This window comes from Phoxinus phoxinus (assembly GCF_949152265.1).
Source record: "Phoxinus phoxinus genome assembly, chromosome: 16".
NCBI classification, from domain to species: Eukaryota; Metazoa; Chordata; class Actinopteri; order Cypriniformes; family Leuciscidae; genus Phoxinus; species Phoxinus phoxinus.
Genome location: NC_136891.1, coordinates 20009079 through 20081167, shown reverse-complemented (window position 1 = coordinate 20081167; position 72089 = coordinate 20009079). Strand labels below are relative to the sequence as shown.

The 72089-nt window shown below is 38.0% G+C and overlaps 2 protein-coding genes across 3 annotated transcripts; both read left to right on the top strand.

Moving 5' to 3' along the window:
- The first annotated feature begins 24708 nt into the window (after positions 1–24708).
- On the top strand, positions 24709–48706 carry tiam2b (TIAM Rac1 associated GEF 2b). 2 transcript variants are annotated; one of them, XM_079639086.1, is made up of 25 exons: positions 24709–24846; positions 25055–26170; positions 26538–26982; positions 27182–27354; positions 27463–27687; positions 28635–28820; positions 28977–29126; positions 31316–31375; positions 32735–32902; positions 33082–33186; positions 34032–34110; positions 35628–35717; positions 35813–36022; positions 38414–38499; positions 42405–42593; positions 42697–42765; positions 42860–42985; positions 43612–43720; positions 43828–44007; positions 44752–44870; positions 44983–45091; positions 45185–45240; positions 45517–45607; positions 45893–45980; positions 47441–48706. In XM_079639086.1, exons 2-25 carry the CDS (start codon positions 25061–25063, stop codon positions 47982–47984), a joined length of 4767 nt encoding a protein of 1588 aa, XP_079495212.1. In that variant the 5' UTR covers positions 24709–24846; positions 25055–25060; the 3' UTR covers positions 47985–48706. The 2 variants fall into 2 exon arrangements, with proteins under 2 accessions (XP_079495212.1, XP_079495211.1); XM_079639085.1 differs by having other exon boundaries at positions 32732–32902.
- A 5844-nt stretch (positions 48707–54550) lies between these two features.
- Positions 54551–65334, top strand: cldn20 (claudin 20). The gene is made up of 3 exons (XM_079584437.1): positions 54551–54674; positions 63099–63153; positions 63661–65334. Exon 3 carries the CDS (start codon positions 63797–63799, stop codon positions 64664–64666), a length of 870 nt encoding a protein of 289 aa, XP_079440563.1. The 5' UTR covers positions 54551–54674; positions 63099–63153; positions 63661–63796; the 3' UTR covers positions 64667–65334.
- The last annotated feature ends 6755 nt before the right edge of the window (positions 65335–72089 follow it).

Sequence of the window (72089 nt, the reverse complement as noted above, 5' to 3'; positions counted from 1 at the left end):
TAAAGAACTGTTAACCGAACATCATGAATTTTTTTTAGAACATGGAACTGTTTCTGAATAAGAATTATTCCACCCTACTGAGGCCTTTATTAAACTTCCCTAACAACAATTCCTTTAATCCGTCTTCAAATCCCACTGTGCAAACTTCAATCTTCCTTTATCCTCAGTGTCAATACGACTCATCATGAGTTTCTTTCTGCCTCGGTGGAGTAAAACATGAATAATAATTCTAATTGGCTGGCGGTTTGTTTCCCATGAGGTCTCTGATGTGTGTTTCCATTACATGATATTATTATACGTCTCTGCTCTTGAGATGTCTAACTCTCGGGCCCCTCGGCTATGATTCGGTGTGCTGTGAGCGATCGCTATTAACATTAACAAGGTGTGCAAGATGTGAAATGTTGCTCTCAGATTGCAATGTGGTCAATCCAGAGTGGAGCCCTGGGGTAAAAGTGTTATAGGTAATAGTGTTTGTGTGATCTGCAGACACTGCTAGGGCTGCAGGCTAGGACAAAACACACGTGTATGTGTGAATGAGGACGACCATCTAAACAGACATTGACCTCAATGAAAAGAAATGCAAAGGCAGAAATAACAATAGACCATTCCCAGCAAAAGACTTAACCAGTCAAGCATGGACAATATTCGTCTGGCTGGCTGGCTGGGTTTGAATCTCTGAGACGAGAGGTCAAAGGGTTGTTTCAAGATACACATTTTTGCATATGTGTACATGCGTTTTAAAAATTTAAATCTCATTTTAATTAGTTGTTGACCATTAGACATGACAGCAATGCGGTTTCATTAACATTCTTAAATGGGTTTACGTGGGTTTGGGACAGAACAGTCTGGAAGTTGTTTTGAGAGAGCCTGAAGTGTCTTGTAGAAATTGAAATCAGGCTTCTCTTGTTAACACATTAGATGTCTTAATATGTGCTTACGGAGACGTGTGGATTGTTCCGTCTCTACACAGACAGCCTTTAAGAACGCAAGACATTAAAGAAATAGGTCACAGCGTATGCGTTTCTCACTTCTTCTGAAGACAAAGGAGAATTTTTTAAGAATATGGATGATGTTTTATCTATAAAACAAGAGTGAATGAGTTTTAATGCTGTTGATGTTCTTTAAAGGAACACTCCACTTTTTTTGGAAATAAGCAAATTTTCCAACTTTCCTAGAGTTTAACAATTGAGTTTTACCGTTTTCGAATCCATTCAGCCCATCTCCGGGTCTGGCCGTATAGCACTTTTAGCATAGCTTAGCATAGCTTAGCATAGATCATTGAAACTGATTAGACCGTTAGCATCTCTCTCAAAAAAATGACCAAAGAGTTTCGATATTTTTTTTCTATTTAAAACTTGACTCTGTAGTTACATTGTGTACTAAGAAAATGAAAATGAAAAGTTGAAATTTTCTAGGCCAATATGACTAGGAACTATACTCTCATTCCTGCGTAATAATCAAGGAACTGTGCTGCCGTACCAGCAGGCGCAATGATATTACGTAGCGCCTGAAAAAGGTCCCCAGCTCGGTAACATCCAACGTGACTGGCACTAAGTTTGTAATATCATTGCACCCTTGGTACGGCAGCACTGTTCCTTGATTGGGTTTAGACAAATCATAGTACGAATTTGTACGAATTAGCCACGTCTTAATCACTCGTACAAATTCGTACAAATTGGTCGTGAGATAGCGTTGGATATACCGTGAAACCACCAGAATCTTTAAAAAATACCATTTTCAATAGGTGTCTTCATTGTACAGTCTACATGTAAGTTTATTAAATCCATGTCATACAGTGTGATTTCTAACGATCTTATACTGTAGGTTTGCCGAAATCACATGCTGTAGCAGGCATAAGGAAATAGATTGGATTTTAAGTTCTTCACTGTTTCTTTTTGGACCACAGAAGAAAGTAGGTAGCCTGGCTCCGCCCTCCTACGTACTTCCGCTCAATTTTAATTTTCCTTCAGTACTACGTCTGGGATTGTGGTCTGGGTTTTCTCCGGTCAATTTTTTACCGGTCCAATCAGCGAACAGAGGGAGTGGCTGAGAACGATGACGTTGAGGTTGTGCGCTAGTTTGAGTCGTCATACGCTAGCCCAAACGTTAGCGATTGAGGATGGCAGATCAGATCCAGAGTGGCTCTGTGCAGATCCAATAGTTTTAAACTTCAACAAGTACCCGCCTTCAAGGAAGTTAACGCTTGTCAATGAAGAATGGCCAGACGCTCTGTACAAATGAAATGTACGAGAGACTGGTAGAACCAGGCTAGAAAGTAGGTCATTGTCATTCAAATTTGGAATGACACTGGGGTGAGTACTGATCAATAGAATCACATAGTGGGTGGATGGATTGGTAAAAAAAAAGAAAAAAGTAAAAAAAAAGCTATGTTAAAAAAAAAAAAAAAATTAAGGCGGGACTTAATTTTATCCATCCGGAATTGATTGTGGTTTGCTATTGGTGGATCTCATGTAAGTGACAGGTGGTTTCCCCGCCCTCGTGCCAGTGAACACCTCATCAGAGAAGGGAAGAGACTTGCTGCACAAGGGATGGGAAATTGATACGAGGGCACGTGATTTTAAAAAGTTAACGGATTAATTAGTTTATTTTATTTAGCCAATCCCTCTCGGACCACTACAAATAAAATTGACAATAGGTCATTTATCGCTTTTAAACTATAATAAAGAAACGATATTCATTCGAGATCAGTCTGATTTCGTGAAATGATTCATCATATTCATTGAAAATATCCGACTAAAAACAATCGGACAGAGCCAGAAACAGTGTGTGAAGTAAGTAACATTATTCACTTGAACAGCACTAAGCTGGTTAATAAGTGAATAATATCGACAGGAATGCGAATAACAACTCAATGTTCTTCAGAGGGCTGTTTTAAAGAGATTTTGGAGAGGGTGGAGGTGTGGTTTCAGCGCGCGCTTTGGCTCATGATGGTCAGTTGGCATTCTGCGCTCGAGGAGAGGACGACGTGTACTTGAAGATAAAGCCATATTAAAGGATGTTGTTTCCAAAAGATAATATTGTCTAATGATGACAATGATTAATGATCAATAGTTGTCTTCATTTCAGCTGTGGTGAGTGGATAACTTTTCTTAATATTTCTGCAATGCGTTTGCTCTTTGCTTCAGCGCTGTGAAATTTGAAATTGAAATCTGAAACTGAGCGTACAACACGCTTTATATTAGCCTACGCACATTTTTTTTTTTGTTGTTGTCGAAAACAGATTATATTTTAGTTTGTGTATTATCTATTATTAGTAGCCTAAGTATAGTAACTAATTGTTAGATGTATCACTGTATGGCACTGGTATGTCACAATATTATAAAACAGTATACGCTTCTTAGGACCGTGTATGACACCTAGATGCATAATAATCATTTTGGCACGGAACTTTTTATTATTATTAAAAGTACAAACAATAGGCTACTGAGCTCTTATTTTTCTCTGTTGCTGTAAGAATAGGCTATTGCACAGCAATAACACAGCTGTGGCCCCTATTTGGACACTTAAACAAGTTAAAAAGTATGACATGTCATTCATTAGTTAGCGAAATATCAAACCAAGTGTCATTTTATTTTAAAGAAATACAAAACGAACACACCTACATAATATGTCCCAAAAGACACCTGAGATAGATACGGTATAAAATGAAATAAAAAAATATCGACACACTTTCTGGATGTCAAAATAGCTAGCCTAAGTGTTTTTGTTTTGTTTTGTTTTTTACTTAGGCCTATGTTTCTTTTTAATTTTAAAGTCGGCAGACTCGGCATGAAACAGAAGTTGTGATAGTCTTTTCTTCCCTATTGTGTGACTTGCATCTGCGGGACTTGATTTTGTCCATGGGGAATTGATTGGATGCTGTGGTTTGCTAATATTGCATCTCATGAGTGACAGGTTAATACGTCATCAGAGAAGAGATGTTGCTGCAAGAGAGATAATTAAAGATAATGTAATGCTTTGAAAGCACTGGATTTTATGTAAATTATATTACTTTTTTTTTTTTTTTTTTTTTTCTTCCTGGCAGCTAATGTTAATGTGATATTGTGAATATGTAATACCTCTTGTTCTTGTGGCATTGAATAAAAAATAAAAATAAAAGAGAGATAATTAAAGATAAAGAAGGAACATGACTTTAAAAAAAATAATGATGTGCTTGAATAAATAGTTTATAATAATTCAATATTCCATAAAAAAAAAAATAAGAATTGTCCATTTTGATTACATGGTGACTTTAAATGTTCAATTATTTTGTGCATCCTTACCAGCATAGCAACAGGGTGGGACTATCTGTTTGCCCTGCCAAAGGGAGTGTTTTGGACACCTGTTTGGAAACGTTTGGTTAGTCAAATTTGGTATCCACTACATTTGAAGAACCTTTCTACCGTTGACAAAGTACAATCTGTAGAAATGCAGGAAGAGTTTTGAGAGCGCAGATTAAAATGTTATAGGTCTTCTCCCAATTGCCTCAGTATTGAATAAAATGATGATGTTAATGAGATTTTCCTCCATTTGTTTTAATTATGCTGAGCAGTATAATCTCATTCTCCAACCATATATTTTTTAATAACAGGGGCCTTAAGTTAATAAACCTATTAATGATTTACACCGCGCGAAATCCACCGCATGTTGCCCCCTTAGAGTCCTCATGCGTCTTTATTGTGTCTCTAAGAGCCTTAACCACCCCCATCCGCAGGCTGTGTGTGTGCTTCTTTGTTGCCACCGCCTCAAAGTGTTTACTATGGATCTCAAGATCTCAAAGAGCATCCAGAGAGCAGCTGGATTCCCAGAGTGCAGCTGAGGTGAAGGGGGCTCAAAGCATCAGCTGCAGATGAATAAAGCCATGGATTTGGTAGAGCGAGCGTCTTCAGCAGCAGAAGCAGAAGGTTTATTAGCTCTGTCATGGAAACGCCATACCATAATCACCACCACACACTCCTGCAGCTTCCAACTAAACCGACTTTTTGATCAGAGCGGCGGCATCATAATGGAATGCGTACGCTGATATATAATGAGCTGTAATTGGACTTTTGCCTGTGATGGTACGCATCTGAAATGCTATATTTGGGTTTCTCATCCAAAAATGTTTAGTTTGCTGAACTAAACTTAACTGTCTGTGATGTTTTTGGTCTTAAAGGTTAAAAGGATGTGAAGAGATGGTAACCAAGGTCTTTCAAGCTCCATAAACATATCATAAATATGACACATTATTCCAAGTGTTCTGAAGTCTATGGGAGCTTTGTACGAGGAACAGATAGATTAAAGTAGTTAGGTCAATGATATGCTCTTTATTTCTCTGGATTTTTTTCCCATTGATTTACTTCCTGAACAAGTGCATATTCACGTGAATCGCGCCATTTCGAGTGCAAAGAAACTCAGACCAGGTTGTTTTCGGGTTTGGTTCCCCAGTCCAAAAATTACCAATTTTTCCATGCGAACCGTACCCAGTTTGAAACTAAACTGCCGGGGTAGTTTCAGTGACCTGAAAATCTTCCTCTCAAATCTCATTCACATTTGGCTCCTTATTAACGCATCAAGCCAAGTATGACATCAGTGGACGTCATTGGTTCTGGCGTGCCTTTAACTGATCGCGATGCATTTTCATTTCCCTTTTGGCCTACTTCAGTCACTACACACTACATTTAGTGCTGACAAGCGGTTTGATTCCATCTCTTGATTGTGACAAATTAGCTCTGTTGTTTGATTTCAATTGAGCGTAAGAGCCAGGTAGCTGCACCTGGACATCTGACAGACTGGAAGCAGCGTGCCAAGTTTAGTCAGTGATGCTAATGCACCTGATAATTGTTGGTAAATTGTAAGCACATGGAGCTGAGGTTGGTCTAATGTTTCAGAGGTTGAATTCTGTCCAGGCGTCATTCGGGCTTGTAATGTCTTTGTGTATCAGATCTCCATCCAATGTTTCAGTCAACAAGCCAATGTGTTCCAGTGAGTGTCAACCAGGCAAGCGCAGTGAATAGTAATGATTATTACTGTTTGAAAAATGACCTTGCTAGTTATGCATGCACTGTCTGCTAATCCATTAGTTCTGGTTATGCTTTCGAAGAAAGTGTCCATTTTACATTGGACATCAATTGGCAACCTAATGTACCAAAATTTTACAAAAGTAGCAAAAATGTTCTATCAATCAAAGTAAATTGTAGCTTCTTCTCTTCCATTTGAACTCTTTCCCCTCCATTGGTGGAATTTTCTGGCAATCCATATTTTCACTGTTATAGATCCAAAAACAAGTGAAAAAGAAACAGAAACAAGCGATAGAAGCATTACTTACGCACATGTAAGCTAACGCGATCATCAACCATTAAACATATAAATCAAAACTGCCTAATGTTACTGAAGGAAATGTCAAACCCACGAAGAGGTATAGGACTGTGCAAGTTTTGGGGGAGTTGATTGACTCGGCCTGAATCCTAGCTGGAAGTATCTTGGACAAAAATACGATTTTCTCAGCTTTTTTTGTTCAAAATGTTGCTTTTTTTTAATGAAAAGGACCCACATTCAAGTGTTGATAAAAAGTAATGCATGAAGCTAGAATTAAACAGGTTATTCTGTTGTAAAGCAGGCTCTGTTCTTTCTTTTGATATATTGTATGATATATATTGTACAAAATATTCAGGAGGCCGTGAAAGTTTTGTGAAAATTATCTAAAATGATGGCGCTGGCTGGCAACGTAAAATTATTATTATTATTTTTCTATTCTAAACTTGCGTGCTTATATAAATAATGTTTTATTAGCATTTAATATTGTTTCTCTGCTGTCCACGACCCTATCAGAACAGACCTGCGGCCGGTTTTTGATTCATACACTACAAGTTGAGGAAAACTGTGCCAGTCACATCTGTTCCGATTAACAGAAACTTCTTGAAAGGTCAGGAATAACCATGTTAGCATCATATAAGTATAATCACATTTCTTTACAATGTGAACATTTGTTAAATTTATAACAGAGGATTATGTTGGTATATCTTGTTTGCCTGTATAATGTGGCATACTTTGTTGACCTTTTGAGCTGCATAGTTCATGCCACCCTTCCGTTTGAATACTAATGAAGCATTGTGAGCTCTCAGCTGCTAAGGTCACATTACAGGGATCACAGGGCAGTGGGGTTTATTGTCATTGTCTTATTGATTTTATAGCACACACTCGCCTAATTAGTCTGCATTTAGGCAAGATTATAGCCAGAAAATTTTATTTGTTGAGAAGTCAAGTCATCTTCGTTTATATAGCGCTTTTAACAATATAGATTGTTTCAAAGCAGCTTTACAGTGATAATAGCAAATTACAGTAACAGAGATTGTTTTGGCTTTACAGCAGCTCTATAATAAAGTTATAGTCCAGCTAAATTTAGTTTTGATTGATTGATTCACTTCCTTTGCAAAGATCATTAGTTATTAACTTAACTTGCTGCTAATACGACACCGTTCTAACAGAAAACCCTCTAACAGAAAACTCAGCTGAAGCCCGTTGATGATGTCCCCTACACTTTAGCTTACTTTGTACAGAAATAATATACGTATAACAATATTCTCAAGGTTATGTAATGCTGTTGAACACTTAAAATTGAAAGAAGATGTATTATATTTTAAATTAATATTAAATACATTTAGCTGAAATAGAGAAACCAACTTAATGCGAAGTAGAACTGACAATGAACTGAAAGAAACACAGGGCTTAAATAGACAGAACAAACCAATCAAAGAAATGTGAAAACACCTGTTACCACTTAATCAAACCATTTGTAACCTAGACAAACTGAAACAGAAATGAGAGGCAAAGAACTGAAACATAATACAAAACCCACCAAATCCAAAAACCCACCAAAACAAACTCAGATGATCCCTAACATGTCACCCCATCAAGGCTTCACGCCTTACAAATAACAACAAAAACACAAGAGTTCAATAGAGTGGGTGGGAAGGGCCCTAGGTGGGGGCCGTGGAACCATGACAAAGTACAGGCAGGGCAGAAATGAAGGTGGGAGAGGGAGGGAGGAGCCATGGTGGAGGCTTGACAGCTGGAACCAGGGGAATGAGTGACTGAGACGAGCCTGAATGTGGAGACCCAGGTGGAACCACAGGACTGCAGGAACCGGGCATGACGCAGGTGCTGGAGGGCAGGGCGGAGCTGTAGCGACAATCAACTGAGGTGAAGCCAGGGCGCTGGGGCGAAGGCAGAGCGACCGATGGAGCCTAAGCAAAGCTGAAGCCCGGCAGTCCATGGTGTAGACAGAGCAACGACCGACCAAGGTGAAGCCAGAGGGACGAGGAAGCCTGGTGAAGCCGAAGGGACGACAGCCCTAAGCCGAGGTAGGGAGGCACCACGGTGGATCCAACTGCTCGACAGACCTAGTAGGAGTGGCGTACCGTACCGGAGGTCCTAGGTGGAGACAACCAGGACTAGACTGACAAATTCTCTGACTGAGGCGACCCAATGATGATCAGAGAAGGAGCCGAAGGACTGAGGAGAGGCAGTGCAGGCAAAGCTGGAGTCCTGAGCAGTACAGATGGGTGAGAACAGACAGGCACAACAGGGTAACATGGAACAGGCATAAAACCAAGGAACTGGTCTCTAGGCTAGCACTGAACTTTCAGACTTGGAACAGGCAGTTTAAAAACAGGCAGAGGAGGTGGGAGTGTGTCAGAGGCTGGGTGGGAAAATCAAAACTTAAGAGTTCAGTACTGCCAACAAGGGACAGGCTCAGTACAGGGAAGATAAATTGATCTTAAGCACTTTCTCTCCCAGTCTATGAGCAGTTCGTCCATTGTAGTTGAAGGTGTTTAGGCTTATACTGCACCAGTGCTTCCAGATGTTGACAGCTCAGACACCTGATCAGACGTGATTGGCGGTGTTGCTGGGCTTGTGATAATGGCTGAAGCTCTACTCTTCTCCCTGCTCTTTGCAGATGGTGAATGGGGAACCGTTGTGGAGAAGTACCCACTCCACGTACTCTTTGAAATTCCCCAGAGCTCCCTCTCTCCTCTTAATTCCCCAGACCACACCCTGGTCCTCTCATTCAGACCTGCCCGGAAAAACACACACTAATCATCTAGTCATAGTGGACTAGATGTTGACGGTCCAGGAAAGCCTGTGTGTGTTCCTCTAAGGATTGGTTATCCTGGGAGAGCAGGATGATCTGGATTGCTACTAAATCCATTATTATTTGGTCAGTTCTTTTGTCACAAATCGGGTGCAATAATGAGGAGAAAACTAGAGTTTTCTAAAAGTACAGAGTTCGGTACCAAGTCGTTACTGAAATAAAAAAATGTGAAATTTAAAAACAGCATTTCCCTCTAGCATTTTGAGCTCTGTTGAACAGATTCTTAAACACCTCTGATTGGCCATTGTGTTGACCCATTTAAAAGCAGGGGTCTACAGTGGAACCCAAATATATTGATGGATCTGCTGATAGACGCCGCTTATAAACACTCCCATGTGTATCTGTGTAAGTACTCGATGAAGGGCGTCAAAGATGTCATTGTTGATCATTGTAGCCAATCACAGACATAAATGTTGTGCGCTTCAACACAATGGCCAATCAGAGGTGTTAAAAAATCCGTTCAACAGTGCTCAAAATGCTTGATGGAAATACTGGTATCGTCACATTTTTAAATTTCAGTACTTACTTTTGACAACTCTATACAAAACCCATCTAAACATAAACTCTTTTTTATGTTTATCCCTAACAGTTTTTTATTGAGGCAAAATTTTTAGTTAATAATTAGTTAATAGTGAGAATACAGTTTTTAAAATGATACTTTTTACATACAAATTAAATTTACATACAAAATGTAAATGTTACAATAGATCACATTATAAAAACATAACAAAACACATTATAAAAACAAAACAAACAAAGAACTGTTCATCCATAGTAGAAGCAGCGGGATCGTTCAAATCACTAAATTATTAAAGGGTTAATTCACCCAAAAAGGAAATTTGGCCTCTGAGTGAATTCACATAGTGTAACAGCGCAGCGCTTCTGGGTTGTACGTAAGAACGTAGGCTCACTATTGGCGCGCATCACACGCATGACCAGTGTCAGCCAAGAGTGAGCCTACGTTCTGACGTACAACCCAGAAGCGCTGCGTTTTTACACTACGTGAACTCACTCTGAGGTCCACACAGAAGAAAATTAATAGTTGAATAAAGTCGTTATCTTTGTTTTTTTTGTGCACAAAAAGTATTGTCGTCGCTTGATAAACTTGAGGTTGAGACACTGTAGTCACTTGGACTATTTTAACGATGTCTTTACTAACTTTTCTGGGCTGGCAGATATCAATTACCTTGCAGCATATGAAGAAGTGAGCCAGCTTTCAGATTTCATCAAAAATATCTTAATTAATCTTAATCTTACGGGGTTGGAACAACATGAGGGTGAGTAATTACTGACAAAAAAATATTTTTGGGTGAACCAACCCTTTAATGATAAGTAAAAACTAGTTTAGAGGTTAGAGTTGGTAAGAAGTTAAATGTTGTGTAGGAACACACACAACTTCTACTGAACTTAGTAAGTGCTTTTATTTTACATAGCAGCTCACTTTGTAGCCTATGAAATTAAAATTTAAGATAGTCAGGGTATAATTTATAGATTTCTTTGAAACGCAACATTTATTTTGTTGATGTGTGGATAATTGACTTACTGGTTAGACTGATTTGCCAAATTTCCTTCAAACAAACATATGGCTTTTTGTGTGAAATGCTTTCTGTGTTAGCCAGCTGTTTGTGTTTGTTTTGCTATGGAATAGGTAATTAGTGCCATGCCGTTTAACTTTTATCAGACAAAAAAGAGGAGAGTAACAGATTGGACCTGCATCACGTGTCTCTCCTGTTTTCATTTTTCCACTGCTAGTCATTGCGGGCTCTCAGCCCTAATCCACCCTCTAAAGTGCCTTGATGTCTTTGTGCTGTGGGCTGGAAGAACGACCCTCTGTTCCCTGCTGTCTGAACTGCTGCCGTACGGAATTTTCACTGGATTTTCTCCCTAATTAACCCCCATTTTTGTGTGCAGAGACCCAGTTTTTTTGTGATGGAGGAATGCGATAGGCATTAGTGCTCCTTGAGTTCTGTTGTTTTTTGCTAAGCCTGGCTCAATCTCAACATTGGGCCGCTTGTTGGGGCCCAGCAGAAGCATGTAATTGCACAAAGGCCATGGAGACGGTACAACACTGGAGTAGGCGTGATAACATCTTCACAGCTTATTTTAGCCCAGCTCAACTCAATTAGTGTCACCACATGCCCTCGGACCAGCACTGCCAAAATTTATAGAGGCCTGCTCCTTGAACAGACTGGCTTTTCAAACTTGAGACTGAAAATTTGGGTAATTGAGTTGAGTGCCTTATGATCTTTCAAATCTGAATTGATGTTTGCACATTACATTTAATACATCATAAACTAGATTTGCATTTCCTGAAGGAATGCGTCTAATGCAGGTCTTTAAAATTGCTAAAAAAAAAATCAAAATAAACCTTTTAAGACTGAAAACCCTCTGAAATATTGTAAATAGTATAAAAATTTAGGCCGCGTGTCCACCAAAAATGTTTTGCTTAAGGCCAGCGAATTTTTCAATTGTTTTCAATGGGAGCGCCGCATATTTAAAAACGGCAGCGCCGCATATTTAAAAACGGCAGCAGTATGACGAGGCGCTGAGTGTCTGTTTCAAGCTGAGTGCTTGGCAGTTTTTCCAGACACTGAGAGTTGAAAAACTTTCAACGCTGGGTAAAACGCAGCGCTAATCACTGTCACTTTTTACCCAACCATGCAAACACAGTGTAGGAGGAGAGCCGGGACAAATACCATAGCGACCGACTACCACATCCTGTTGTACAATGGCAACAGACGACAACAACTCTCACAACAACGGAACAAAATAATTTAAAACAAGAGCCAGAGCAAATTCTTTACATTGTATTGACATTTTTATATTTGGAAACAAACTGTCTGCAAAATCAGATACCAGTAACACTTCCCAGATATTCCATACCTTAGCAACCAAAGTGTCTCAACTGAAAGAAAACGCTGCGCCACCGAAACACTCTCAAGTGTCTGCAGCAAGGCGTTTTCAGAAGAGAGCCTGCTGTTTTCAGCTGGCTAAAAACACTTTGGTGGACACACGGCCTTAAAAGGTTAGTTTACCCAACAATGAAAAAATTGTCATCAATTACTCACCCTCATGTCGTTCTAAACCTGTGAGACTTTCGTTCATCTTCGGAACACAAATTAAGATATTTATTATGAAATCTGAGAGATATGTCTCTCCATTGACAGTAACAAAACTACCACTTTGACGCTTCGAAATGTTCATAAAGAGATTGTAAAACGGATCCATATAAATCGACCGGTTAAGAATTAACCTCATTAGTTCTCGCACCTCAAGCAAACATGCTTGAGCTTCCGTTTACCACAACTGATGTGTGAGTTGATGGATGTTTATGTGAATAAAAACCTAATTTAAATCTGTTCATTATATAAAGCGACTGAGTCTCTTCAGAAAATTTGGACTAAACCACCCGATTCATATGGTTTAGTTTTACTATACCCTTTATTAACTTTTTGAAGTGACAAAGTGGTAGTTGTGACTGTTAATTGAGGGACAGAAAGGTCTCAAGATTTAATAAAAACATCTTAATTTCTGTTCTGAAGAGGAACAAAAGGTTTACAGGTTTGGAATGACATGAGTGTGAGTAAATGATGACAGAATTTACATTTTTGTGTGAACCTTTAATGTAATTTACAGAGGTCTTACATTTGAAAAAATACTAATGTACAGAAGAATGCCGACTTAAAACCTAAGCTGTATTTAGCATAAAATCTGACATGGTTTCCATTCTTCTCATTCAACACCAGTATGAAAGCAAATCCAGCTCAAGCACGTGTCTACCTTTCAGCGGAACACCCACAGCTCTGCAATCCAAAGAGCCATTGAACATCCAGCAGGGATCTGATGTGGAAACTCAACACATGGGGAAAGGGAATTCACCTTAGTCCAAATCAAACAGGGCTGACATTGTCCTTGGCAAACCTGAACCCCCTTTTTAATTCTTTGGCATGTGTGGATTGAGGTGAATTCGCTGATTCTGGAATTTGGATCAAACCCAGTCTGACCACTTAAGTGAAAAGGTGAAAATGTGACAGAACGCAACATTAGTTTGAGTTTAAATAGTCAATACCTTTGCTTCTGTTTAACCTCCTAGCCGTCACATACATGTCCCTGTTTACAGCCCTTTTTGAAGAGGACTGGTTTCTACCACAATCTGCACACAAAAACAGACTAATAACACGGGTGTAGTCTGTTTCATGAACAAATGTCTCTTAAAAAGAAAATTAAGTCTATAAAGTATGATTCTCACCTTAAATATCTCCTTTCCTCAACTATATACATATAGATATATGGATGCCTTCACTTCAACGTGCATAGTTATGGTTAAACATGCCTTGTGTTTGTTTGTGTCATGTGACCACACAGCTTCATAGAAATGGGGTTTTAGTCATGGAAATGAGGAGTGCTGTTGTGTGCCCATGGCTATAATTTTGGGAGCCGGAGGTCGGTTAGTCTAGGCGTCCGTTTTGGGTGAGGGGGGCACCGAGCGGTTCGGGGGCTTGCTGTGGTCACACCACACTGGAAACTCAAGGACCCCAAAACAGCCGCTCTGTTATTTAACAGTAAAATACGATCTTATCTGCATCCCGCTTCTATGTTAATAATGGACCTTGGGAAAGCCATGCGCCAGTGTGTCGTCTTTGCGCCGCTCATCAAATGATGTCAGAGTTGCTGTAAATTCGCAGAGATGACCACGGCTTCTCAGAGAAACGCTTTTGTCTCCAGTCAGAGAAAAGGAACAGGCATGTGCTATTTTAACAGTTTGTTTTCTCTGGTTTCTCTAATGAGATTTACTGCAGAGTAAGAGCTGGTTTGATTCCCAGCCTGATCCATCCCTCCGGCGATAAACAGAAATGTTTTCCCATCCCTTACCGAACTGCTAAGTAAAATGCAGAACGCTACGTTCAACTGCTTTAAGATGGGCTCCTCATGACATCATCCACTTTTCCCAGGCCTTCCCCCCAGTATAATGATCAGCCTTCAGCCGCAGCTGCTTTTAATTACACATGCAGTGTTTCTCTTCAGTTCCCAAGACTGATGATTCTTATTCACTCCCTTATCCAGACAACTGTTTATCAGGACTTTAGCTTGCCTACGGAAATATGATGTCTGTTGGAAGTGCAGGGTGTGAGTTAGGGGGTTTGCAACAGCATTTTCAAACAAACCACAAAAGTTAGGCTACAAGTTAGTTAAAATGCATATTTTTACTCGACACAGTATAGAAGAGAACAGTCTCTTTTGCCTTTGACGGAAACCACAGCAACAGTTACTCCAACGTTTTGCATTAAAATTGGAATTGAACTAGAATATTGTTTAAAATGAGAAATGAGTGCTGTTTGACCATGCAGAAGTTGCTCGGGTGTTGTGGGTGGTTGCCAGGTTGTTACTAATTGGTTGTTAGGGTGTTCTGGGTTGGTTACTTACTGGCCAACGTCAAAAGAGCCTTAATTCTCAAGACAAACAATTTGAGGTATCATTAATGTCCTTAGCACAAAGATGCATAATGTGTATGTGTGTGTTTTTTTTTTTTTTTACAGAGTTTAACATTTTAAACTTTACACAGTAGCCTATATATATATATATATATATATATATATATATATATATATATATATGGGAAAGGGTATATTTTAGATCATGACACAATTTCAAGTTTTTACCATTTTAAACCCCCCTTTGCCTACAAAAGAGTCATAATGACTTAGTTAAAAGTACAAAAATTGCATCTGAACTAATATGAGATCATCTAAATGCTGTATTTTTAATTTGCTAAATTTGAGTAGTTTTAAATGGAGTATAGTGCGTTACATTACTATGGAATATGTCATATCTCATAATTGATCGTATGCAAAGACCCGCCCCTTTAGTTACTGTCGCTATGTCCGACAAGCTACGCCGCTCTCACACCACACCATGTTCTCACACAATGAAAAATACATTGCGGAGCAGAGAGGACTGACAACGCGTTGACAGACAGGACAGACCAGGTTACTTTTGGATTACTTTTGATATTAAAGTCTCACCTGTAAAGAAATTTACACAATAAATACCGTTTTGTGGCTCTTTAATGTGTCTGTCAGATCGCTGTAGAGCATCAGTTAAAGCTGCTCGTGAACCAATCATCTCTTCCTTCTAGTTAATTTATAGCATCTAATAAACATGAATGAACATAAGAAGGAATGTTGTTTTAACCACGGAAAGGCGTCAGTACACGCCGTTTTTCAAGTTCAAATCCTCCCATGTTAATCTACTAACTCTCCTGACTGCTTTGTTGGACAAAATGGCGGATGGCGAAGTATGATTGGTCAGATTACCTGTCAATCAAGCTCCCTGCGAAGGGTCAATAGGGGATTATCACGCTGATACGTACTGTAGTACTTCTGCATTCAGTGATCTTTGTGCACTGCCACTTCCGGTGAATCACTCATCACTCTGGCGAACCCATGATGGACGACCCTAAGTTTATTTATACTGCATCCCCACCTCTGCATTATATATTTATACAAACATACGTGCTACCTTGTTTTATTTTTAAGTGTGGCCCTTCAACCCCGCGAACCACTTTAATCCACTTCTTCCTAGACTCAGTTCAGCCGGGAATCCATGGAAACTTAAATAAGGTTGGCGTTGTTTGTTTGATTGACAAAGTGGAACAGAGCAGTGACATCTAGCCTTCGTTTCAGCCATTGTTGAACTGCGCCGGAAGTGGACATGCACAAAGTTGAAAAATCCCGCCCATGAAACCCGGAAGCGTGATAATCCCCTATTTGTCACTTATTTTGCGTAATTGCTACTTTATTTCTCGTCATTATGACTTTTTATTTCACAAAGTGACCATATCTCAGAACTGCAACTTTATTTCATGTAATTGCCACTTTTTCCTCATCCTTGCCACTAGCCTATATCTCAAAACATTTCTGTGATATCCATCATATCTCACAATTGCGACTTTATTTTGTGCAATATTCACTTTTTCTCACCATTGTGTGACTGTATATATAATAATAATTTATATTCTATAATAAGATTTTATATTGGGTTTCCATACATTGTAAGACATCTCCAAAAGTATGTCATGGAAACACCTAGGCTATGTGCAGTTGTAATGCTTGCTTTAGCAAACACCACTACCCAATGATGCATTCAGAAGTGTACAGGAGACATGAAGCCTGCAAAAGGACATGCTCTGATTCAACGTGCTCTCCTCTGACTATGCCTATGAGTCTTTCTCCAACAGTATTTTCCGTTCTGTCCACTGCTCGTGCTGTGTTGTGTAAGAGGCACGCCTCTTAAATTCCCTGTGGTGAGATCAGATTTTTGGTGTAGACAGGAACCACAATATGCAGTCCTGTTATGTAAAAGAGAAGGGTCTTTTGGGTTTGTTTACATGTTCCTTTCAGCCTAGAGGAGGTTCTTTTGTTGCAGAGGATGACTGAATGTAACAACTTCAGCAAACGTTAGAAATGAAGCATTTAATGAGCACCAGCCGACAAGGGTGCGGTTGAAACTAAACATCCATGTGACGCCATCAAAGGGGTCAGAAGATGGGTTTTCTTATAGGACCAAAGTATACTTTCCTTGTTGGTGTTTCGCTCCGGCTATCTGACAGATCTGATGTCTATGCACACTGTTTGCAACACTGTGTGCATGTGTGAGTGATTTGAGTGCTCAAAAACAAAGGTACACTAGGTAGTGTGCACTCGCTAAGTGCGTCAATCTATACTCATGGTCAATGGAGTGTACTTTTAAATGCTTCCACACTCAAATTTGCAATAGAAACATGGAAAATGAAGTATACTCAAGCAATTACAGTGGATATTCTCAGGTAGGAATAATATTCCATCCCAATTCTTAAGATGCAAAACTCCCAGTGTGAGTTTTGTAAGGAGTAACTTCAACATTATTCCCATGCATTTATGACCCAAACTGCCTAACCGGAACTGACATGGATGGGTGGACTGATTTCTCTATGACATTTGAAAAGAAAAGGCCCTTTCTGATTGGGCAGTGGCTCACTAGCAGGAAAGGGCTCAAGAACAGTGTATGGCCAAAGGAAATGACTCTTTTCTTTGTCGATATGAGAGAGAAATTCTTGGCAGACTGGACTTTTATCAGTTAAATAAATGGGCAGTTCAGTTCCGTACCTTGGTGAAATCTGTCTTTAGTGTTGAGCAATGCCAAGCTTTACTCAGAAAAGTGCTTTTTCATGACAAATTATGTTACATCATGGGTAAATTTAGTTATATCAAACAGTTTTGTATTTCCAAAGATATCAGTGGTTGCAAGAGAGCAAAATAATCAACATATCTCCAAACCATTATGAATCTTTCAGTGTAAGGGCAACTTGACTCACCTGTTATTATAAATTATAAATTGAACAACAACAGGCTTTAAACTGTAACTTTACAAGAAAATAAGCGTCCGATTGAAAATTTTTGGAAAGCACAGACCATCTCTGCTTTTTTATGGAAGCTTGTTTCCGCCACAGAATGAAAAATAAAAAAGGTAATTGTGACTTTTTATCTCACAATTCTGACTTTTGACTCAATTCTGACAATTCAATTGCGAGTTTACATCATATAAAGTTGCAATTGTATGTTATAAAGTCAGAATTGTGTGATATAAACTCGCAAAGTCAAGTTTATTTCTCGCAAATCTGACTTTATAACACGCAATTGCGAGTTTATATCTCGCAATTATGAATTCATATCTTTCAATTCTGAGAAATAAAATCAGAATTGCAAGATAAAAAGTCGCAATTATCTTTTAAAATGTTTTATTCTGTGGCGGAAACAAACTTCCATAGATTTTCATGAGATCCATATGTGACAGCAAATTATATGAAGCACATTCAGTTAATACAAGACTAAAATAACAATGAGCACTAAGCTCAAAACTATGAAGCCCCTAAAGAAAAAAATATTTGCCAGAGATTTGGCTAGAGCCTTTCTTGCTAAATGTTTGTGTTCCCCCAAGAGACTTTGCGTTAACTCGCAAAATGTTTTGCGTTCCACCGACGAACTTTGTGTTCAATCGAAAAGAACACGCAATTTTTGCAAGCAAATGGAAAAGCTTTCGCAAGGGAATGCAAAGGATTTGCGGGAGAACGCAAAGGATTTGCGAGAGAATGCAAACATTTTTGTGAGGGAACGCAAAGGTTTTGCAAGCGAATGCAAAGTTTCTCAGGGGAACGCAAAACATTTGCGGGAGAATGCAAAATCATTGAGGGCTTATTTTTTCTCCCAAGTTATTTGTTCACCACCATGTCCCCTTAGGCGCTCTGTACATACCAGTTGTGGGAGAATCACATGTTGAATTGTGTATTTTGAGTCATGTTTAGTAATGTTTTTTTACGTTTGACCTTCATAAACATGCACCAATGCGTTGACGTAAATTACGTTTGTACTCACGAAATCAGAGATCTTTTGAAATGTGATCACAAGGAGACACATTTGAGACACGTTACAACCAGGTGTAGCCTAAACGACAATGTGTCTCGCATGATCAATTGTGAATGGATCACCTGAGAGGAATGTTAATAAGGTCTTAAGGCTTGTACTATGCAACAATATTAACAAATCATGTATGTTTTCTTCACGAGTCTTTGGAAAGGCTTTGTTTACTTAACTGTATAGTGTACATTACAACTAACTTTGTTTATTCCCTGGAAAATATCAGTTTGTCATTGTTAACACTATTATTGAAGTCTAAGCAAAAAGATAAAAATAGGAATTTATTGAAGAAATATGCAGTTGGAGCTGTATTGATTTTGTGAGGGCAGCGCTTAGGAGGTGTGTGTTTCGGTGTGTTTAAGGTGTAGCATTGCCGTGTTTACTCGGGCTTAGCTGTAACCGCAGCATCCTGCCCATTAGTGGGCAGCAACTGTGTGTTTGTGTGGTTTGCTGGTGGGAGTCAGGTGCTAAAACATGGCAGTGGCCAAATGTTAGTCCTCCAGAGAAAAGCATACAGACCCAATGAATGTAGCCTTGCAGTGTAAAACTGTAATATAAAAACATTAGCATACTCCCAAAACTGTCTTACTGCTAAGCTAAATTTGCCATTTTTTATGTATGCATCTTTTGAGACTTGGAAAACAGTGTGGTCAGAAGTCTCCGTTCACTTTTAATGTATTTCAAATCTGACAAGCATTAAAAACTGTACTTGGAAATATAAATTTAATTAAATAAAAGGTCACTTTAGTATACTGCAAGAGAGAATACTTGCATTACTATGTTTAAGTAAACTTTTAAAAAGGGAACTTTCCAAAGTCAAATTAAGTTTTATTTAAAGAACATTATAAAACATTATATTTGAATAATATTTTGTTGTGCTTTAAAGTAGGCCAACATAATTTTTTTACAAGTGTTTTAACAAAACATAGTTACTTGATATTTTATTTAAAGTTAATATACAATGTGTAATAATAAACAGTATTTAAATACATGGCATAAAAGTTTCAATTTAAATGACATTATTTAGTTTACCATAAATGCTTGTCAATCCAGTCGGTAGTACCATATTTAAACTATAATACTTTTCATTTAATTGCAATTAAGTGTAAGAAAATATTACATTAAGTTCACACTTAAGTACACTTTTTTAAGTATGCTTTGTCTTCCAAAGTTATTAGCCACTCAGCATTTTCACTGGCCACAATGTTGACATCGACATTTATATTTACCTCGGGGAAAAACTGCCATTTAGATATTTTTTATATTATCTCATAATTTGGTAGCAGGTTTTTTAGGCTTCTGTCACTTTAAGACCTAAAGCACGGATCAATTATACTGTTACACATGCATTTTCTTTCTCAACTGGTTACGTTCACTTAAAACAAAACTTACTGTGTTTACGTGAATACCATCCAAGACCGGCATTTTGACATTATTTTTTGTGTTTTTGACAGTTTAAGTGCAATAAGCAGCAAAAAAATAACTAGATTTAGTGTCGTGCCGGCTTTAACAGCTTTAAAAGACTTTGGGTGTGAGCACAAAATCTGCGGGAATGAGTAAAAATGATATGCAATACGCCCAATCCCATGCCGAAATTCAAGCACTGTAACACCAACAATATTAATCCGGAGCAAATTAAACGAGTGAGTGAGAAGAGGCGGGTTTGTGTGTCACTCGCTGTCGGAGAAATGAGAGAGTGAGAAAGCGCAGCTGGTAAAGTGTATCTATTCTGCGGGAATTGAGTATTGGAAGTGTTTCAGATATTTCAGTATCGTTATGAACCGATAAAAATTTTTTTGACAACACTACATTGCACTTAGTTTATTTCAGAGGCATTTTTTAAAAGACTACAATGCGCCATTGTGGCTAGTAAGAGTTACTGCGTTACACACCACTGATAACAGTTTTGGAGATTTCAGTCTTACTGAAAGCAAGTAGGAGCTGACTAGACACAGCTGGACTGACTTGCTTCAAAAGGACTCCGAGGAGACCCACAGAAGTCAAGCAAGTCAAGCAATTCAGAAAAGATAAAGCAAAACCAAAACAAACTCCTCATAAACATTGAGTTTGGTTGGTTTTGGGAGATGAATGTTCATTACAAAGCAGAAGAACGGAAGCAGATTGAAGAACACTCCCATTCGAGCACTGACCCTATGTTAGGCTCTGCCTTTCTGCTCACAAGCGGGCTAAAAGAGTCTATGTCTCAGGAAGAGGGAGGAACAGGTCCAGCCATGCTTCCTGTGTCCTAGTGCTGTTCCCTCCAGACCTGTCTTATCCAATCATCCCTTCATTTTCCCATGAGAAATGTCCCAGTGCACACAGACCTTGCCCTCTTTATATATCTACCCTGTTTCAGCATTGGTCTTCCTGTGAGCTGTACCTCGCATTGGCCTGCAGTGCTTTCCTTCCTCTCTGGATTGTTCTGTGACGCACACAACTGCTTTCCTGTCAGGAAAAAGCATGCAAACCCCCCCCCCCCCCCCCCCTCCTTCAACCACTTATTCCTTTTTAATTCATTTCGATTGTAGCCTCTAAAGTATTTTTTGAAATAATTAATCAAAGAAATTTTGGGGTTAAGCTTTGAGAACATGTAAATGCTAGAGTAGGCTACACTTAAAAAGAGACAACATTAACTTTTTGCACTTTTATGCAGTCTCTTCCTTTCCCTTCCAGGAAATCAGAGCAAAAATAGTGATGACTTTTGCACTCATCCAATTTTTTTGTTCAATCAGGTGCTCTCTAGATTTAGAATGTCCCTCCACCTAATGCCAGCTGCTGTGACTAGCAATAACAAGGTTCACGAATGTGATGTAAACTAAGTGCATGCAATACATCCATAGGACAAAGGACAACACCAGACACTGAAAAAGGGAAACACGAGGACTTAATGTAAATACAGACAGGGATGAAGGCCAAACAAGCATTAGAAAAAACCTGGGAACAATCAATGAAACTAATCAACAAAGAAAACTACAAAACTAGGCTACTACAAAACTACGGAGTCCCGAGCAGGGTTTGTGACACATGATGGCGAGTTTTGCAAGGGCAAACACTATTCAAATTGTGTTCATAAAATGTACATTATTTAGTGAACATTTAACAAAGCTAAACACATTTTTACCAGCCTGACATCAACCAAATCTCTCATGGAAACTGCCATCGTCGCTTTTGCTCAGTATTCTCACAAATTGCTTTTGAATTGACTGCCGTCTAGCGCCAACAAAAACAGTTTTCTGGAAATTGGCAGCCGTTTGGTGCTCTGTTACAGTATATTCAGTTAGTATTGATGGTGGTGTGTTACGTAAATGCTTCTGTATGTCTGGTATAGCACACAGACCTTGGCCCATCACATCTCATCATCAGTTATTGTTGACAACAGCAGCTAAAGCAAATTGAAAATCTATGTCCTGTATTGCCTAGTGTTGTATTATGTTATGATTTCCCTTGTGAAAAAGAACAACACTTTAGCATAGTTTTTAAAAAGAGTACTTATTATGGAAATTATAAACTTTAAAAGAATATATTGAAGTGCAAAATTATTGTAATTTTGGTGGACATTTAATTGCATGCTATTTACAATTAAATTAAAATTTAGTATACTTTAAATGTACATTAAATGTAGTTGAACTTAGGAGTACTCTTTGTCCCATTTAAGTAGAACATGTTTAAGTAAATTCATAATTACATGTTGTCTTTGAAATTTGATTAAAGTGTACTGCCAAATGTACTCAAGTAGCCTTTTATTGCATTAATTATATCATCTGCAAGTACATATTCTTTTTTAATATACCTCTAAAATTTAAAGCACACTGCAAGTGCACATTCAGTAAAATTAAGCACACTTCTTTTTCACAAGGGTTAGTCTTCTCTTCTATGAGCCGCAAACTACCCCTATCTTCCAGAAAATCATCTTGGAATCAAACAACGTGTGTGTGTGTGTGTGTGTGTGTGTGCGGTGGCAACTCCACACTTCCTGCCTGTTTCTTTGATCCAACCCATTACTTTTATCAAGCGATCACACCCCTAACACCTGGAACCAACAATGGTCTCTCTCTCTCTCCCTCTCCCTTCTCCTTGGTGCTCTGTGTTGTCTTTGGTGTGGTAGTTTGTCTTAAACGTGGTGTGCTGGTAGTTATGGCATGCTGGGTCAAACAAGAGGCCCAGTCATGATGGTCTTCCAGGTGGCCAGCTGCCTCTACCACCCAAAACTACCCCTCCCAAAACCACTTAGAGTTGTCCTTTATAAAAATACATACTTTTATAATGCCTTCATTCTTATAGCCAGGCAGACATAATTACTGTTTTCTGGGTGTAATGTGTGTGTAGATGTGCATGTGTTTTATATCAGGCTGCAGAACTGTGATTGCTTATTGGTTTGGAGAAGCAAGACTACATTCACAGTGTCTTATGCATATGTGCACCTGGTAGACTTTAAAATGAACACAATAAATCAATAAAACTGTCCGCTTTAACTTATAACGTCTCAGTTACGTATGTAACCCTCGTTCCCTGAAGGAGGGAACAGAGATGTAGTCGAACGTGACCGAACTGAAAGGGAACTAAACCTTTATAGTTGCTGAATTATATGTGAGTGGACCATGCAAAAGTCTATAGGGTGTTCTGGGTGTTTGCTTGCTGACAAAGTCAAAGAGCCCACCCCAAGTCCCTATGATATTCTAGATATATGGCTTGTGTCCCTCTTTCAATGTAGGTCTAAGGGATTTTTCACCTGTTTTGTTGTTACACCTGGCAAAAATCGTAAGTTGGATTCACCAAGTTGGAAAAATTAATAGCAAAAAAAATCATGTGATTTAAGGTTTCATTAATGTCCATAGAGCATTCTTCTTACAATAATCAAAAAAGTATCCTAAGAGTAATCCATATGATTAGTGGAAAATATTCCAAGTCAAGCAACAGCACAACTACGAATGCGAAGTGGCAGACATATGCTTGACTTTTAATTCACGAAACGTCTGTGACGCTTCGTGTCAAGAGCAGATGGAAAATACCTATACATAACAAAACATACACATGCATCCTTCAACAAGTGCCTTTGACTTATAACATAGCCGGTCCTGTTGAATTCTAGTAAAGTTTGGCACTGCCCAGTCTTGTGCTTCTTTTTGGAATGAGTGAATTGCGCGGGTCGAGGGTGACTGATCTCACTCCTTAGGGCAGCAGATGGCCAGTGAGATGCACAAAGAAGCTCACAATGTGAGCGACTGCCATTCAGATAATCTTTTCTGAATGGGACAGGACATACATCCCACAATACCCTGGTTCAGCCCTCTGCAGCCCGGCGTCTGGAACCGACAAAGCACATTGGCTGCTTCTGTGTTCCGTGTCTTAAAAAGCCACAGTGTTCGAAGCATATCATCACACCGCCTGCTGGTACTTATCATAATGAAGCAGCCGTCCGCCTCTCTGCTGCATCTCCAGCACACTGTTCCTTGCTTCAGTGAAGCTTGGTCGTGTGAAAGAAGATGGTGTTAGTGGCATTCAGTGCTCACTCCCAGGTTAGAGGTCATGGTTAGGGTGGTGTGTTTATAATCCTCCCCCAACCCACCATATCCATATTCTCTCGAGCTGCTCTGGCACCCCAAAGTTCCTTCTCACCCTTAACCCCTCAATAACGTTCACAGGATATGAAAATTCCCAAGCAGCACTTAATCCTGCCACTAATAAAATGCTCATTATGGATATTTTCCAAATGTTGCTTTAGGACAAAACAATGCTAACACAAACATATATTCAGTCCAAACACTTTGCTTGGAGGGGTCGAGTTACTCAACCATTATGGTTCAGACAAAAAAATTAAGAAAATTGTGAGGAATTTCCTAGCCTGAAAATAAACAGTGAGGTTGTATGAAGTCTACCCTTGTAAAAGCTTGTGGTGCTACGTCATGGAATGTGGCAGCAGGACAGAAGCATGAGGTCTGTTTAGATTTGGGGTTGGGGGTTGGAGTGGGGCTTCCCACTGCAGACTGCACACATAAGAGCCGACTGTGTGTTACTGACACATGCCCCTCCCTTCCTCTGTTTCTCCACAGATGAGCGATGGAGAGAGAGGGGAACAGCTGTGGTAGAGAGACAGTGAAGGGAGGAGGATCTCAGTGAGAATCAGATGCTGCACAAGGCAGGAACAGAGAGAAGTTGACCATAGAGAACATTGGGAAAAGAGGATGACCACTGCAAAGGAATACGTTTAACAGAAATATGAAGGAATATCTTTGTGTGCTTTGACAAGTGGCATTATAACAGGTAAAAGTAACTCTACTACTATACAATATTGTTGTTTTAAATGTGTGTGTGTGTGTGTGTGTGTGTGTTTGTGTTTAGGTGTGTGGATAGTTGGATGGATAGACTCATGTAGTCAGATTATACATTAGATGTATACATATATAGAGGAAAATGGATGAATGAGATACTTAACTTTCAGCTTGATGTTTTGCTACCATTTTCCTCACAGATCAGAATGGGAAATACAGATAGTCAGTACAGCAGTTTCATCATCCCTGGTAAGGGAAAATCTAGTTCCCTAAAAAAAAATGAGGAGGTACTGTCCCCGCACTCTTGGTGGAGGAACTCTGAGAGCACGTCTGGATACAAGGCCAAAAATGGTTTTTCACCACACAAGAACAGCCAACCTTACATCTCCCGCCATTATGACTGCATTAAGGGGAGATCTAGTGACAAAATATGTGCAGAGAGCCACCAAGACAACCTTTTATTCCAGGGAAATGGTTTCTTTGTTGGCTGCAGACAACAGACTGGAGGCCTCCAGGCCCCTATGAGGAGCCCCAGTCCTGAGCTTAAAGACAGTAAGAGCAGTCCCAAAGTTCTTTTTCGTGAGGATGGAAGTCTGAGGGTTGAGTTTACCAATGCACGGAAGGAACCGGATGTTGAGCTGTCACTGAGCAGTTGTCTCAGTGGACCTGTTGATGCTACCCAGAGGGCCAGTAATGGAAGCTCTCTTAGCTCTGAGGGCTCATGGTATGATTCACCCTGGGGGAATGGAACAGATCTTTGTGACAACGTCTTCACCACCAGCCAGCCTTCAGACAACAGTAGTGGATATACCACACTCTCATCCACACGTACAGTGGACCTTGGATGTTTTAGTGGGTACACTACAGAACAGTCTGAGAATCATATAGGTAGCCTCGCCTGCCAAACCACAGTTCATTCCAGTCAGTACACAAGCAGTGATTCCTATAGCAATGGGTACAATACCAACCACGCTGAGGGGGACAGTGGTATTGGGGATTCTGTGCTCCTTCATTTGGAACATAATGGATTATCTGATCTATACACAAACCCCAACATGACTGTGCCATTCCCTACCGTGGGCATCCTAGTGGCGGATCAGCTTGAGGACACTCATCAGCTTCAAGCCTCACTGACCTCTTCCCTGGATGCAAACTCCCAAGACGAGAGTCAGGAAACCCAGCATTACACTTCACATACCCTACCATGCAGAAAAGCAGTTCCTGATGGGAATACAAGGAAGGACTCGCTCAAAAGTCGCATCCGCCGCCTCAGCGATTGGACGGGAAGTCTGAGTAGGAAGAAGCGACGGCTGCAGGTGAGAATTTTTTTTTTTGGTGTATTGGGCATTAGCTCATGTCTGTCAGCATAGCAGATATTCCTGTTTGACTCCGAAATAATCATGCTGATGTTATCATATTACAATTCCATCTACTGTTCAGTGTTCTAGTTGAAGTTGACTTTTTTTTCAATGCTATAAGACATTCTTAGATGGCAGACTTCTCTGAAACAATGATTTACAGATGTTTTAAAAGAGTATACTTGTTGAACTGACCATAATTTGCTGAGTTGTTAAGAGAAAAGTCAAAGGAAGGGTGTAAAAGCTTTACAATATTGTGTCAACCTTGTAACACAAGTACATGTTAAGCACATTTGTCATCCACTTCTCACTTCATGTGCTTCAGGAACCCCAGGAATCAAGTACTGTGGACTTTACAGAGGTTTTCAACTGTGGAGCTGGGGGCACGCTAGAGGAATCCAGACCATTTTGGAATCCCATGTCCTCCCAGACAAAGTTGGACTGCTCTGGGTCCTTAACGCTCCCATTTGGCCATCAGAACCAGGGTGCGGCCCTGAGGCAGAACATCTATGAGAACTTTATGCAGGGCCTGGAGACTGGCAGTTGCAGTGGAACTGCTGATGGACCCCAGTTCTGGGAATGTGAAGGGGAGAGCAGCAATGGCTCAATGGGCTCCTTGGAGCAAATGGACTTCCTGTTTGAGAAGGAGCAAGGTGTTGTGCGGAGGGCTGGTTGGCTGGCTTTTAAGCCCCTCATTTCCCTCCACAAGGATCGCAAACTGGAGCTGGTAGCAAGACGCAAGTGGAGGCAGTATTGGGTCACACTTAAAGGTAAGATAGTAGTCTTGAAAACAAGCAGACATTAAATGCAGATTTACACCAATGCTGAATTTTCATCAAGTAAAACATGCATGGCCAGTTATATTTAATATTTTTTTGTTCTCAGTCTTAATAAAGTAGCTGTAATAGATCATGTGTCCTCTGCATTATTAGAAGCTCTATCTCAGATCTATTTTTCTGTCTCCTTTAGGGTGTACACTTTTGTTGGGTGAATCCAATGGAAAGACCTCCCCAGAGCAGGAATGTACACCACATTACGCAGTGCTTGCTGAGGACAGTATTGTGCAGGCAGTTCCTGAGCATCCCAAGAAAGAGAATGTCTTCTGCCTCAGCAATGCCTACGGAGACGTCTATCTCTTTCAGGTATGCCTCCTTTATCATATAATATAATACACAATAGACCATTTCCACATTGTTGACTCTTGGCTGCATGTTGTCTCTTACCTCACACCACTTGCCTCTTACCTGCAGGCTGCAAACCAAACAGACCTGGAGAACTGGGTGACAGCCATCCACTCTGCCAGCGCGTCACATTTAGCTAAGCGTCAGGGGAAGGAAGACACTCTACGTTTGCTGAAGAGCCAAAGCAGAGCTCTCCTGCAGAAAATCGATATGGATGGCAAAATGAAGAAGATGGCAGAGCTGCAGCTGTCCGTCATCAGCGACCAGAAGAACAGGAAGGCTATTGAGAGCCAGGTAAGGAACAAAATGGATGTGTGTGTGGATGTTTATGCATACGTGTGTGGTTTGTTTTAAAAGATTAAAGGCCAAAACCAAGTAGTTCAGAAAGAGTGGTTTGCTAAATTGGGCACTTAGGTCATTGATGTCTGTGAATAGAAACCACACCACGGTGCCTTCAATGTGTCCGAGATGGTACATGCACTTAAAGGACAAGTTCGGTATTTTACACTTAAAGCCCTGTTTTCAGATCGTTTCTGATGAAATAGAACGGTTAAGATTAAAATTTGGACACATGCTGCTGTCCCGAGAATTTTCGGTTTATTTCGCTCCTACCTTTAAGTGTAAAATACCGAACTTGTCCTTTAAACCTGAAACCCCCATTCATGTCCTGCTGTGATTCACATTATTTACATTTACTATATTTTTACATGATATGGGTGTTGTGGGTTGTTATTAGAGCATTGCTTTGCTAAGATGTTCTGTGTGATTCCTAGGGGATTGCTAGATCGTTGCTTGGATGTTATAGGTAATTCTTGGTCATAGCTACTGTGTTCTGGGTGTTGCTAGAACTTTTTTGTGATAAGTTTGGGTGTTCTGGGAGGTTGGGAGATTGCTTCCTGGCCCAAGTCAAAAGAGCCTAGGCCAGGTCTCCATGATATTCTGATCCCCACATATAGTTCATGTCTTTGTTTCAAACAAAAAATCTTCCAGATGTTACCTTCTCACATCTCTCCTTTCCTCAATAAGCCACACAATTTAAAATACATCTTGCTGTCTAAATATGTCTATGGTGCAAATCGTGCATGGCAAGTAAAGCACCAAAGTCAAACTTCAGTTTTATTTTAAAGAAATTGATATACCAGCATGCACATCTATGAGACTATAAAATATTAAAAATGTCTATAGCTTTCTCAATTGTATTTTAGTCACATTTATCTCTCTCCTTTATCTCTGACCCACAGATCCAGCAATGGGAACAGAACCTGGAGAAGTTTAACCTAGAGCTCTTCCGTATGCGCTGTTACCTGGCTAGCCTGCAGGGCACAGAGCTGCCCAATCCAAAAAGCCTGCTAGCCACTGCTGGACGCCCATCTAAAATGGTGCTTGGTCGTCTGGGAATTTTCTCTGTCTCATCCTTTCATGCACTGGTGAGGATCCGTCACATGTTTTCAGGGTATTTTGTAAAATACCAAAAAAGACATCATTAAAACAATGCACCTTTGAGACCCACCACAATAATTCAATTAAGATGATGGAGCATTAAGATTCTGAGAAATGTTTTAAATGAGCTTGTGTTTGTGCAGATATGCACTCGTGATGAGGCCACCCTGAAGAGACGATCTCGCTCTCATCCTCGAGGTATGCGGAACAAACGAGGACTACTGTTTTCTTCACAGAAGGGATTGGACAGTCTGACCAAACGCAACTGTGAAAAGAGACAGTCCCTGTCCCAGGTAAGACTGAAGTTAGTGCTTCTCTTTACAAGTCTTTAGTCAGATTGTAAAGGAAAGTTTGGCCTGAAAGTTTGGGAACCTTGTATTTTGAGACTTGACAAAACCTAACAATAAAGGATATAATTAGGATACATACAAAAGGAGCAGTTTCCCTTAAGTTCTGTTAATCCTAATTGAATTAATCAATATGTACAAAAAGAAGTATGAGTTTGGATTAGGCGTCTTACTCTGAGGTTTACTGGCCTGTGTTTATGACTGCAGCACTGAATACTCGTTTAAGACATAGGCCTGTTTTACTCATTTAGTCTCACAGTAGCATGTTAATGCTGTCCACAGGTGTCAGGGTGGGAAACACTCTCACACTCACCGGATAAAACAATAAGCCTCTCATCAAAGCTTTCTCTAGAGGTCAAATGGCAGAAAAACACACAGTGGCCCTGTTCCTTTCTCCCGTCAAAGTGTTTGGGGGCTGTTTTGGAAATACTGTTTATGGATCAGTTCTTGTAATTAAGCCCAGATCAGCATTCCTTCTCTGAAGGGCTTTTATTAACACAGAGCATGAGCTTTAAATCCACATGTATGATTATGTAGACGGCCTCACGTGAGATCGGAGCCGATCGCTCAGTGGTTCCAGCCTTATAATGATCCATCCTTAAATGGACCAAATCTGGTCAAAACAGCCCCTAATAGTGCATGATTCCAAAGACGGGAATTACCACAAGCTGCATGAGGTTAATTGCTGCAAGCTGGGAGCAGTCTGAGAGGAGAGACAGCTTGCGATTTGAATGCACAAGACTTCCACCACACAGATGTAGTGTCTGATGCTGGGTGATTCAGCAGGGTTACAGGGGGCAGTGTGATTGTTTCCAGAGGGGTGAGATGCTTTAGTCAGAGTCAAGTCAGAGTTGTTGTCCCACAGATAAATGGCTCAGTTGTGGTATTGCTACTGTTCCGTGGATGTCCAGCTCTTGTAGACCTTTCATAACTTTTTGAAGTTTGAAACAATCTACATTGTTAAAAGCGCTATATAAATGAAGATGACTTGACTTGACTTGAAGTATTAATATCATTCCATTATTGCAGTTATTTCTATCGCGATTTGTACATTAGCTAACGTCCTAACGTCAACTTAAGTCCCAAGCACTTAAGTGCTTGCTGAGTCAGCCAACCAATAGTGAAATCCCAGTTCTAAATTCTGTTCCTCATAACTTATTTCTAATGTATAGCCTGTTGAACATAAAATATCTTATGATTGTATCGCATAATGGTGTAGTTTGTTCAGTGTGGACAGACAAATAGCTTGTCACCTGTCACTTATTGTAATACAGCTGGTTTGGACATGGAGCAATGCATCCAGAATGTGTTGCGACAAGCTTTGTGAAAAAAAGAATTTAAGATAGCCGCTGAATTTCGATTGTCAGATTGAATTCAATGCTAAAAGGTATTGATAAAATAGTATTTTCATCTAAATACGATGGATGATTTACCCAACATTTGTGATATATGTCTGTTTTGAGTTTATTAGAGTATTGTATTGTTAGCTTAGCAACATGCTAACATCAGATTATGTTGTAATTGCAAGAAAAAGCAGAGTTTCTTGTGAGTGTCACGAGTAGCACTATTAGCGTTAAGTTAACTGTATTGTTGCTCATGAAGAGTGTTTCAATGAGGTCCTTTGTGAGGTTTAATTTAAGTTAGAATACCAACTTAGAAAGTAGCTAGCTGCCTATGCAGACAGTGATGCACCTCACCGCTCGAACAAAGCTCATGTCAATTTTATATTTCAGGTTTTGCTTTGAGGGCAAGGCATACCCTTGTCTGTTTGTATAGACTACATCCTTAATATAAGTATGTGTTTGTACTCGCACACAGTGTTTATGTGTTAGCACGAGGACGCATGGGTGTTTTGGGTGAGGGGAAGCCATGTCTCCCACTCTGCCCTCAAGATTAAGGCTGATCCATCTGTCAGCTTTCATAGAACTATAATTTTAGCATCTTCCAGACCTCTCATTATTTCCCAGCAAACCTCATGGTTATTTCTGCTGTGATCTACAATCAGAATAGTATCAAAGCTGGCGCCTCAGATCGATGGCTTCTAATTAAGGCACAGAAATGCAGAAAATGTTTCTTTTTTTAGCCCAGATGCTGCTCCGCATGTCTTATGATGTATATGTGTGTTTGTGATGCAGATATTTGAAGGATATTCCTCTGGATCATTTGGTCATCCATCCACACAAAGCAGCTCAGAGGTAATTACGCCACTTTAACATTACTGTACATCATAATGTAACAAGTGAGAATCCATGTTAGCCCTTGTGAAAATGAAGTGCACTAAACTGTATTAATTGTGCACTTCAAATCGGGAAAAAAGTGCTTGCAGATAATATAATATTAACTTAAGAGTCCACTTTCATGATTATATTTCATAACACACTTACGGCTTTAAAGAAGTACACTTATTTTGATGTGTTGACTAAGAAACTAAATCATTAGTATTAATAGCAAAAATATTTATATCATATTTATATTGATATTACATTTAAAGTTAATATTCTAAAGTATTTAAATATATGAGTCATGCCACAAGTTTCAGAAAATAAAATATATTTTAATTTACCACAAATGCTTGTCAGTTCATTCGGCTGTACACTTGAATCATATTTCAAAGACAATAAAAGTAATTATGAAATTAGATACAAGGATGTACTTTGGTGCTACTTAAGTATATCAAAATAGCACTTAAGTTCAACTAATTGCATTTAATAAAAATGTAAACTATAATACATTTTCATTTCACTATAATACAAGTGCAATTACGTATTTCAGTAGATTGTCCTAAGCAAGCAACAGTTTAAAAATAGCATTGCAAAGTCTGTATAGAAATCTTATGCTTTTGCACTGTCAAATCCCCATATTAAGGCTGCAGCTGAAGGACAATAGAATTACACTGAATGATCCTCCCCCATTTCTGGCCATTTCTCCACCCCCTGATTCTGTTTGCACTGCATAATGTCAACAGATCAGCAGGTTGTTGTGACAGCTGTGTGAGTCGAGTCAGTGAAAAGGGACGTGACCCCCCTTTCTCCCTCTCTCACAGAATAAGGAACGCGCTAAAGATCCACAATAGTGTTGCTGGCACCTGGCTTTGACCCAGCATGAGCAGAGACAAGCTTAGGAGGACATTTTCCCTCACATTTTGTTTGCAGCTGTAAATGTAACACCGTGTTTCAGCGTCAAGTTACTTTAATGTCTTTACTGAAAGGAAAATGCTGAGTGAAGTAACAAAATGACAATCTCCTAACATGTTTGATGTTTTATACAACTTGCGTACTTGAGTGGAATGATATTTCCAAAAAAACCTGTGCAATATTAACAAGCTGTTTTGTAGTGACTTGAAAATCTATTTTCATATACACAGGGAATCAAAACTGAAAATTAAATTCATTACACCCAACATACTTTTAAAAAGAGCACTTATTATGATATCATTTAAAATAATAAGTGAGAACTGAATGTTTTATGTAATGTTATGTAATTGGACTTTACCATCTATCTATACTAGAGCTTTATTCACTTTTGGTCCTTTTTTAATTTCTATGCATCAGCAGAAGCTGGACGTCTTTACCAAACTGCATTTACCAGCGCCACCTGAAGGTCACCCATGGGACTGCAGTCTGGACAGCCGGGCTTATATGCTCATGCCGGACGGTCGGGTCATCAATGTGCCGGTCAAACGGGACTCTCTGGTTTCTGATGTTCTCTCATTGGCGTGCAAGGTAATTCATCCGTCACCTCTCACAGAGATCGTGACCTGGACACACGAACAACTCAAGTTCATGCGTTTGAATTTTCTGTTGTTTGTGGTCACAGGATTCATATGCTTTGAGATCATTCAGTAAATCATTACAAATTCTGTGCTCCATATTGCTCACCATATAGTGGATGTTTTTTTTAGGTAAAGCAGCTTGACCCGGCTCTGCACTGCCTGCACACGAGGAGACATTTGGGACAAGATGTGGAGAGAAGCACTCCAGCGCCAACAGACCTGCTGAGGACCCTGGTGAGACTAAAACACACTTTATGAAGCTGATTGTTTCTCTAGCCCCTGGTTTCACAGACAGGGCTTAAGCAAGTCCCAGACTAAAATGTGTGTTTGAGCTGAAAGTGACTCGCACTTACATATCTTAAAATATTTTGTCTCAAGATGCACACCAGTAATGTTTAATGTTTTCTAAGGCATGTTTATTGAAGGTATTAAAGGGATGGTTCAGAGTAATTTCAACCTAGGGTTCTTTGGACCATGACCTTGAGCCAAACACCTTTTTTTCCCTTGCTCGAACATTATTAAAGTTAGAGCTTATTCAGAGATATTAGCCGAATGGCTTAGTGCAGGCGCTAATGGATCCAATGTTGTATCTCGTAAATTACCCCACTAATAATGCCCAGAATGGTACCAAACTTATACAGTAGTACAAATAGGTTCTGTACGCATAAAACGAGGCATTGGAAAGTTTTCAAGTACATCAGGAGTTTATTATTACTACCACTTTCTGCTTTAATAATGTTCGATCAAGGGAAAAAAAGCTTCTGGGGGCGTTTGGCTCGAGGTCATGGTGCAAAGGACCCTAGGTTGAAATTACTCCGAACCATCCCTTTAACATTGTCCTAATTAAACAAAGGTCTAATCCTGGTTTAATCTAAGATCTGTCTGTGAAACCGGGGCTATATGTATTAGCATTGACTGCAACAATAACTAGAGCAACATTGGCCATCTAAAACTAGATTCGAAGTTAAACAGGTCCAAACTGGTCCAAAGTTTTATTTTATTTTTTTCTGTTATACACACTTATTTCAAAAACATTGCTGTATTACACCGCACAATGATGTTCTGCTCTTGTTTAACAGGTCTATGATGAACTGGAAATTTGTCCTCTCAATGTGTTGACCTTAAACATGTCCCGTCTGGACACAACCATAGACTTTGGTGAGTAACAGCATGATCAACAAGAAAAGGAATAGCTCACCTACAAACTAATATCTTTTACATCATGTCCTCACCCTCATGTTGTTCAGATCTTGTATGACGTTCTTCAGAGGAACATTACAGATTTACAGAATATGCAAGCTGCTCTATTCCATAGAAAGAAACGGAATTGACCTTTAAAAAAAAAAGAACAATTCTAATTTGTGTTTGTTTAAATACTGTATGTTGTGTCATGATGTGCTGCTCAGCCCTTGTGAATAAAGCCCCATTCACACGATAACTATAAAGATAACTATATCAGCGTCCACACCAGCAGATGATAATGTTCTGTTTATTCTAAACGGGCTCGAGCTCTTTAAATCAGGATGGATTCTGATTGGCTGTCAATGTTTTTTTTATTGTTCACCAGCTGGGAAAAAAAACATTGTGAAAGTGATTATCGTTCCTCTCTGCCATTATCGTTTCACTTGTAGTATGGACTCTGCTATTCTATATAGATTTTTAGAACTATATCTTCATCATTATAGTTTTAGTTATTGTCTTTGGTGTAAATGGGGCTTAAGAAGTGTGCTTAGTTTGTGCACTTGTTTGCAAACTTCAAATGTTAAAAGAATATCTTTAAAAAACTGAACTTGCGGATAATATAATATTCATTTAAAAGTGTAAGTACACTTTCATGAGTGTTTCTTAACACTCTTAAGTACACTCTTAAAAAGTGCACTTTTAATAAGGTCAAAAAAACTTTTACTTTAAAAGTGGCGGTTAATAAAATCATTTAAATAATTATGTTTTAATGATCTTTTGTTGTGGTTTAAAGAAGTAACATTATTTTGATTAGTTGACTAACATCCTAAAGCACATGTAAAAGTACTTAATTATATAATTTTAACTGTATTGTGTTATTTGACATTACAGTTAAAGTATATATTTTACATTTCAACTTCATCATTACACAATATTTTTAAATACATGACATGCAAGTTTTAATAGAAATTACATTGAAATATATTTTAGTTAGCATAAATGCTTTTCAAAGACTGTAGTTAAAGGGTTGTTATGAAATTACATATAAATTGTACTTAAAGTCCTACTTGTGTCAAAAAAGCACTCTAAGTTCAAATAATTGCATTTAAAATAAATTAACATTGCAATTTAATTGCATTGAACATCCTATCAAGAATCCAAAAATATTAAATTCAGTTCATACCTTAGTATAGTATTTTAAAGTATATTATTTACTCTTTTTAGAAGTATGCTTCTTTTTGCAAGGGCACGTTTAATGTCAATGTCAAGAAACATGAAAACTACTGATGTTAACTCAACATAATTGAACAATCGCAGGTAAAAATTAGTTTTAAGTGCTAAAATTACTCAGCTTTGGCATCTCCTTTATGTTCGAAGTGACGTACATGAGAAAATTATGAAAAAAAGGTCTATTTTTCTATTAATTATTTCTTTAAATTTCCCAGTGTGTTGATTGGTTGAAGATAAATAGATTGAATCTGACGTGTCTGCAGGTTTTGCGGTCACGGGTCACGTGGATGGCGCCAGGAGAAGTCATGTCTACGTGAGTGAGGTGAATCCTGAAGGCCTGGCGTTTATCAAAGGTAACATTTCAATATTTCCTTTGCCTGGATAAAATGTCCAATGTTCTGAAGGATTGATGATGTTGAGATTTACATGATGTGTTTTGTCTTTGCAGGTCTGAGAGCAGGAGATGAGATCTTGACTCTTAATGGCGTGAGTGTGGCCTCTCTCGACCTCGGCCTCATGCAGAGCTTCTTCAGCCAGCGGGATCTCCATCTTGTCCTCAGACGTGAAGAAAACAGCTCAGATGAGCAGAGCTCTGTTTGGCCCGACTGTGACCCCAGTGAACCTCCTCAGGACCTTCACCTGGAGCAGTGGACCACCGGTAGGACAGCAGCTGGTCTCTAAACACTACCGTTCAAAAGTTTGGATTTGGAAAGATTTTTGAATGTCTCTGACAGGAGCTTCTTATGCTCACCAGGTCTGCATTTATTTCATAAAAAATACAGTAATACTGTGAAATATTATTCAAATTTAAAATACATTTTGGTCGCACTTTAGATTAGGGTCCAATTCTCACTATTAACTACAACTTTTTCCTCAATAAACTCCTAAGTACTGCTTATTAATAGTTGTTAAGTTTAGGTATTGGGTTGGATTAAGGGATTCAGAAAATGGTTGTGCAGAATAAGGCATTAATATGTGCTTTATAAGTACTAATAAACAGTCAATATCATTGTAATATGCATGCTAATAAATAAACAACTAGTTAATAGTGAGAATTGGACCCTAAACTAAACTGTTACTGAGCTTTTTTCTCTTTTAATATATTTCTAAATGTTAGGGAATGCATCGATATTAACATTTTGGCCAATACTGATAACTGATAATTCTTTATATTTGAAAGCTGATAACCGATATATTGCCCGATTAATCTAAATCCAAATTTTTATATAATTTTTGAGAGCCTGATTACAAAAACAAAAGTCACACCATTAAAATCCATGTTCTAAGCACATAATTATAATGTTCTCATTATAATTTTATGTCGCCTATATGACAGACTTGCACTGCACATGTTGCACTTTACTGTATTTTCTTTTTTTGAAGTGATTCCAATCATATTTTAAGCAATTCACAACCATCACGGTGAACAGTGCGCATCTGAAGTGTCTCAGCTGAAAGGAAATAATTCAATTTTTTATTGGCTTTATATATAGGCCAAAATTTCTTATCGGGTAGATAACATTAAAAATGATAAAATATTGTCCAATACTTGCAGATATGGTGGTCGATATGGTGCATACTCTACAAAATGTAATTTATTCCTATGATGCAAAGCTGAATTTTCAGCATCATTACTCCAGTGTCACATGATCCTTCAGAAATCATTCTAATATATTGATTTAGTAGTCTCAGCCTCAGACGTCAAGCCCACAGCCGAACATCTGACGCATAAGTTTTACACGCCGGTCTGTTATTGTAGGGACATTGACGTTAACTGTGATTGGTTGCCTCACATGTCATTCAGACGGCCTCTTGGCGGTCCTTGACCAATGAAAGCTGCTCTGCTACACGAGACTATCGATTCAGTGTTCAGAGAACATTTCTTCTTATTATTATTGGCAACAGTTGCATTTTTGTGGAAAACTTGATTAAAAAAATATCAGGATTCTTTGATCACTAAAAACTTCAAAAGAAAACAATCTTACTGACTCGATTGTATGTGCCAATTACATCTTTGCAAATAAAATTGCATGTGCTCTGCTATTGCTGCAGAAACCCTACATGACCTGCAGAGGGCGACACACGACTCATTTGCCGTTTGACTCTTTGTGGGGTTCTACTGTATATATTTCTGCATACTGTTTCTAAGTGTCATGTGCCTTTTTTATGGGGGGTGGGGGTCTATCAGTGGTCCTAATGTTTTCCTAATTTAGTGCCCTTTTCCTTAAAATAATTTATGAATATATTTTTTTATATTTAATTTAATTTTATATTTTATTGAATAATTACATATATATATTATTACATTTTATATAATATTTCATTTTATTTCATATTTAATTAGACTTTATATTTAATTTAATATTTCATTATATATTTATTTCATTTTATTTAAATTCATATTTAAATTAATTATGTTTAATTTAACATTTTATTTCATTTACTTTTATATTTTATTTTATTTAAATTTTTATTTTATTTTGGAAATAGCATTTAAAATCAATTTGGCCAGCCCTCGATCTGAAAGCGCAGACTGTCTGCAGGGCTTGTGGATGTCTGAGACTGTGGACGGCCCCTGGCTCTTTATACACAATGAAATGACTCCCGCTGTTTTTATGATGAGAACCTAATGACGGACGGCTTGTTTCACAGCATGATGCTGTCAAAATGCCCAGACATAAACTATTATACCACAGGGCCGTTCACAGACAACAAGGATGCTATTCCCTGCAGGATGGTGTTTCCTGTGGAGGGGGGTTTGTAACATTATTCTAACCGTAAGCCATGTTAAGGTTTCCCGTTTCCCGACGCCAAGCTTTGTAGAATCCAACACAAGAGTCCGGCTGAAGTGGACCTGTGTGCAGATTTAGTGAGTTCAGATCAATAGCGGTTAATAAAGGTCAAACGCTTTCACGGGTCGGCCTCTCCCAAGAGAGTTAATGATCCTTAAGTGTGTTTATTTCACTCTCTATCACCGTGACCCACCATGTCTTACTTAGGTAAACAGCCTGCTCTTTCAACATCTTTTCCACCTCTTTCTCTCCCTCAGATCCATCTCCAGACCAGGAATTTCCCGAGGGCTCCGCGGCGCCTGCTATGGAGGAGGTGAACGATAAGGCCGAGCGGGGCGGGAAGGTAAGCCGAGGGAATGTCAGAGATTTAGAAGGTGTGTGAGCTGCTTGTGTTGAGAGACTGGCTGGTGTGATCAGGATTACGGCGGGCGTTGTGAGGTCAGATGGAGAGAGAGAGAGAGAGCCGTGTTCAACAGAATTCCTCAGCTCTTACTGCACACTTGGCATCTGCATTTTACTTTAATTGCATTGGAAAGTTTAAAATGTACACCTTAGAAATGGACCGTTGGGAACAATTCTAGGCTTAGCATAGCAACATGTTAAGATTAACATCTTTCTGCAGTGGACAGTGTGTTTTGGTTCGGTGTCATGTGTTCATGTGTCGGCCAGTGAGTCAGAACAGTGCAGATGAAGATGAAGGGAATAAGATGAAGGTATGACAGCATGTTCCAGCTGTCATCACTTCATCCGACCCTTAAAGGAACACGGCGACTTTTTGGGACTTTAGCTTATTCGCCCAAGTTATTCGCCTAACTGCTGTGCTTCGCCTTCTGAGAATATAGTTCCCAGTATGTATACGGTTAGAAGATGGCTGTGTCTCATGCGACCTTGTAATTTGTACACACTGTGATTATACAAATCACAAAATGTTAATAGGAAAGTGTTGGCGTTATTTTGTCACTTATTGGGAGCAGTATGCTAGCTGGAGCCATTTACCTCCAGTCTTTGTGCTAAGCTAGGCTAGCGGTGGGTGCGTGAAAAGGGTACGTAATGACTTATCTAACTCTGGGGGATCTGGTGAATAAGCTAAAGTCCCAAAAAGTCGGCATGTTCCTTTAAGGAGATGGGGTTGGTGGGGCTATTGGTGACGTGTGTGAGGTGTGAGTGCGACTCACTGGCACTGACATCATTTCTCAGGCTTTTTTTTCTTTGTTTTTGCGGTTTTGATTGTGTGCACACTTGGTAGCACTTCATAGTAACTTTTAATAATATACTAAACATTATTCATTATATATAAAAACTCTTGTGTCAACTATAAGCCATTTGTAGTATGCATTTGGGGCAGCCATTTCTGCATATTAGACTGATTTCTGAAGGATCATGTGACTGGAGTAATGATGCTAAAAAATTTAGCTTTGCATCACAGAAATAAATGATTTTTTAAAGTATGTTAAAATATAAAACCATTATTTTTAACTGTAATAAGATTTCACAATATTAAAAAAGAATTCTGTACTTTTGATCAAATAAATGCAGGCTTTATGAGCAGAAGAAACTTATTTAAAAAAATATTTAAAATAGTATTGTTTCCAAACTTTTGAGCCATACTGTATATAAGACAACATTTATTTTTCCTGGAATATTTGCCCTTTTAGTGTGTACATTGATTCAAAAAATGTTTGGCTTTGCTTGTTTGATATTTTTATGAAATATATATATTTATAATATATAAACTAAATAAACTAAAATGTATACATTGTTTATTTTTTATATAACATCTTATAATGTTAAAATATTAAAAGATAATTGTTATAAAATATATTTATTATAAGTACAAATAACTAAATTGATCTAAATTACCTTTTAACTTCATATTTAAAAGTATTTTGTTTTTAGAATGTACATTTTGGGGGACAATACATTTTGTGTGAGATTATAAAGAATGAAACATTTAATTCATATATACATTTAATTCATACATTTAGAAATCCTTATCCTTAGAAATAATATTTTCGTGAGTTATCATTAAGTGTTACCTCTATGATTGTATAACGTGTGTTTCTGCCTATTGGATGCACTCAGAGACTCTGGGCCATTTTATCTCATGTTGTTGTATTCTAGTGGTCTATAATTACTGTAGGCCTTGAAATGATCTTAAATAATTGTGCATTGTGTGTTAAAATAGGAGAAACGTTCACAAACGCACACTCATCCATTATGATCGTGCACTCTATGATTGTATTGAGTTTTGAAAAGAGTGAGCATTTCATGTTTTTTTTATAATATTTTTTCCCCCCCCTATCCTTTACGTGCAGAGAACAGCTCTACAGAGCCGCCCAGAGGGATTTATCAGTTTGTCAGCACTTTATTACACTCTGACAGCACAGATTACGATGACAAATGGCTTGAATTTTCACCGGTGATGCTGTTTTTTATGCAGCGCGGTGAAGGCGCACCACATGCGCTCTGGAGATAAAGCCTTCAGGAGAGCGTTTGCATTTTTGAGTCAAGCTTTGAGTCAACATTTCTTGCCCTCGGGCACTGCCGGAGCCTGTTTCCAATGGTTCGGTTGTTTTACTCAGCAGTGGTGGATTGTATTGATTAAGGACCAGGTTATTGGCACAGCATTGAGTGAGTGAATGTGGGTGAGAGCAACATTCATAAAGGATTTGGGTGATGGCCCAGACACAGGCTGTGTTAAAATCCCTTTGATTCCAATACAGTTTGATTCAGTCAGCGTATACTGTCTGCTTTTTTAATACAATTAAATTGAATAGAGGCTGAGGCAGAGTAGCTGTAAAATCACCATAAAAGTAATCTACATGGCTCATGAACTACACAGAAAAAAAAGTGATAGATTTACAAGATTTAAATATGTACTTCGATTCCACATCAATCAGATAACGTTTACATCATTGAATTAAGATATTTTGACGAACATTTAGCGAGCAACAGCACATATTAGCATGCTAAATGCTAACTCTGCTCAAATACTATGAGTAAATCGGACAATATATTCTACGTTATATTCTAGGGGTGGTTGATTATGATTTCAATTTTCTAACTTTAGTTAGTGAGTAATGTTGCTGTTTGAGCATAAACAACTTCTGCAAAGATACAACGCTCAAAGTTCAAAGCAAAGGAAGATATTTTCTTTTAAAGAAATTGCTTTTTAAGGACTACAACAAACGGCTGGTATAGGACTACACGACATTCCTCCTGGGTTAGTGACATCACCAACCCTAAGATTTACATAAATCCCTCCCCCAGAACATGATTTATAGATTATCAAGACAGAATATGCTAATAAATGATTATAAGATAACTACACATAACTAACCATTCAGAAATGTCATGTTGCATTGTACATGTTGTCACTTCTTCTTGAGTCTCTCCATCATTGTTTGACTCCGGTTTGAACATAAAAGGCTAAAAGTTTTTGAAATTTTCAGTGCATGTGTGTGTGAGGTAAAAGAACACAAGCTCTTGAAGCTCCGCCCCCTGTGCCAGGAGCAGCAGCTCATTTGCATTTAAAGGAACAGACACAAAACGGTGTGCTTTGGCTCACCCTCAAAAAATGACAATTCGCCACCTTGGAATTATAAGGTTCTAGCTGCATTCTGACTGGTTTTGAAATATTGAGCTTTAAAGTTTTTGCATTCCATTCGACTGTGTAGAAAGAACCTTTTTATTTTCTAAATAAAAAGTTCCAAAATGTACACAACTTAAAAAACAACATCACATAATGTAAAAAAGTTGTCACAGAATAAGAATATGTGAATAACTCAATTTTGACAAAAATGTCAGATAGAACCTTATAATTCCAAGGGGACGAATTTTAACATGCTATATAAAAATATATGTGGTGTATTTTGAGCTAAAACTTCACATACACACTCTGGGGACATCAGAGACTTATTGTACATCTTGTGAAAAGGGCATTATACAACCCCTTTAAAGTCACACCACAAGAAACATTAAAAAAAACTTACCTGCGATGGCGGCTGATTTTCGGTCCTGTGTTTCTAGGGAATATCCTGGATGAGCCCCCAGATCTCTTTTGTTGTTCGCAGAGCTTATGGAAAAGGCAATGGAAAAATCTAATTGGCTTTTTGTCAAGGGAACCAGTGTGACTTGAACTTCCGAGTTGGCCAACAAAAACACATCATCCCTGCAGGCTGCATCACTCTATTAAAACACAGAGAACTAAAAGACAATGTTCTGCTTCTGCTTTGATTTACCTTGTAGAACCCAGAAACGGTGCGTAATCTCTACCAGACGTTCCCTGAAGCATTGGTTCTCGTGCCTGAGGGCCACAGGAATCCTTACTCCACTGAAAATGCCCTTGCCAGATCCTCTCCCCGACACATGTCCGTAACCGAGCGCCTGCGCATGGTTATTCAAGAGCTGGTGGACACAGAGAAATCTTATGTCAAGGTATACAATCACAGCTGTGGAACTTTAAATGTGTATTCATTGTTCGCATTTGCATTGTTCTATATATATTACCATTTTCATATGTGTGTCTCACATTGTTTAGGACCTTGGATCTCTGTTTGAGATCTACCTGAAGCCATTACAAAAAGAAACGTTCCTCAGTCACGATGAGGTACGTTTTGAGGTGTAAAATGATGTGGTGTACTAAACTAAAACAATTTTTTGCAAATCATGTCCGTAATTGCAATTCTCTCCTTTTCTGGTAGATGGAGTCTCTGTTCGGCAGCCTGCCCGAGATGCTGGACTTCCAGAGGGTTTTCCTACAAACCCTAGAGGAGAGGACCACTTCCTCACCGGACTACCATGCACTGGAGACGCCAGAGAAACTTAAGGTAAAAAATATAGTGGTGACATTAAGCCAGATTTTTATGATTAACTGATGCAAAAAATATTCCATTCCTAGTCTGGATCACTAGAATTAGATCTTTATCCCTATTAGGACGGGATTAGTTTAACATGGAGGGGGGAGTAAATTTGTGTTGTTATATATAAAAAAACAATTACATAAATATAGAATACATATAGAGCTATGGATAAGGGTCAAGTCAAAGCAGTGTTGACATTGTTACCTAAAACTATTTAAAAAATGTTAATTGAAATAAAGCTACAATAAAATATAAATACTAGATAAAAAACTTAAACTAAAGAAATATGGAAAGTTGCTTTGGCAACTAATTAACTTAAAACTAAAACTGAAAAAAATGTTTTGTTTAAATCATAATGAAAATGACAAAACAATTAAACTAAAAATAAAATGAAAACTGAGGAAAATACAAAAATAAAAGCTGATTCAAAATATGAATAAAATCTTAATAGTGTATAGCTAATACTAATGTTGTCACTTACTGTGCAGTCACCATGCAGGAATTAGACCTTTAATTTGATTTACATCTGACAAATGAAGTGTTTTTCGGTTTGAGGCACATCTTGAGTCTTTCTCTTTCAATCTCACATCCAGAAACTCCTCTTCTCCCTGGGCGGATCTTTCTTATACTATGCAGATCACTTTAAGCTTTACAGCGGCTTCTGTGCCAATCACATTAAGGTGCAGAAAGTTCTAGAACGAGGTAAAACATAAACATAAGCCTCAACTGACATGTCTTAATTGCATATTTTAACTGGCACCTTGAGCCAAAAGCAGCAGCACATGGTTTATTTCATTCTCTAATGGCAGCAAAAACAGACCGGGCGTTCAAAGAGTTTCTGGAGGCGAGGAACCCCACCAAACAGCACTCGTCCACCCTGGAGTCGTACCTCATCAAACCCGTGCAGAGGGTCCTGAAGTACCCGCTGCTGCTGAGAGAGCTGGTGTCTCTCACCGACCTCGAGAGCGACGAGCGCAACCACCTCACAGGTGTGCGGACACACAGTTCTCCTAATATTCACGCGACTTTCTTTCTTTTACTTCATCCCAGGCACAATTCAGGGCTTTTCACACTTAAACTAGGGTCATTAAAACCCCGGGTAAACCGAATCCTGGGTTATCTTGCTTCACGTTTCACGTTGCTCGTAATTTCCCCGGGGTTAACAGTAAATCCTGGGTATTCATAAGCCGTTTCACACTGTACATTCCTAAACGCTTATTTGCATATTTGCGGAGTCATTGATTGGACGAATGCAGCATGTGACTTATTTACTACAATCATAAAGGCTCTACTAGCATTGCACATCCTCAAATTGTATATTGCTGACTGTACCATCAAGTTTACACTAAATGGATGTATAAAGGTGAGAATGACACCGTCTCTTCTTGAAGGGATAGTTCACTCAAAAATGACAATTCTGTCGTCATTTACTCACCCACAAGTTGTTCCAAACCTGAGTTGAGTTTCTCTCTTCTACTGAACACAAAACCAAACAGTTGATATGACCTTGACTTCTATACTATGGAAGTCAATGGGGCTCATCAACTGTTTGGTGTGAAATTAAGTGTGAAACGTTGCTTTAAAAGCAGTGTTTATAATGATGGCATCCCAGGTTTAAGCATAATGTGAAAAGCCCTATAGAGTTTAATCCATTATTGATTCAGGTATGAACTGTTGAGTCAGTTATTGGTTTGAAATAAACTCATTTCTGTGTTATTTTTTTTCTGGTGCAGAGGCATTAAAGGCCATGGAAAAGGTGGCCAGTCACATAAATGAGATGCAGAAGATCTATGAGGACTACGGCACAGTGTTCGACCAACTAGTGGCAGAGCAGAGTGGCCCTGAGAAGGAGGTGCGTACCATTCAGGAATTACTTTTAAATCAATAAAAGGATCATATTAATATGCAATTTATGATTTCCCCTTTATGATTTTAAAGTAAAGCCAATGTGCTCTGTGTCTCAGGTCAGCGAGATCTCCATGGGAGAGTTCATCATTCACAGCTCGGCACTCTGGCAAAACCCTCTGCCCTCTTTGGGCCGCATGAGAAAAGACCCTGAACTCACCCTCTTCCGTAAGTCAGACCTGATGCATTGGAACTGTAAAACCATTGCGGTTTATGGTGTTATTAAAAGCTCAGTGCACTAATGTGTTTTTATTCGTCCAGTCTTCAAGAGAGCGCTCATTTTGGTGTATCGGGAAAGCAAGCTAAAGAAAAGAATGGTGAGTTGTGGAAAGCTTTGCTGAATAAAAGTTTTGTTTTTATATTTTTCAATGTATACTCAAAATAAAACGAGTAATATATTTGTGTATACATTGAAAAATATAAAAACAAAACTTTAAACTAACACTATTTACAAAACAAAACTTAAAACTAACACTATTAATCATGCCCACTATCTCACTAAAGTAACATTAAAATGACAGCCATGTTTTTGTTGTTTGTATGCTTTATACTGACAGCTAATATAACAGGCATTTGAATGTTATTCCAACTAGACTTCTTCACGGCCCGGGGATCTGGATCCTTTTAAATTCCGCTGGCTCATTCCTGTATCATCCCTTCAGATCCGACCTGGGAATTCAGCAGGTGTGTGTAACATGATCTTCCTGTGTAAACTAAGAGATATCTCTGTTGAACATGAGTTTGACATGGATTAAACAAAGGAGGCAGAATGTAGATCCAAGACAGACCGAGAGAAACATGGTATTCAAAGGAGGACTTCAAGAACCTCTTAAAAACATCACATCAGAGCTCAACATTTAAAAAATGTGTATCATTAAAGTCTCAAGCCCATTTAAAAGACCCAAACAGTGCCAAAATGTAAAATGCAATCCATAACGTGCTTAAACTCCCTTCTCTTGCCTCTTTCAGGGTCAGAGAACCCTTGTGTTTGGGAGGTTGTTCATACCAAGTCTGAAGTGGAGGGACGGCCAGAGATGTTCTTCCAGCTCTGCAGCAGGTAACCGATATTGAAAGTCAAATAAATAAATAATACTAATAAACTCAAATAGAATACAAGCTGGAGAAACTTATTTACCATTAGCTGATTTTTCTAAAAAATAAATAAATAAAACAGTTCACCCAAAAATGAAAATGAACACTTGAAAACGTCATTGATTATCAGAACTTATATTTTGGGGTGAACTATTGCTTTAAGGCCGTTTTAAGAACTCAAACATCCCTTAAAGTGTAACTTTGCTGATTTTCAACCCGCTTTGTATTGTTACAGAAGAATATGTGTAAACATTGTTTACTCATTCTCCATGTTACCTGGATCGAGAAATTTGCGTTTATTTGACAGCTCCAGGGCTTTCGTGAATGAAAACTACAGATTATACTTCCGCATTTTTGTATCCCTGCCCACAGGCAGTCGGATCGGAAGAGGGTTAGTAACAGAACAGTTATTGTATGGGTAGGTTTATCTCTGTACTATGCCTACTCTTGAAACAGCGTTATAGTAAAAGTGGAACACTATAGCAACAGCTTTCCTACCTGTACGTGAGGGCGTTTTGCTTCAGGGGTTTGGGTGGAACTGACAGAAAGGCAGTTCTTACAGATTTTTCCCCTCCGTTTGGCCTAAAACACTGTCTTCATGCTCATTTTTAAATGTTGACCACAAATACTTGATCGTTTTTTCAGATTATTTGTTGCAACGTTCTCTACATGTTTACGGATCTTTGCAGTCTTTAGCCACTGCCTATAATGCCCTGGGTCCTTCACTGGATATAACTCACTCCCGCTAAACGTTTACTCTTTGAGTTCTTGCAACCGGGAACAATACAAGCCGACCACATTATGACTAAAAGTTTGCTAAGAAGTATATTCTTCTAAAGCAAGGGGGTATTTGATAACAGATACATAACTGACTGGTTGAAGTGGCCTTGGATGGCAACACGCCCAGTGCATTGTGGGTGTTGGAAGTTTTCCTACCTATTTGGCAAAAGGGAAGACGGCAGCATTTTTTCTCTGTTTTTTCTAATCAGGTAGCTCAGATTATTCTTTTTGCGAACAATGTATTGTTTTCAGACACTTAATAGCATGATCACTGCAATTAAATTAAATTAATTTTAAATATATTTCTAATTACACATTTGTATCTAAATGTAGTATTTAAACACTCTTGTACACATGTACTTAGTCAACACATCAAAAATAAGTGTACTTTAAAGCATGACATAAGATTATTCAAGCCTTTTAAACTCGTTTTAAAAGTGTAGATAAGTGTGTTCAGAAACATAGCCGTGAAAGTGTATTCTCTTAAAGTAGTGGCTTTTTTATTTAATTTACAGTATATAGTCTGCAAGTAAAGTTCTTTTAAAAATATATACTTTTAAGATTTGAAATACAATATAAGTGTGAATTGTTAAATACATTAAGCACATTTCAAATGTTCTCTGGTCTTGTTTTGTTTGTTTGCAGTAATCTGGAGAACAAGGCCAGTGCAGTGAGGACCATCCGCACCCTCTTGAGAGAGAACGCCAAGTGGACGGCTCCGGTTGAGCGCCGGTTCAAAGATGTGAACTCTAACTTCACCTTCCCCAGGAGAAGCCACCCAGGAGCACTGAGAACAAACTCCTGGCAGAGGCTGACGCCACAGCCAAAGCCTCGAGTCCCGGACGAGGGTCGACTGCTTGACGGATACGCTCATTCTGAGCCCCCCATCCCGAGCCGAGGCGAGAACGCTACTCTGAGCAAGAGCTCCACGCTGTGCTCCCTGACCAGCGCCTTGGAAGCTCAACTCCAGAGACTGAACTTTGTGGAAGAACCGCAAGGAATGAGCAAGAGCAGTGCCAGCAGCCTTCATGGCAGTCAGGTGACTCTGCTGGAGGACTCTCCAGGGCTGGACCTCAACACCCTGCTGGCCAGGGACTACAGCGTGCAGAGCCTGGGCTCGGTCGTGAACGAGGATTGTTTTTATGACACGGTTATGGGCATCCAAAAAGCTGCCATTCCCAGCCTATAGAGGAAGTTGGTGCTATGAACATTAAAATGCACTAACACATGATTATCGTGCCTTGATATGAACAGCTCTTACCCAGACAGTTTTATATCTGTAGCTCTGTTGCAAAATCTAGTGAGCTGACTACTTAGACGGCACACACAAGTTATGCTGACTCCTGAGGTACTTTGCTTTCATATCCAAAATATTCAAGATGGCCTTGTTAGAGAGGAATTGACTATATATACTTATTTAACACGAAGTACACTACCGATCAAAAGTTTGGAAGAATTACAGTGAGATATGTAATGTTTTTGAAAGAAGTCTCTTATGCTCACCAAACTGCATTTATTTGATCAAAAATACAGTAAAAAATTCAGAAATTATTACAATTTAAATTATTTTTTTATGTATATTTTTAAAAATGAAATGTATTGCTGTGATGAAAGCATCAAATCTTAGTAATGATGCTGAACATTTTGCATTGCATCACAGGAATAAATTACATTTTAAATTATATTAAATTTGTAAGAAATACATTGTTTTAATTTGTAATAATAATATAATACATGTACTATGCAATGATGTAATAATATATTTTTTACTGTATTTCTGATCAAATAAATGCAGCCTTGCAAAAACTTAAATTATTTAATCTTGCAGTCTTGGCAAACCTGGATAAACGAGGATACATCATTTAATAAATAATTTTTAGACCTGGAAAAGTCTTAAAACGTCATGGATATTTTTATAAAGAATATAGGCCTACATTCGCCAAGTTCTAAAATATTTTTTTCGGGGTAGAAATTGTGAGTAAACAAAAATATGTAATACTAAAACAATAAATCATGAACAACTGGAAAGGTCATTCAAAAAATAAACTGAAAAGGAATAACATTCAGCTCTTAAAACATTGAGTTCTGAAGCTTGTTTTAATTATATTTATTTTACTTCATTTAATCTCTGGACACTATGAAGCGCTTGTTTCTGCCACGAAATTAGACTTTTTTTTTCTTTTTCTAGCAATTAAGACTATTTCTTAGAATTACGAGTTTATAAACTTTATAAACTCCCAACTGTGAAAAAAATCAAGTTTTCAATTGAGATAAAAGGTTGCAATTACCTATAAATTATTTTTTTTTAAAAATGTCTTTACAGCAGATGTACCAGAGAAACCCTCCAAATAGAAAGGTTTCTGTCCCAAATCAGTCCCTTATGAGGTTTCATCTGGTTAGTCAGCTCATTGGGGTTTGGAACAGAGCCACTATGTGAATGAACATGCTGATAATCCTGCATTCAATTCAGAGCAGAGTTTGCCTATCTCAAGGTACTGGCCCTCGAGGTCCACTTTCCAGCAGTTTAGCTCCAGCCCTAATCAAACTCACCCGAACAAGCTAATCGAGGTCTTCAGGATCTCTCGATCCATCAGGGCTGGAGCTACAGTGGATCTCGATGGCCAGAGCATTCCTTATGGGCTGACACATGTATTATTAATACACGAGCAAAGACTGTTTCACTGTATGTAAATACTGTAGCTTTACACACGTATTGCTTTTTCGACAAAGGCTGTTCTCAGCTCAGCACTGAAATGGCTGGTCTAAATATGAAATGTTTTGTTCTAAATTATACTTGTACATGTTTCTTACAGATGTTTTTTGTGCACATTTGTAATGTGTGATTTTTTAATTACTATTATTCAAAGGCATGTTTTACATTCCTTAAGTTAAAAACTAAATTTTTCTTCGTTGTTTAAGCTTGAAAATACTGTTATTACTGTTAAGATATAAATGTTGATATGCTCTGTTTTGGCCATTGTAATTTATTTGTAAAAATATATGACTTAACTAAACGAACCTTGTGAAAATTATTTTGTTTTAATATTTAATAAAGACTGCGTTCTATAATATTTCCTGATAGCACGAAGGTCTTGCTAATCTTGATCAACGTAACAAGATTTCAGCGACAGCTACTTTTTCTGTCTGAACAAAAAGCAAAAATGCAACACAATCACAGCCAATCAGATCATGCTTAAGCCCCGTTCACACCAAGAACGAGCTATAAAGAAATATATCCATCGACAGATAAGAGAAAAGCGACTGAATTAGTTCTTTCGAGAGAGAGAGAGAGAGAGAGAGAGAAATGAAATAGAAAAAAACATGCTCAACTGAGTCATAATTACAAGCCCTTTTCTCTAGTTTCCTTTGTTCAGGATTTTTGTGGGCGATGTTAATTGTGAACGTGGGCTTTGATAGGACATTTCTTTGTCTCTTGGATTGAAAAGAGGGATGGGGAAAAAGAACATTTGCATTTCCAGAAGTTGTGCTAAAGCTTGCCTAAAGAGTGTTAAAGTTTTAGGTTAAGCTTAGGTTTTAGTCTAGATTTTGTGTACATAAAATACAGTTGTCTTTGCATTGTTGAGAGCGATTTACAGCAACAAAGTGACTGGAGGTCATTCATTTTCAATAAGAATTGCTAATTTACGGTGCCATGAATGAGTTAAGTTTGACTTTATGCAAATGAGCTGTGAAGCTCACGTGATCCATCTGGGAGATAATGTAGTCACGTGAAGGAAAGAAAAAGGAGAAGGTTATTGTAAGCATTTGTTTTGTCTATTCATATATACAGCAATATAACTAAAAAATAGTGACAATAATCAGACCAACAATATAGTTCTGGCACCCTCCAGTTACATAATTACTCTTAGTGTGTGAACGCAGAATAAAGGAGCATGCAAGTAAGAATAGTCCAATCATGAATCAGCATGCGAAAAAAATGCAAGAAAGAAAACCAATCGCAATTCACTATGCAAATACAAAAGTGAGGACATCCTTGATTAGATTTTGTATGGTGAACATTTAATCAATGTAAATCAATAGGGAGGTCTTCAAACTTTCATCTTAAAAGTGAATTCTTATTCATTGTATTTTTATTCTAATTTATCTGGCCGAGCTGTGATATAAACTTAACTCTATTGGCTATTTAAAAAAAGGGGAGGGCCTGTTGGATATGCCCCGCCCTTTCTTCCTGTTTCAGTGGAAATTACGTCAACACAATAAATAATGCTGCGTGTTTCAAGGCACTTCAGTGGGCCTTTAAGATATATAACCAGTTTAGATGGAAAGGACGTTATTATTAATAATACCTTTTATTTATAGGCACCTTTCAAGGCACTCAAGGACACCGTACAACATTCAAGTAAATTAGTAAAATACAAAGCTATGCAAAAAGACAGACAAACAGATCAAATATACCATTAACAAATCAAACAATCAAATCACTAAGAGCTAGGCTATTCTAAACAGATACGTTTTAATCTGAGCTTTAAATGTGCTGTATGGAGATTTTCTACTAAAATGAATCCATTTTTTTATTACCTGTGTGTGAAGGGATTGTAATCTCACAATAAAATGACCCACTTGGCGGTTTTTGCTATTACCTCTGAAAGCAAGTATTCCTATTTCTATGTGATGCTCCGGGTCGGATTTGCCGCGAAATCCAGTGACGTGACTGAGACCTGCATGCGCGCTCCCGAGCGTCTCGCCTCTCGCCTCGTCTACTGACTTTGCACTCAACAGCGACGACACTGCAACTTTATGACATGGAGTCTGCTAATACTAGGAAACGACAGACTCCAACACAAACTCCATATAATAATTAAAAACAAAAGAAAGCGCGCGCACGAGCACTCGCTTGTAAACGTATTGGTTGCAATCTGAAACATCACCGCTAGATGCCGCTGAAAACTCAATACAGCACCTTTAAAAAGGGAAATTCAATCCAACTGGCGAATGTGCAATGGTAATGAATTCCATTATTTGGGCTAAATATTATTAATATGGGAACCAAAAGAGAGCAAAACCATCAAAAAATAAAGGGTAAAGGATTTAGTTTTAGATAAAAACAGACCTAGACCCAACAAGAAGGGCTTCAGTTTTGCTGGTAGTTAGCTTTTAAAAAATGTTGGTCATCCATATGTTATGCTATGTTTGGATCTAAATCATGAGTTATTTTGCAAATGCGCTTAAAGTTCAGATACTTTTGTTCTTTCGAGTATTTTGGATATAAAAGGAAGATTACTGTAGATATGGGCCGATAATTAATTAGATCATTGGGATCTGCACTAGAATTTTTAAGAATTGGAGTAATAGAAGCCAATTTTAATGATGAAGGAAGCGTAGCAGTAGATAATGAAAAACCCACTATCGCTGTAATAATAGGGGCAACTGAATGAATGCAGGACTTAACTAACACAGTGGGTAAAGGATCAAGTGAGCAAGTAGAAGTAATGTATCAACTGAAGGCAGCTCAAATTTTAAAAGAATACTTGCAGACCTAGACATTTTATTATATCCAGTTTGATAATCATCAGACAATAAGTAATTATTAATGTATACAGTCAATCTTAGATCAAAAAAATGGAAAAGGGAAAAAAAGTGATGGAAGAAAGTGAAACAGTATCAATAGGTTTCAACAGTTTGCTAACAGTGCTAGTCTTTATATTACTGTCCATTGGCAATGATGTTTGCATATAAAGATGATTTGGCTCTATTAAGAGCAGCCTTGTACAAGACCAGGTGTTCAGAATACATTAGTTTAACTTTATGTATTTCAAGACCTGTTATTTTACACAGTCTCTCCAATCGACGACATATGGCCTTTTGGTGGCGGAGTTCAGAAGCATACCAAGGGGAAGAGTGAACAAATGATTCAGAACGCACTTTCACAGAAGCCACAGAAGTATTTGAGAAAAACTGTCATAATAAAAATGTACCAAGTCAGACGTGGAATAATTAAAACAGTACTGGTTTACAGAGTGGTCAATCATTTCATCCAAAACATTATGGTCAATATTTTTAAAATTACGAAATGAAACGGAACGTTGTGTTTTAACTTTTTGCTAAAGGAGCAGACACATAAAAAAATATAGGCTTGTGATCTGAGATAGAAAATTCAGTAGAAGTAAAATGAAAAGGGATGACACCAGAACAACATACTAAATCTAAAATATGACCTTCATTATATTGAGTACTAGTAGTATTGTCAAAATTAATATTAAAATCTCCCATTAACATACTATTCGGAGACAAAGTACATAGATGTGTTAAAAGGATAGTTCACTTTCAAATGAAAAAACTCTTCACTTTCAAAGTATTTTATTTCCTACTATGGAAGTCAATGGGACTAGTTAACTGTTTGGTTACTGGCATTCTTCAAAATATCTTCCTTTGTGTTCAGCAGAAGAAAGAAATTCATTCAGGTTTGAAACAACTTGAGGGTGAGTAAATGATGGCAGAATTTTCATTTGAAAGTGAACTATCCCTTTAAAACAGTAGAAAATTCAGAAAACAAAGTAGACAAGGTAAACAATAGATATGTAAGCAATAGATCATGTAAACAATAGATCATGTAAACAATAGATAATGTAAACAATAGATAATGTAACGCTTTTACAGCATTTCAAATCCCTAAGTTCTCACCAACTGTGAAAAACTAAGCCAATGTTGATTCTTGTTTTATTACGATCTCTGTCGCGTTCTCTTTTACCAGCAGACTCACCTCTGTTCTGCCGTTTGTCAAACTTTCTCTCACCATACACGTGTTAAAGTAACCAGATCAACGTTTTACTATTTACTAATACGGATATGACGAGACGCATGGGTGAGTGACATATGTATGCAGATTCCCGCAAAAAACATCCTGTCAGGTCTAAAATATAAACTCTTATAATAGGCCTACCATAGGGAATCAGGGTAAGACAAAAACACATTTTACAAGACGGATTGATTATGTATTGACATTTTAAACAAAAAAAGTGGAACTTTAGGTGGAAATCTCTCAAGCGGTTACAGTTTAATCAAACAGAAATATGTGGGCTGCTTTGCAAGCACTGTGAATCCACTTGACCTTTTTTTTTTTCACGATACATTTGAAATGTGTTTCAAAATCTAAAATGACTAAGTGAAAAGTCCAAGTGTGCCTTTTCCGAAACATGAATAGAATACACATAGGAAATGGCAAAACAGAAAATGGATGTTGGGGAAATGTCAAAGCAGCCCAAGCTCCTGTTGCCACAGTAACATCTGTGTGGAGGACCATAAAGACGGCCCACCTCTCCAACACATCAACTGTGAATGAGACTCCATCCTTATCAACACAAGCAGCCGGAGGACGGGAGCAAACACGGACCTTTACGAGCGTGAGTGCGCTGACGGAAGAGCGTGGGAAGTGGAGAGAGCAGTGTCTCAGATCCCAAGGCTGGACTTCCCCTGCCCTCTGTCTGCTCTCAAATGAACTGACAGATTGCTGAAGTAACCAAAGCAGACTCTGCCTCATTTCCTCTCTCAAAACCCATCCAGAGAGCCTGTCGTTGGGCTTCTCCGGTCTGCTTTTTAGCCTCGTCATTCTCTGAATCAGCTGGTTTGGATCTCATTCTCAGTTCTTGGGCCTTTTAGACATGGCACAAGTTGCATCCAGAACTGGAGATATCGGAGGGAATGTCTCAGTCCAGAGTCTGGCTCTGGTACAGTAAAAGCAGTAGTGAACTATGGGATTGGACACAGATGACCGTCTGCATGAATCTCATGGGGAATGTGCTGCGCTCAGCCTGACGTCCACCCTGTGTCACGTTTAGGGCACCCCACTCTCCCACTACCTGGACGTCACACACGTGTAGGTGTGTTGGCATATTCTGGCTGTAGCTGTCAAGACATACAGGTAAGTGAGATATTGTCTTTCTTACTTTAGTTTACTATAAACATACTTATACAGACTCAGAGAGTAATTAGACAAGATATATTGGAGACTATTTACAGTTTAGCCTATTAGTTGAAGTTATACTATCAGACTTTTAAATTTGTGTCTAGTGTATGGAAAAGTAGGCATGATCTGGAAACGGAATGAAGTTTGTTCAACTTTGAAAATGCTATTTTGTCATATTGATGATCACTATACACTGCCAGTCAAAAAGTTTGGTCGATTTTTTTTAATGTTTTTGAAAGAAGTCTCTTCATTCGCACAAAAGCTGCATTTATTTGATCAATAATACAGTAAAAACAGTACACATTGTGAAAGATTATTACAATTTTAAAATTTATTTCTAATTTGATAAATTTTTTAATATATTCCTGTGATCAAAGCTGAATTTTCAGCACTGCAAAAAATATATATATATATTTTTTTCTTATGTATTGTTGTGTATCTTTTGTCTTGTTTCCAATCCAAATATCTAAAAAATCTTAAATCAATATGCATTTACTATAGACCATAAGATTTTATTTCTTGTTTTCCGGGGAAATAATTAAAATTAAGTGAGGTTTTGCTTAAAAAAAGCACAATTATCTGCCAATGGGGTAAGAAAAATAATCTTGTTTCTGTTGAATTAAGATTATTTTTTGGCAGATAATTTAGCTTGTTTTGAACAAAAACTCACCTGATTTTTATTTATTTGACCCGAAAACAAGACATAATATCTTGCAGTTTACCTAAGTAAATGCATCTTGATTTAAGATTTTCATGTTTTTATATGTGGACTGGAAACCAGACAAAAATACTAAGTAAGAAAAACATTTTTTGCAGCAAGCTTCATTACTCCAGGTTTCAGTGTTGCATGATCCTTCAGAAATAATTATAATATGCCTATTATTATCAATGTTGAAAACAGATTTAGCTGTTTAATGTTTTTGTGGAAACAGTGTTGCATTATTAACAGGATTCTTTTATTAATAGAACATTTTGAAATATAAATCTTTTGTAAAACAGTAAATGTCTTTACTCTCACTTTTGATCAATTTAATGCATCCTTCCTGAATAAAAGTCTATTATTTTATATAAAAATCTAATTACTTAGACTTTTGAAGGGTAGTGTATCATGGTTTCCTAAAAAAATTTTTTTCAACATTGATAATAATAATAAATGTTTCTTTATTACATTATAATAAAGCTTCATGAATCATGACACCATTAATAATGGACAATGCACTTAATTGCAAAAAAAAGTTTTGCTAATTTGACCGTGCCTTTAGTGAAAGTATTTTGAGTTGAGCTAGTAAGCTACCTAGCAATGCTAATCTACAACCTCATAGAATCACACTACAAATTACACAAACCACCTTAGCAACCACAATGACATTAAAGGGATAGTTCACTTTAAAATTAAAATTCTGTCATCATTTACTCACCCTCAAGTTGTTTCAAACCTGTATTAATTTATTTCTTCTGCTGAACAGAAAGAAAGATATTTTGAAGAATGTCAGTAACCAAACAGTAGTCTGTACCCATTGACTTCCATAGTATTTTTTTTTCCTACTATGGAAGTCAATGGGTACAGACTACTGTTTGGTTACTGACATTCTTCAAAATATCTTTCTTTCTGTTCAGCAGAAGAAATAAATTAATACAGGTTTGAAACAACTTGAGGGTGAGTAAATGATGACAGAATTTTAATTTTAAAGTGAACTATCCCTTTAAAAACTAATCCAAAACCTTAACAAAAGCATTGCGACACACAAAAATATACTCAAAACACTTCGTAATTGCACCACAACATGCTAAAAAATTACTCAGGGTACGTTTACACGACAACGATACACTAAAAACGGAAAAGTTTTTCCTTTGCGTTTTCGAGTACAGCTGACATTGATGTCAAAACTATCCCCGTTCACACGGATCCGTGAAAACGACTAAAAACGCTGTATTATTCATGCCAGGCCAGTAGTTGGCGATGTCACTTTGTAAATAAACACAACAGACTGAACACGTATTTTTATACAGGCCCCATATTTTTATACAGGCCCTATTTTTATTTCAGGCCCTCAAAGCGCAGTTGTCGCGTAAACGAATGGCCAAAACACATACAAAGTTAAACATTTTTTGTACAAAAACGGTGTAAACGCAACCACACAGCTGTGTGCGACAAACCACTCACTCAGAAGACCATTCCTACAACACATCTGCGCACTAAAAATCACTGCGAGCACGGTAGCAACGTGATAAAAAAAAACACCTTGCATCAGTACAAGATTGTGTTAAAAAAATACTCAAAAATCTTTAGCAACCAGCCAAACACATAGAAACACGTATAAAAAAAAGCACTCAGAACACCTTAGCAACCATAAACAATGTGCTAAACCCACTCAGATCAACACCTTGCATTGTGGTGGCAGTTCTCTCTCAAGCGGCACTCACATTCTCTTCAGAAAATGCAGACATCAAGTATAAATTTACAAAGAAAAAAATGAAATGGTTATCGGATTCATTCGTTTTGAATCACTACAATGATCTTGAGTTTGTCAGATTAATTATCACCGTCTCAAAGACATTTTTCTCAGTTTTAGACAACAACACTTGGTGATGAGGAAAACAATGCTGCTTGTGATGTGACGGTAGGAGACAGCGAGCGAGTGCGTTCAGTGATGGTGCAGGGTTGTGCTGGAACAAGCGGCTCTCATTGTTTGCTGACAGATATACAGTCTCTGTCTGTGCCACCGATCTGTGGACCACGCTATTTTATAGATCCGTTTTCAGTACTGACCCTGTTCACCTTAGATTTCAAGATGTTTGAAAAGCTCTAATAAACTGTATTTTACATTATTTTAACAGACAAATTGCATTTTGCATTATTTTTATGAAAATAAAATATTTACAAATATTTAATATATAATATAATATGAATAAATAGAAATTGAAAAAAATAGATTGAGCAGGTTTTTTCCCCCTTTGTGAACTGTAGGTCATCACTGCCGTTCAAAAGGCTGCAATAAAAATAATAATTAAAGTAATTTATATTTAGCACACTTCATGCTACCAGCAGGTGGCGCTATTACTATATCCGAATATGAGCATGGTCATGTGTTCAGGACAGGACAGGACAAATTTGAAGAGGATCATATCAAAACTGTAGGAGGAGTTTGTTAAAATACGAAGTCTGAAAATGGCAAAAACTGCAAAAAATCTGAGAGGAAATTCAAAATGGCAGACTTCCAGTTGTGTTAGGGCTATGCTCCAAGATACTTTTTAGTAGGTATTGGGTTATTACATGTATGTACCAAATTTCGTCCATGTACGTGAAACGTAGCGCCAAGAGCAATTAGTCTAAATATTTGTTTGCCCCACTTTTTGCCCATTTGCCCCACCCAATTCTGAAACCCATATCAGATTTCGCACCCATGCCACCACCACCCGGCGGCTTTAGGAAAGCAGAGCACGGTGGGCAGTAGGAGGACTATGTTTAAGTAATTAATAGTATTTGAGTTTGAACGGTAATTGACCATTGGCAAAGACCCGCCCCCCTTAGTTACTGTCGCTATGTCCGACAAGCTACGCCACTCTCACGCCACACCATGTTCTCACGCAGTGAAAAATATACTACGGAGCAGAGAGGACTGACAACGCGCTGACAGACAGGACAAACTAGGTTACTTTTCGGTTACTTTTGATATGAAACATTTAACAAAGTCTCACCTTTCAAATTTGGACATTTTTTAAAAGAAATTTAGACAATAAATACTGTTTTGTGGCTCTTTAATGTGTCTGACAGATCGGTTTAGAGCCTCAGTTAAAGCTGTTCGTGGACCGATCATCTCTTCCTTCTAGTTAATTTATAGCATCAAATAAACATGAATGAACACATGAAGGAATGTTGTTTTAACCGCGGAAAGGCGTCAGTACACTCCGTTTATCAAGTTCAAATCCTCCAATGTTAATCTATTAACTCTCCTGACTGCTTTGTTGGACAAAATGGTGGATGGCGAAGTATGATTGGTCAGATCACCTGTCAATCAAGCTCCCTGCGAAGGGTCAATTAAGCCATTTTGCCCCACCCAATTCTGAAACCCATATCACACATACATTTTCACCACTTCTGAAGCATGTGCAAAGTTTAGGCCCTCAAAAAAGCAATTCACTTTGGAGAAGAAGAAGAAGAAGAAGAAGAAGAAGAAGAAGAAGAAGAAGAAGAAGAAGTGAAATAATAATAATAAACGGAGCAAAACAATACACTGTAAACCCAGATTTTGTTTCTAATTAAACTTACAAGTGATCATTACTTATTCTTTTATGTTTAGTAAAAACCTGCTATCATTACTAAACAACATTAGTTGATTGTACTATTTAGCTGAAAGATTCATTGCACTAATCAGGTTTAGCAGAGATAACTTAGTATGTTTAGTTTCATAAGGAAGGGGAGGGGGCTAAAACCTGCCTGGTCACGTGAAAAGACCCGCGTCTAACATGCGTCCAAGGCGGTACGAGCACAGGCCTCGGCAGCAGACGGTATTGAGAATTAACAGAGGTTTAGATGAATTATTGTTTAATTTGTAGTCACCATAATGGTGAAAAGTGTTGGCTTTAGTTGGGCCCTTGACATTTGAACATAATTTTTTCTCTGGCTGCTTTACCTGTGTGTTTAAAAGGCACAATTGGTATAGCAAAAAAGCCAAGAGTAAAGTGATCCAGTGATATGACTGTGTATTGATGTTGTCATCAATAAAGATTAAAAGTCAGTAGCACCTCATTTCATCTAGAGTTTAATCTATTATTGTCTGGATCTTTCCATATGATTAATATGAAAGACCTGTGATTTTTTTCACCAGGAAATTCAACATAATTGTTATAATTTGAACAGTTGAAAAAAACTTTTTTTTAAATGCCATGTTATTTTGTCACACATAGACATCAACAATCAGCATATGAATCTCAACAATGGTGACACTCAAATGAAAAGTTTAGTTTCAGCTTGTGTAAAAAGTTAGGGTTCCATGTTAATACAACTCAACATGTTTAGTTTCAGTGGTATAGGGCAACGGGTTTCCACGCGATTTGCGAGTAAAGTCAACTAATTCGGGTTAAGAGTGGAAATTAACACTAAGTTAAGTGAACTTTATTGTCTAAGTACATTAAATAATCATCAAGTTTGGTGAACTAAACAATTTAAGTCAAGTCTACATAAGCACCAAGTTAAGTAAACTTAAATATGCACGTTTTGGGAGACCCCATTACTCAATTAAATTGAGGGAACGAGTTTACTCAAATCAATTGAGTTCAATCAACTTATTAGGGTTTTCAGTGTAGGGTCCTCTCACCATCGGTGCTCGGGCCCTAATAATAATATTGTGAAGAATTATTATTTAAAATAACTGTTTTCTATTGTTATGTTTTAACAAGTAATGTATTCCTGTGATCAAAGCAGAATTTTAAGCATCATTACTCCAGTCTTCAGCGTGACATGATCCTTCAGAAATATGCAGATTTGATGCTCAGGATTTTTTCAGGATTCTTTGACGAATAGAAAGTTCAAAAGAACAGCATTTATCTGAAATATAATATTTTGTAACAGTATAAATGTCTTTACAGTCACTTTTAATAAATTTAGTGCATACTTGCTGAATAAAAGAATACATTTCTTAAATATTTATAAAAACAAAAAACAAAACAAAAAAACTTACTGAACCCAGACTTTTGAACGGTAGTGTATAATGTTAAAAGCTTTCTATTTCAGATAAATGCTGTACTTTGGAACTTTCTATTCATCATTCTTTTTTTTTCAACATTAATTTCAGCAAATGTTACTTGAGCATTTCTGAAGGATCATGTGACACTGACGACTGGAGTTTTGATACTGAAAATTTAGTATCAATACATATACATGTTTATATAATATATTTAAATAGAAAACCGTTATTTTAACTTGTAATAATTATTCACAATATTACTGTTTTTTTTTTAATATTTAATCAAATAAATGCAGCCTTGGTGAAGAGACTTTTTTAAATCATTAAAAATATATTTTTTTTAACAAAAAAGTGTGTAAATATTGTGCTATATTTCCTCATATACAGTATTTGTTTTGGTGGCTTATGCAAGGAATATTTCACAATGTGTCGCCACCCGGAAAAAAAGTAAAATGTTATAGATAAACTTCTTATATAAATGTGTTACTGAGACAGATTATTCTTGCAATTCGATTTAAACCATGTAATCTCTACTCACCAAAGCCATCTTACTTATTTTAGTGTTTACAGTAGTAACATCTGAATGATCATAATAAAAAGTTGTATAGTCCATATTCTCCATTAACCTTTTCATTTAGTTTCTTTACTGTTACACGTTTAGTTGAAACTTGAGTCAAATCATAGTTTATATGACAGATTATATGATGAGCAAGTGAGCTGTGGTGTGTGAAAAAACATCCCTCTGAGAAAAATGAATTTCCATTTTATTTTCCCACGCCCTACAAACATCCTGAGGCTAAACACGCCGCTAGTACACATGCTCAGTCCTGGGACTCAAGCCTCTCCTGACCAAAGAGACTGCAAACATTTCTAAACTAACCATAGCAAGGCACTTTTATTTCTAAAACACGTTTAAAACAGTCACTGCAGACCAAAATGCTGTAAAATCAAACAATAAAATACATAAACTGACAAGTTAATACACAAATTAAAATAACTGTTAAAACTGACAAATTTTTGTCTATGTGGTGTTTTTAATATGATTTAAGACAAATCTTGTGCATATTCATAAGTCAACACCATTACTGAGTATTTTTTTTTGAGTAAAAAAAAGTTTAAAATCGCTTGTGCAAGTTCCAAACCTGTATTGATTTATTTCTTCTGTTGAACACAAAATAAGATATTTTGAAGAATATGGGTAAACAAACAGTTGAAGGGACCCATTGACTTCTATTGGACATAATATATGGAAGACAATGGGGACCATCAACTGTTTGTTCAAAAACATTCTTCAAAAAATATCTTATTTTGTGTTCAACAGAATAAAGAAATTAATACAGGTTTTTAGAACAACTTGAGGGTGAGTACATTATGACAGAATTTACATTTCTGGGTGAACTATCCCTTTAAAAGTACAGTAACAAAGTAAATGGTATTTTATTACTGTCCACCACTGAATACAATGAGAACATTTTTAAAATGCAGGTCATCATACAGTAACATTATAAATGGCTTATAAAGTCCGATTACTGTGTCCTGTGTACATTGTATACGTCTCTCAGATGTGAGGAATCAGACAAACTGTACACTGACACACACATACTTGGTTGCATGAACACATTAAACGTATTGTTTTGAGGGTTAATACAGTCGAGACCATACAGTACAACAATCACATGATTTATATGAGATACTGTATTGGAGTGTAGTCCAGACTCATCTACATGATGATTTGTATCTGCCCACATACAGCAACATAATAAAAAAGAAGAAGTAGAAAACAGTGTCAGAAATCATAGCCATTCATGCATTAATAATCATCTTGTTAAAAATATGATGTATTATGCACTTCTGCAATTTACATACAAACACTTTCCTCTGCATTCATAATTGTTATCAGCAATAAAACAAATAGAATTCCATTCATTCCAAATAGAATGGTCTCTCTCTCTCTCTTTTTTTTTTTTTTTTTTACAGGCAATACATCTCATTGTCATCAGATCTTAAAAAGCCATGGCCAGTTGTGCAGCCCACCAATAACACTAGATAATCCAGCAGTAAGAACGCCTACTAGTAAATAAAAATGCAGCAATGACCTCCTGCTGTTTGTGTGATCATGGGATTACAAGACATAAAACAACCAAATGTTTTATTGTAGGTTCTTTGAAGAACTGTCTTTGTCTATTTAGCAGCTTTCTCTTAGCATGGTTGAGTGACAGAGAATACTTTTTTTTTTTGTAGCAGTCCTGTAAGCAATTTCCTCCATTGCTACTTATCAAAAATGACCCAAATCAGCAACCCATTTCTACTGAACTGTGATAGTGCAGCCACAGATAATTGCCTGCCACATGTAATAGAAATTGATTTTCTGCAGAAAAATCAAGTATTATCATTTTCATCGCCTCTTCTTGCATTTCACCTGAAATTACATTCCCTTTACCCTGTGTTTTCTGACTGACCTTCAAGAGGGTTGTCCAGCCCACAGTGATTACTTATCACATGCTGAAATATCCAGTCACTCACAATCAGGGACGTATGGGGGTTCTTTCATAGGACACTGAAAAGCTTTGAGACGTACGCTGGGTTGCCAAGGAGATGTTATTTGAAAAGAAAGAGGCAGTTTTACAGTAGTTTTTGCCTGTTATTTTTTCTTCTTTCAGTAATTCTTTTTTCATTCTCTTTTCTTCAACAGCTAGAAGAAATCTCTTCAGAACAGCTTGACGCATATATTGCGCACCAGTGAAAGGGTAAGTAAGGGTTTTTGTTTGTTCTGAGATAAATGAAACAGAACGCACTCACACAATGCACTTGTCTTGATCAATTCATGAGATTCAAGGACAACAAAAGATAAGGGTAATTTTCATTCCCTTTCTAATTTCCAAGCTGTCAAATGGTTTGCACAGATAAGGGAAAAAAATCAATTAACTCCAACACAACAGCCACCCCTGCCCAGATAATTGGCTAAATTTCTACCTTACAGCGGTCATGTGCCATTTTTATTTATTCTTGTAACACCATAACCCATGCCAAAGGGTGTTTCTGCAGCAGTGAAGTAAAAAAACAATTAGCCTTTCAACACACACTACAGTCACTTCCCCCAAAAACCGCTTCACTTAAAGCATAAATGTCCCAAATAAGGATAGGGTGGGACAAAAAATTGCGGCTTTCCCTTCCACTCATCAGACCCCGTGCCTCATCTGTCAGACCGTCACGCTTGTTCGCTCAGTTCAATTCTCATTCTGTTTTTATCGCAGTCTAGCGGAGCCAGTGCGGAGGAATTATCTGCTGTCAGGTCCTGTGCCGGGCTGATAGGGAAACGCAGCGCACCGAGGGCCACCGCAAGGTGAGAGGGACGGCCGCAGGGGGAAGGGAACCAAAAGTCCGGGACCGATGATGCCGTCCTCCACTATGCAGATGTTTGCCTTCATTCTGGCGTTACTGGGGGTCCTGAGTGCCACGGTGGCCACACTGCTACCCAACTGGAAGGTGAGTGCGGATGTGGGCAACAATATCATGACTGCCATCTCGCAGATGCAGGGACTGTGGATGGACTGCACCTGGTACAGCACCGGGGTCTTCAGCTGCTCGCTTAAGTACTCAGTCCTGGCATTGCCGGCTTATCTTCAGACCGCACGCACCACTATGGTGCTCTCCTGCATGATGGCGACAATGGGACTCTGCTTGGCCGCCCTAGGGCTGAAATGTACTCGATGGGGTGGTAGTTATCGCTCTAAGGGACACACGGCTATTTCCGCAGGGGCTTGTTTCATCATAGCAGGGGTCCTGTGTCTGGTGCCCGCATCCTGGTTCACCAATGAGGTCATCACTACGTTTATGGACTCCAAAGTGCCCAAGAGCAGCAAGTACGAGCCAGGGGCAGCGGTGTATGTGGCGTTCGTCTCGGCAGGATTCCTTTTAGCTGCAGGTGTAATCTTCTGCTTATCGTGTCCTGGAAGGAGAGGCGGTACATTGGATTCGGGCTCGTCCCACCCAGACAAGCCAAAACAGAAGAAGCTGCGCCAGGAGCAGCCGAGCCGTGACCAACAGAAACAGCAGCACTGCGAACAACAGAGTCAGACTGAACCACCAGAACGAGAGCAGTCGCATCGACTCCAAGAAAAGCTACAAGCGGACGATCGTCAGCAAGAGAAGTCGTTGCCGGACAGATTGATCGTGGAGAAGGACAAGCAGTACCAGTCTCCATCTCGAACCCGAATTCAAGATCCCAAGGCCGTCTACAGTCTGCATGACTACGTGTAAACAACTGTCATTGACTACAGGAGCATGAGTATTTAGGGCGTTCTTGGTTCTCGGACTGCCTTTCTTTGTGAGCGGCGAAAAGAGGAGGGGAAAAGCAGTGGAGCAGCAGGAGGAATAATGACTTTGATGCCGTTATCAACCCTTATCATCTGTGCTTTCGCTTACAGCAAGCGAAACACTGGAGGTATTTCCAAAGCCTCCCGGAACAGACAAACTAAGGATTGTGAATCCTCGGTACATGGTTTTAACTGCAACGACAAGTAAAATAGGGGGGCCAAATAATGACGCATCATAAAAATGCAACATAACAAAAGAGGAATTCATGAGGATACTAATGTCAGGATAGTTCTGAAGGTGCATTTGCTTACTAAAGGTTGGGGGAAAAAATGCAGTTATTGTTGCTCTATCATTTCATGACCTTGTCAAAGTAAAACGCAAACTCTCGAGAGTCCTGCAAGCAATTTTATCAGCCTTTTGGAACCATGTGTGATAAGCAAGTTTTAATTCAGAAGCTTGTAGATGATTCATTAGGCAGTATGCGCATGCTGTTTGTAGATAATGCTGTTAATAATGCTGCAAACAGATAATCAAGCTTGCACCTGAGGATGCTTCACAACATCAGCTGTCCATTAAATGGTGCGTGTCCTTCAGAAAAGGGATTTTGACATGTCCAGTCCATATTTTTCAAAGAATGGAGATGGGGGGGTGGGGGGGGATCTCACAGCAGCAGAGATCAGTTGAGGTAATGATGCTCTTTGCTTTTCCATTAGGTTCGCTACGGATGGGTGCACGCTGCTCATTTATTGCGAGCAGACACAGATCCACCAACACACACACATAAGCTTTCCTTCCCTCCCTCGTACTCTTGCTAGAAGGGTAATGGGGGCTTGCACCCAATCATCATGATGCTGTGCGCCAGTGTGTCGTGCCTGCAGGAAGTGCAGTTGGTCCTGTTCTAGGGCAAACAGGACGCAGTAACACGCTGTTCACACTTTTGTCGAAAAGTAGAACCAAGGTGACGGAAATCTCAGCCGTGGCTTCAGACTCCCCCGCTGGGCAACAATTACACCTTTGGCCTACGTCTCAATTCAGTCAAACAGTATTTTCTGATTGCTATGCTTTTTTCACTTACAGTCAAGCCATTTAATGTATTTTCAAAGAGTCAGTGGAAGACAGCAATGTGCAATATAATGTACAATATTTGACTGAAGCTATATGCTAAGTGTCATTGTATCTGCTGTTTCTGTCATAATGATGGTCAAGGGCTCCTATTGTCTCCGGAGACGCCACTGCTTTTCGTTTCTATATCACATATATAAGCATACATAGGCTAGTGTTCTTTGTGTTTGATACGCATGTACAGAATGCTTTAGAAACTGATGCAAAGGCTGGGGGTGACAGTGAATTTGAGCAGAAAAACACGTTTTTAAAACAAAATGTCATTTTGTGCCAGAGGTCCCGTTAGGTCGTAATTTTTTTGTCATAATCTATTATTACCTGTCATTTTAAAATTCATATTTGAATGATAATAATAAGACATTTAATAGTCTCTGTTTTGTTCACATTTTCATCTTTATTCACAAACTTACAGGACAAGCTGGCAAGATTATGCATTTATTTATTTATGAAGAGAAAGTTGAACACAGGCCGTACGTCACTTTTCAGGTTTCATCATGAATGTTTCTCTAATAAATCGCAATAATCGATGTGCTTTGTTACTTTTGATATGAAACAAAGTCTCAGCTTTGAAATTCTGTCCATTTTATCACAAAAAGTCCAAACAATACCGTTTTGGCGCTCTTTAATGTGGCGTGATAGATTACCGCCTGAGTTCAAGCGAAGCGAGTATAAACGCGATCTTTACTACGTTACAGAAATAAATAAACATAATCGAACATTAAAAAAATGTTTAGTTTAACGCCCAATGGTTAACGCGAACTCTGGTGCCAATGGACCACGTCTTGCTAGGCTTGATAGCGTCACTGGGGTCCAAAAAATTGGAGAGAAAATGCTGCTATTTTGCATTATTGCTGCTATTTGCATCATAATATATTTTTTGTATAAATTATATTATCAGCATAACAATTTGAGTGATTTTTTTTTTTAAGTCTTATAGCCTTTCTGTATTATGGTCTCAGACCTTTGGACCGCACTGTAAACAGTAGGTTACGTCACTGGAGTCAAATGTGCCTGAAATCCAGTAACTGTCAAGTGACACAGATGGGTTTTACTACGGTTGCATAAATACCTCATTCTTTGCTACATTTCCTCTCTTGCTTATTATTTTAATATGTGAATATTAAATATAAAAACAATATAATTTTTTTTGCAGGTGTGTATGGGATTGTGATTTTTGTGATGTTTAATCTAACATTTACTATTTTAATTTACCTTATTATTTTATGTACCCTTGCTGTAAGAAAATAATTTCATTATGAAGCATTATAGCAGATTTCATTTATATATTTTCTATTACAGCAAATAATGAAATATATTGATGTTATGATGAACTATAACACAGTCCAGTGTCTGATATGTGATCAGCTGCACAGAAATTCGGAGCTGGGTACTTTGGTTTGTGGTGTGAATAGCACGTTCATTACATTTGAGAGACAATGATGGACAAATACTTATATTTGACTAAAAATTCTTCTTCTATCATGACACAGCGAATGTTGACTAGACTATACAAGACTGTTTTGGATAAAGGTGAAAACCATTTGCCATAATATTATGTCGGGCACAACAAACTGCTTTATTTATTTGAAGTTTCATTTTGAATTCTCCATTTTGACTTGACAAAACAAGGGCTTTGTTTAGTCTCTTTATAAACTGATGTGTGGCCAGTAATCATGAGGAATCAAATCCAATTAAAGCACATGTACAGCAGAACTTGTACGTTTGTTTTTGTCATGTACCGACTCCAGAAAACACAGCAAGTGCAACACCGCCTTCTATTCTCTTACATCAAGGACTTTTTGTACAACTGGCTCTCCTATTTCACATCATTACCTCTTTGTTGTGAGCTCGTGATCTGACTGCAAATGTCTCATAATATGTGTGTGTGTGTGTGTGTGTGTGTGTGTGTGTGTGTGTGTGTGTGTGTGTGTGTGTGTGTGTGTGTGTGTGTGTGTGTGTGTGTGTGTGTGTGTGTGTGTGTGTGTGTGTGGTACGAGGTGTCTTGGTTGGCTGCTTTGGCCAGGAGTCATGCCGGTCCAGATGAGAATCTGCATACTCTGTGAGTGAATCCAAGCATCAAATAAGCTCCATTTACACAGCTGACTGCCCGTCACACAGTGTGGCCACTTCATGGTAAATCCAGCCACACTTCACACACACCCCCTCTCACTGATCACACTAAGGTTAAATCAGCTGTCATATTCATCTGCTACTTTACATGTGCTTTGTTTACACAGATGGAGACATTGTTTATTCTCGATCACGACACTGAAAATGATTCTACAATTCAAATGCTGAGAGTAAGAGATTCATCAAAAGAATAAAAGCTGTGCCTCATTGTGTTTATGAGCTCTTGGGATCAGAAACAGTGACATGCACTTTCCACTGAATGTCTTTATTCTTCTTTCCATGAATAGAGTCAAATTTGGTGCTGCTTACTTCAAAAATAAAAAAAGAACACAAATCAAATCTGAACCCTAAAAAGCGGCTTTTGGTTTATAGGGACATTTACAGCCTACTACATTACTACTACTACTTGTAGACTTTTAATATAATTTCCAAAATGTCTGCCTTAACATTCTTTTTTGCTTCGCTAATTTTAAAATGAACATTTAGGGAATTAAAGCAACTTACATTATTTATGGTAAATTGTTTTGAAAATGTGTGTATCAAGTATGATAGAGCAGGTATTTTTTATTTGAATCATCATTATACTGCTTTGTATCATGGTGTATTATACTCACCACAATAAAAATGATCATCAAATATTTTAAATATTAAATTAAATGAATTATGAGATCAATAAATTAAACCATAAAAGCCTGATGTATATATCAGGGTTTTTTTTATTATTTTTTTTTATACATATGTCTGAATGTTCAATAACTTGGTACAAAAAACAATGCAGCAACAACAAAATTATTTTTTCAGACTGTTATTTATTATCTCAGGCTTAATCAATAACAAACCATAATTTGGTACGAAAACAAGCCCCTGTCTGCGAAATCTAAGCTAATTTTGCGAAACTGATATGTGCACTATATATATATATATATATATATATATATGTGTGTGTGTGTATATGTATGTGTATATGTATGTATGTATGTATATGTATGCGTATGTATGTGTGTGTGTATATATATATACACACACACACACACACACACACACACACACACACACACATACACACACACACACACACACACACACACACACACACACACACACACACACACACACACACACACAATTTCTGTTCTAGTCTCAATCTCCCTATTTCAGGAAAAAACAAATAAACAAACTCACTTGGTGGCAGAATACATGCAGGAATTGATTCTTTCCTGTTGTAATTCAATTCCTGTTCAATTATACATTTAATTTCTAATTGTTTATTTATTCATTTTATTTATATTCAATTGTAGAAAAAAGTCTGTTTAAGATGACCAGTAAACACAATCTAGTTGCGACATATGAGAGTGCTTTAATGCGTGAGCTCTTTCAGACGGGCTGCATGTGAGAACGGCTCCTGCGAGGCTCAACACAAAGGCTTCTCCATCTGTCTCACATAATGAGCTAAATGATCTAACACATTTAAAAGGGGTCACTTTGCAGGTGTGCAATGTTGAAGTGGTGTATTTTTAGTGCTCAACTTGACATTATGACAAATGGAGTTTGACTTCCCTGCAGGCGATAGAACAGAATCAATTCCTGTGTGTATTCTGCCACCAAGTGACAGTTTTCCCCCCTTTATTCATCTATTGCTTTATTGCTATGGGCAAAACCACACCACAAAACTGAAATATGTAATGAGCCTAGAACAGAAAGTGTATTTTGAACTACAGTAGGCCTGTTTGAAAGCACCATATATAACCACTGTAACTTGTAACACTGTAACCACTGTTATTTTATAGGACAAGAAAGGACAATTTTCTCAATGTTTCGAGTTTTTTACATCCTCAGATTCCAGATCTTTAAATACATGTAGTTATCTCGGCCAAATATTGTCATATCATAACAAACCATACTGTATATCCATTGAAAGCTTATTTATTCAGCTTTCATATGATGTATAAATCACAATTTCATAAAATTGACCCATGTGACTGGTTTTGGTGCCAGTGATTACAGTTTATAAGGTTATAAATGTGGATCTTTTTCTTTACAAAAATGCATTGTTTCGCTTCAGAAGGTCTTCATTAACCGCCTGGATGCGTATGGATTACGTTTATGATTGATGGATGCACTTTTTGGGGTTCAAAATCTCAGGCTCTTTTCACTCCCATTATAAAGCTTGGAAGAGCCAGGGAATTTTCGAATATAACTCTGACTGTATTTGACTGAAAGAAAAAAGTCATATACTGTGCACCTAGGATATCGTGAGGGTGAGTAAATTATGGGATAATTGAAATTTTTGTGTCAACTAACCCTTAAAATCAGTAGGCACTAGGCAGGCAAGTCTAATACTTGCATATAATCAATATAACAGAATTAAAGTCTAATAAATGCATAAATTTTAGACATATAAAATATTTATTCAGATGGCATTCAAATAGCCTATAATTTTAAATAGCTATAATGACTTTTATTCTCAGTAGTTAAAAAAAAATCTAAATATTTTAAACAAATATAGTTAAAATATACATCCTTATGTTCATTCTACATTGTGCTAATATATTTTTTTATTAACCGTTTAACATCATTAACGGCAAATACTCAAATTCAATTGTGTAATTAATTAATTAGTTAATTATTCATTTAAAGTCTTAAATACATTCACAATATGAAATGTTTTATGGTTAATCAATGGTGTATTTTATATGATCCAGTAAATAGCTCTAATGCCTTTATGTTTAATGTCAGTATATTTTACTTGCAGTTAGTTGGCCAAATCTTTGTTTTAAACATAATTTGCTGTTATTGAGTGACATCGCAGAAATGTCCTGTGATACAATACGCAAAATCTTTTTTTATACATAAGTGTGTGAATGTCCATGATCTTCTTTAGGCATAAACCATTACATCTCATTTGCAATCAGTTTATTCTTTATCATTATTATATACTTTATCAGAAAGTGGAGCAAAGAGAGGAACAGAGGGGTGAATAGAGGGGGAATGTAACTGAATTTACCATGAATACTAAAAAAATAAGACTGTCACCATTAGGATAACAAAGAGAGCATTCCTTACCAGTGGTAATTGCAGAAACACAAAGATTTCACACTAGATAATCATGATTCTAAATATGACAATCATTATAACGGAAAGCTGTGCTGTTATATTTTAGTCCTATCACACCCTGCTTAAAGTTAGGGTAGGTAATGTTGGAGAGCTAGCCAGATTTGAAAGTGGCACCTCTTCTAAGCTCCGCCCCCTCCTGTCACTGCTCCGTCCAAAGCTACACCCCCCCCCCCACAAACATGAACGCGCATCCACATTTGGAGTCAGCTGCATGTACCTACCAGTGATGCGCGGGTTGATCCAAAATGAGCGGGTGCCTGCGGTTACCCGCGGTTACGAGTCATCCAAAAATATTTTTAATGATATTCGGGTCGCGGTCGGTCGGGTCGTTTACCTTTGTAATTTATATAGTACTAGACACAATATTCTATGAAATACATAGGTCTACACTTTATTGGCTGAATGCGCGAGGATGACGCACAAGCTCAGTCTGCAGAGATGAACGTGGGAAATCCTTATTTACCTTTTGAATGTTGAGCGCGTTATTAACTTTTGAATAAAAGCTGACGCGGGACAAAATGCCCGATTTCCCACGGCGTTGAACTGAGCAATGCCATTGTGCCATTTTAATAGGCTACTTTTAAACGCATATAGCTCAGTAATGTCAGTTTTATGTAGCCTATTTGCTGAGAGGGGGCGGGATTTTTGTTGGGAAAGTCAGGGGAGAGACGCACACGTCGATTAGACTGGATAAACACATGCAGCATCTTAATTGTTAAGAAAATGAAACGAAATAAATGAATAAATCAAGCCTTTATTACATAACACTAGGCGATATCATACAGCATTCTGAAAAATGCGCACCCCTAGTTCCTCCGTCTATGGCCCATGACGCGATGAGCATTTACTATAGCTACTTTAAAAAATGCGGGTCAGGAAGCGGGTCGGGTACAATATTTTCTTTCTTTTTTTTGTGGTCCGAGTTGCGGGCGGGTTAGTTGAAAACGTCGGTCGGGTGCGGGTTGTTTATACATTGACCCGCGCATCACTGCTGCGCACG

Bases quoted from the DNA above. Each gene is read 5' to 3' on its own strand.
- tiam2b (XM_079639085.1), top strand. From the start codon at position 25,061: ATGGGAAATACAGATAGTCAGTACAGCAGTTTCATCATCCCTGGTAAG. The intron at 26,983-27,181 runs GTAAGATAGTAG...TGTCTCCTTTAG, and splicing joins GTATTGGGTCACACTTAAAG to GGTGTACACTTTTGTTGGGT. The intron at 45,241-45,516 runs GTGAGTTGTGGA...TATTCCAACTAG, and splicing joins GCAAGCTAAAGAAAAGAATG to ACTTCTTCACGGCCCGGGGA.
- cldn20 (XM_079584437.1), top strand. From the start codon at position 63,797: ATGATGCCGTCCTCCACTATGCAGATGTTTGCCTTCATTCTGGCGTTA.